At 37.0% G+C, this 72,089-nt stretch overlaps 1 protein-coding gene and 1 long non-coding RNA gene across 6 annotated transcripts; one reads left to right on the top strand and one right to left on the bottom strand.

Annotated features, from left to right (window-relative positions):
• Window positions 1-21,218: 21,218 nt before the first annotated feature.
• On the bottom strand, window positions 21,219-23,486 carry LOC114288460 (uncharacterized). 4 transcript variants are annotated; one of them, XM_082874652.1, is made up of 4 exons: window positions 22,497-23,434; window positions 22,241-22,382; window positions 21,705-21,838; window positions 21,219-21,615 (listed from the first exon to the last, which is right to left on the bottom strand). In XM_082874652.1, exons 1-4 carry the CDS (start codon window positions 23,351-23,353, stop codon window positions 21,561-21,563), a joined length of 1,188 nt encoding a protein of 395 aa, XP_082730778.1. In that variant the 5' UTR covers window positions 23,354-23,434; the 3' UTR covers window positions 21,219-21,560. The 4 variants fall into 4 exon arrangements, with proteins under 4 accessions (XP_082730778.1, XP_028087772.2, XP_028087773.2 ...); XM_028231971.2 differs by having other exon boundaries at window positions 21,705-22,382; window positions 22,497-23,486; XM_028231972.2 differs by having other exon boundaries at window positions 21,219-21,838; window positions 22,497-23,431.
• Window positions 23,487-23,909: 423 nt separating this feature from the next.
• Window positions 23,910-25,934, top strand: LOC114288470 (uncharacterized). 2 transcript variants are annotated; one of them, XR_003638278.2, is made up of 3 exons: window positions 23,910-24,153; window positions 24,863-24,946; window positions 25,638-25,934. It is a non-coding gene; the product is annotated as an uncharacterized LOC114288470 (long non-coding RNA). The 2 variants fall into 2 exon arrangements; XR_014332985.1 differs by having other exon boundaries at window positions 23,932-24,236.
• The last annotated feature ends 46,155 nt before the right edge of the window (window positions 25,935-72,089 follow it).

The following is a 72,089-nucleotide window of genomic DNA, read 5'->3' on the forward strand; positions in this document are numbered from 1 at the left end:
CCTTGTTGTTTGTGAACCAATCCTGTGCAACTTTTCCATAAAATTCATTTCAAAAGTCTGTGGACGGCAGAATGTGTTGCAATAATTTATGTATAAAATTATTATTATTATTATTTTTAATGAATAGTGTTAACTTTTTAACTTTTTTTAGTAACTTTTTGACTTTTTGAATTATTTGCAACATGCCAAACCAGGCCTTATTCTCGCCTAAACACTTTGTGCTCTCTCCCTCTCCCTCTCCCTCTCCCACCTATCCACGTCTCCTCCCCATTCTCGCCTAAGCACTCTGTGCTCTCTCCCTTTTTGTTACACGTCTCCTCCCTTTATCTCTCTCTCTCTCTCTCTCTCTCTCTCCCTCTCTGTTCTTATTTTTTACCCTTCCTCTTAAACTCGGCTTCGATTTCCCTCTCTTCCCCTCTCCCTCTCTTCCCCCTGCTCTCTTAGTGCTCATTGCTCCCAAGGTAGGGCTTCTGATTGAGAACTGGCTCACCGAATTGACTCCTCTATTCCATGACCAACTTCACCACCACCACAGATTCTCTCTCTGTTTGATCTCTTTCTCCCTCTCTATTCTTCTTCTTTTCTACCTTCCCTCTCGAAACCGGCCTCGATTTCTACCTCTTTCCCTCTCCCCGATTGAGAACTGGGTCACTAAGTTGGCTGCTCTGTTTTACGACCAACTTCACTACCATCACAGATTCTCTCTTTGTTCGACGCCGTCGTCTTTTCTTTCTCTCTCTACTTCAAACCGCCTCTGGTACCTCTCTCGGTAAGCCAATTGTTGTTTGTTGGTGGAATTGAGGTCTATAATGGTTTAAATTGATGTTTTTGTTTTCTGTTTATCATCATCAAAGCATCATTTGAACCTTTATTGAAAACAGTAGGTGACGCTTTGGTTTAGATAATTTTCTTTTCACTGCCAATGTAGTGGTTTAGATGATCCTTTAGTTCAGATAATTGTCAATCTGTTTGATTGAATTTGGGGTTTTATTTCTTGTATTTATGTGTATGGTTTTCATGGCTCTCATTTCCTAGATTTCTTTGTTCTAGCCGTAAACACATTATCGTTGTACAATTGTTTGTTTATTGATGGAATTAAGGTCTATAATGGTTTAAATTGATGTTTTTGTTCATCAACTTTTTTTGTTTATCATCATTTCTGTTTATCATCATCAAAGCATCATCTGAACCTCCGTTGAAAACAGTAGGTGATGCTGTGGTTCAGATAATTGTCTTTTCATTACCAATGTAGTGGTTCGGATGATCCTTTGGTTCAGATAATTGTCAATCTGTTTGATTGAATTTGGGGTTTTATTTCCTGTTTTTATGTGTATGATTTTCATGGCTCTCATTTCCCAGATTTTCTTGGTTTGTATGTGTATGATTTTCATGGCTTTCCTTTCCTAGATTTCTTTGTTCCAGCCACAACCACATCATCGCTGTACCGTTGTTCAAAGGTAATTTGATTTCTCTATCTCTTCCATTCTCCCTTTGAGTAATTGAGTAATTCAAGTTCGCTGATTTTCTTTGTTCAACCTCATGATTTTGCTATTTGAAGTGTTGGTATAGGGTTCGCTGACTTCGTAATTGAATTTTTCTATAAATTTCAATGCTTTATTTCTATAATTTTTCTGAATTTTCTATGAATTGGTGTATTCACTCCTTACTCTTTGAAAAGAAAAACAAAACAAAAAAAAAAAATTCTTGGACCATAATGCATGTTTGTTCCATGTCTAAAGCATTCTGTTATCCATGTAGACATTACCCATGTCTTTTCATTGCCAATGCACCACTACATCTTTGTCCACTAACCTCTATTAAAAACATTAGGTATGATTAGCAGTTGGATTCCCATCTAAATCTGTATATTAAATTTCTGAATTTGGAGTTTATTTGGGTTACTAATAAATTGGTGTATTGCGTTTCAAGTTCGCTGATTTAGGAAACCGTCGAGTTTGGTATCAAGATCACTGACATTTGTACCGTTGATTTTCTCTGTTCAATTGCTTGATTTTGCTGTGAAATTTGGCTCTCCTTTCCCAGATTTCTTTGTTCCAGCCACAATCAGATCATCGTTGTACCGCTATTCAAAGGTAACTTGATTTCTCTCTCCCTTTCTCCCTTTGAGTAATTAAGTAATCAAATAAATTGTGAAATTGGGCATCGCAATTTCTTCTTCTCTATTTTTTTGTTGTTGTTGTTGTGTCTGTTCTTTGTGGTTGTGTCTATTCACACCCCAAAACAGAGGTACTTTAGTTGTAAATATATATATGCTTCAAGTTTTAGTTGGATAAATTGTTGTTTGTTGGTGAAATTGAGGTCTATAATGGTCATCATTTCTGTTTCTGGTATATATATATGTGTTAAGCTTTATTTTGTGCTTCATGGTTTATTGTTTGATGGTTGCCTAATTAGAACTATAGAAAAAATTGCAAAGCAATTTTTAAATTGGGCATCGCAGTTTCTTCCTCTCTTTGTTTTGTTTTTTTTTTGCTATGTCTATTCTTTGTGGCTGTGTCTGTTCAAACCCCAAAACAGAGGCACTTCAATTCTTCAATTTTTTGCTTCCATATTTGGTTATATCTGTTAGATTTTTTTGGGTTTTATTTTTACGCCTTGAATATTTGGTCAATTGGTGATTATCGGGTTGAATTAGGGTGGGTTAATAGGGTTGGCTTGGATCTGTTGCGATTTGTAATGGAAAATTGTGATTTTGATTTTAAGTGGTTGTGATGAATTGTTTATTTTGCTTTTAGTTTGTATGTTGAATATATGTATTGATCAACTGGTGATTATTGGGTTGAATTAGGGTGGATTGAAATTTAAAATCTAGATGTTTGATAGATTGGGGTAAATAGTAGGTTAGTTTTGTTTTTGATTAAATAGAATGATTATTTTTTTGTTCTGTCACAGGTTTCTAATTTGACAAATCCTTCTTGAAGAGTAGAATAAAATTTGTATGCCCGTGCCTAAAGGCTGATTCAAGGTTTTTTTATTTTATTTTATTTATTTTTTATTTTTTAAATGTGGGGGGCTTTGATTTACTTTTACTGAACAATTGAAGGTATTTTTTTAATGTGTCTATACATATGTGTGTGAATTCATTTGGGTTTGATTGATTTATGTTATGATGATTGAATTTATAAAAATTGTGGTGCTTCTGCTTCAATATGTTTTCTGGGTATATACTGAAATGAGCTAAATCTGTTACTGATTATTTGTTTTTCAAAGTTTTTTGCATACTATTTTATTAATTGATGATGAACTTTCTTAATTTTGCTAGGGAGGGAAAAGCTTCCCATTGTACCCCAAATGTTTGGTAGCTTTCTTTGTAGCATCTTGATTCAATGGTTGTTGTGAATTTTCAATGGTATTCTCCATTGTTTGTTCAATTCTTTGTTTGTCCAATTGTAATTCTTAGAAAATTGGTTTGTCTATAATATACTGACAGAATGCTTGCAATATCTAGATTAGACATTTTTCAACTTCTTTTTTTTTTTAATTTTTTATTACCAAGATGAGTTGAATGCCTACACATTTTAACCATACCAACAATATAAGAATAGTTGCATCAGGCCTCATTTTCATGAATGCTCAAATAGAATGAGTTTTCAAAGAGTGAACCACCATCTTTTTAAGTAAGGTTGTGTTTGGCGTTCAGTTCTCAAATTTATTAAAGTCATGCCATCATAACTGCATTTTTCTAACTCACAGAATATTTTCTCACACAAGTTTAAGCTTCGAGTAACTCACTTAGAGACCAGTTAAGTTGAAAACCCAATGATTAAAGTTCAGGGAAAGCTACTGAAGATTAGAGTTGGTTTTGTAATAATTGTTTATGTTCGTTGTTGTTGTTGTTTTTTTTTTTTTTTTCCCCCTCTTTCCTATTAGTTCGTGCGCTTTTTTTGTTTTTATTTTTTTGAAATACATTAGTTGGTATCATTTGGTTTTTTCCAGTATCATTATTTATACCATGCCTAACATTATTTAATTTAATTTATACCGTGCCTTTATGCACGGGCATACACTAGTAAATAAATATGCCAAAAATATACATACATTTTCTTAGTTTGGTTTACCTATTTTAAAAATAAAAGAAATAAGTGGGTTAAGTGATCATTAATTAGGTATGAATAGGGTAGTAAATTTGGCCAGGCCCGGCCCATGTTGGGCCTCGCAAGCTCCTGTCAAAATTCGGACTGGGCCAGCCCACGGGCCAGGAAATTAGGCCCAAGCCCAAGGGGTATCGGGCCTTGAACGGGCCAGGCGGGTGGGCCTGGGTCGAGCTTGGGTAGGCCCGAACAATTTTTTTGTTTTTATTTTTTCTACCAAAATTTTATTATTTTTCACTAAAAAAAAAACACTGGCCTTGGGCGGGCCGGGAACAAATGGCCTAGGCCATGCTTCAAAATGATGGTTCAGGCCCAGAGTCTCAGGCTGGGCTCGGGTCAGGGCCCAAACGGGTCGGGCCCATCCTAGGCCGCGGGAGGGCTTCGGGTTGCCCATGGGCTGCGGGTCATTTTTACACTCTTAGGTATGAATGAAAATAATTCTCCAAGAATTTAATTGCTGGCATAAAAATTGATCTTAATCAAACTTCTAAACTACTTTTAATGTTTAATGCAAGTACTATCCCTCAAATTAGTTTCTAACATTCAAAACCTGAGAAATTATAATATGACTTAAACATAAAAATTAAATTGATTATTACCAACTATTTTTATTAATTGATCGATCAAAATTTAAATCAGGTACAAAGTATTTTAGAACAATGCCTTTATTTTAGGTTGAACTTGGATAGTTTTGTCACACATAAATACACTTCACTATTCATGTAATAATTTTAAATATAAATATAAAATTCTATCAAAATTTTAATTTTTTGAATGACTATACATAAATATGTACATATTTCGTATTTTATTATAAAAAATATTAACATATATTTATTTACCAATTTAATAAATAAATGAGTTAAGTGATTCATATTTAGGTATAGACTAAGACAATTCTCTAATGATTAGGTCATGGCCAAATTGAGATAAATGTTGAGTCAATTATATTATGTCACTTTTAGAATCTAACATAAGCAACTATAAACTCTCAAGCCAACTCTTATATATTTTATTATTAAAAATTCTAATATATATTTATTCACTAATTTAATAAATATATGAGTTAAGTGGTTCATGCTTAAGCACAGACTAAGGCCCCATTTGTTTTTAGAGATAGAATGGAAGTGATTCATAGTGAGGGGATTAATAGTGAGGGGATTGTTGGTGAGAGGATTAATAGTGAAGAATTGTTAAATTATTTTTATATAAAATAATAAAACAAATAAAAAATATAAAAAATTAAACATTATATTTTTAAAAAAATTCCAATATATAAAAAATAAAAAAAATTCTAATTCCCTCACTATTTTTCTAATACCATCTCTACATCCTCCTTACCAATCCCCCTTCTAAGAGGACTACTAATACCAAGGGACTAATAGTCCCCTCCCCATCTCTCAAAACAAACATCCCATTAGTAATACCAAGGGATTAGTAATCTCAACCCCCTCCCTATAACCCCAAACAAACGGAGCCTAAGACAATTCTCTAATGATTAGGTCATGGCCAAGTTGAGATAAATGTTGAGTAAATTAGATTATATTATTTTTAGTGCCTAGCACAACTATAAATCCTCATCACAACTCTTATTATTTTGTATTCGTGAATTATGGCATATGAGAAACTACAATTTTATGCCTAGATAGACATATTTTTAAAATTTTACAAAATAGACAATAGGTAGTTAATAAATTGACAAAATATAATTCATTATATGATTGGGCTATTTGTGATATAAAATAAATTAAATTGCAAAGCTTATAAGACAAAATGCATTTATATTTCACTGTAAATATAAATTTTGTAATTTTATTGCACTTTTTTAAAAATACATTCTACCACAGTTTATTTATTTTTTATAAATAAATTTTATGTTATTATTTAATTTCTAAATAAATTTTTAATTATTTATTTAAACCTGTGCATAGCACGAGTATTATGATTTATAAAATAATTTACAAAATTACACTCGTGCTATGAAGATCCGTTAAGCAAAGGTGAGTGAGAGAGAAGAATAAGAAAATGGCTCAATGTGAGTTGCCAAAACTAGTGATTGTGAAATCTGAAAGTTGTACTTGGTAGGTAAATGTTGATTTTAGAAAAGATAAGAAGATAAGGGTCACTGGTAATTCATTGTTTAGCATTTTCATTTTGTTATTCAATTTTTTGATTTAAAACAAATTTTGCTAGATTGAGTTTCACAAAAAAAATTATTGTTATTATTATTATTATTATTATATGGCATACTAAAAAATGTAATTAGTAAATAATAATAATAATAACAATTATTATTATTATTATTATTATTATTGAGTTTCACATAATTTATGATATCATCTAATATATGGCAAACTAAAATTGTGAAACCCTTAGAAAATAATAATGTATTTATACTTTATCATAGGTGTAATTTTTGTTTCTAAAAATAAAAACTAAAAAGTGCAATTTTATAATTTATCATAATTTATATTTAATTTTTACTAATTAAATTATGATTCGTGTTATTGTTATTTAGAACTTAAAACATAACATTAATGATAGGGGAAAAAAAAACCATAAACGAAATTGTGATAAAAATAGTTAAAATTTAATTAATTTAATTTTTTATTATATAATTTTAATTTTACAATTAATTATTAATTATTTATTTAAAATTGTGCATAGCATGGGTATTACGCTAATCTATATATATTAAACAAAATGGGGTTTTTAATGAGAAAGCATTTAAGGCCTCCAAAATCTCATTCTAAAATTATTAATTTTTTTATTTAAAAAAAATACTTTTGGCTGTCAATTACTTAAAATTAATTGTTATATCATAATCTGTGAAATTTGAAAAGGAAATATAAACTTCTACTTTATACTCTTCCCTACCTAATTTTTTCTTATTCCATATTTTGTTCAATTTCACAACCTTACAACATTACAATTTAAATACATCCATCTTAACCCTAGAACATTATAATTCCTCCATAAGCTATTTACTATTTTCCACTTCATACCTACACAACAAGAACAGAGGGAAAAAACACTATGGAGAGCAAAACTGTGAAAGGTGATTATTATTAAAATTATTATCACCTTCTTCTATTTTAGGGTTTCTCTTGGTATAACTTGATACCTACCCAATGTCACACCACATTATAATTGTGTTTTACTCTTTTTTTTAGCAATGATTATGTGTAAAGTTGTTGAAAAATTAATCTATGAATAATGAATAAAGGTATGTAATTAAGTGTTCAACTTTTAAAAATTTTGTTTATTTGTTTTGACTTTCTATTCAATTTTTTTCTTTCTATTTTTATTTTTGTATAAGGGTTGTATGAATTGCAATATGAGAACAGTAAATGGAGGTATGCAATTAAGCTTTCAATTTTTAAGCTCTTTTGATTTATTTGTTTTGATTTTCTATTTAATTTAATTTTTCATATTTTTATTTTGTTGTAGAGGTTGTATGAATTGCAATATGAGCTGTGGTTTATGCTCAAACTGAATTCTTAGGTTGTTATCCATTAATTTTAGTGTGAAAAATATTTATTTTAGCAATTTTTCTTAAATTTGCTTTGTATATATATAATTTTTTATCTCAGGCTCATATTTTATTTTTTTATTTTTTATTTTTATCAATGGTCATTGTAGAAACTTTGGCATTTGTTGGTATTAGCAAATCAACAAGTGTTAAACATCATCTCGGTTTAACTTCAACTTGTAAATTCACACAGAATTTCAACAAGTGTTAAAGATCATCTCGATTTAACTTCAACTTGTAGACTTTTCTCAAGTTTCAATCATTGTTTAAATAATGATCTCGGTTTAACTTCAACTTGTAAATTGTCCACAAATTTCAACAAGTGTTAAATAATGACCTCGGTTTAACTTCAACTTGTAAATTGCCCACAAATTTCAACAAGTGTTAAACAATGATTTTGGTTTAATTTCAACTTGTAAATTGTCCACAAACTTCAACAAGTATTAAATAATAATTTCGGTTTAACTTCAACTTGTAAATTGTCCACAAATTTCAACAAGTGTTAAACAATGCTCTCGGTTTAACTTCAACTTGTAAATTGCTGCAAATTTCAACAAGTGGTAAACATCATGTCGGTTTAACCAACTTGTAAATTGCTACAAATTTCAACAAGTGGTAAACATCATATCGGTTTAACCAACTTGTAAATTGCTACAAATTGTGTGAGTGATTTTCTGACCACACTGCCCGCTTAGTAACCAACTGGAGAGCACCAGCAAAATAGATGGCAACTGACTGACCTGCAACAGAAAGAGAAGATTCCGGCGGTGATTCGTCCACCCGGGAGCACTCCGACGATCAAGTCAGTATATCTCTCAAAGATAAATCAAGGGCTAAACTCACAAGCTTGAGTATCAAAAGCATACCTTAGACCCATGGGGGTGCCTCTCTTTTATAGTCAACATAAACCTAGTCCCACTAGAAGCCTAACTTTTATGGACTCAGGATTACTGCTAATCTTGGACTCCCAGTAAGATTAGGATAAACTCTCTAAGAGTCCTTATCTTAATACAAACTGAAATCTTCTCTCATTCTAGGACTTTTGCCTTTCATCTGCTTATCTCGGATTCTGATATCTTCGGAGGTAACCTTGGCCTATCTAAGATGACCTCGGCATAACAACCAGGACACGTGTCATCTCGGCTGACACGTCTGCGTTACCTTGGCCATGTGTTGGTACTTAGAAAATATATCCCCACAACTGCCCCCTAGGTTCTATTACCTCGGCATTCTGAGGTGATGGAACATACACTGTTCGTTCATCTGTTGATTTCTGCCATTGTTCTTGGCTTGACACACCTGTGCAATTTTTTTGTCTTGATTTCCTGATAGTTTCATCACCATTCTTGATTACGAATTACATTCTTGTTTCTGTTTTCTGTGTCTTTTTTTAGATTCTTGCTTTCAATCCTTGCCTTCAAACTCTAAGGTGCCAATCGCCGAGAAGAGCTTTGATCAAACTCTTTCGGGAGATCGATGCTGAGCTCGAGGCCGAGAAGGCTGCTGAGAAGTCTTCCCAACTATCTTCTATATCCTGCCATTGATGCCGAGTAGTTTTGTTTCCTTCTTTTACTCCTTGTACCTTGTACCTTGTACTTTGTCCTTCTTTGTATGCTTTTAATCCGGCCGACGTGCCATTTTTGTAGTCTGAATAATTTATTTTTCAATATTCAGGCCGAAATGCCTTTTTTCTTCTTTAAATGCATTTCTCTAATTTCTTCTTTGAATGAATATCTTCTTTTTTCTGCTCTTGTATGATTCTACACTTAGAATAATTTGCATGTCTTCAAAGTACACCTTGACTGTGCAATCTCTTCGGGTAAAATACCTCTGTCACAACTTCTAATCTTGCTCACCTCGGCCTTGTCCTAACACTTAAAAATATTGTAACAAATATTTTCACAAGTGTTGCTTAAGACTTGTCACTATCTCAATGTCTTCTATCAAGATTTCAGTTTTCCATATTTCAAGTTTTGACAACCTGGTAGTCTCGGCAAGTACGCAGATATTGCTTGAGTTTGACTTTAACTTGTAAATTTTTCTCAAAAATTTCAACAAGTGTTTTAACCATCATCCTTTATCATAACCTCGGCTTAACTTCAGCTTGTAAATTTTTCTCAAAATTTCAACAAGTATTAAACCATCTTCCTTTCGATACGACCTCGGTTTAACTATAACTTGTAAATTCACGCAGAATTTCAACAAGTGTTTAAACCAATCTTCTTCCGATACGACCTCGGTTTAACTTCAACTTGTAAATTCACACAGAATTTCAACAAGTGTTAAATATGACCTCGGTTTAACTTCAACTTGTAAATTCACACAGAATTTCAACAAGTGTTAAATATCATCTTGGTTTAACTTCAACTTGTAAACTTTTCTCAAGTTTCAATCATTGTTTAAATAATGATCTCGGTTTAACTTCAACTTGTAAATTGTCCACAAATTTCAACAAGTGTTAAACAATGATTTCGGTTTAACTTCAACTTATAAATTGTCCACAAATTTCAACAAGTGTTAAACAATGATCTCGGTTTAACTTCAACTTGTAAATTGCTGCAAATTTCAAGAAGTGGTAAACATCATGTCGGTTTAACCAACTTGTAAATTGCTGCAAATTTCAACAAGTGGTAAACATCATATCGGTTTAACCAACTTGTAAATTGCTACAAATTTCAACAAGTGGTAAACATCATGTCAGTTTAACTAACTTGTAAATTGCTGCAAATTTCAACAAGTGGTAAACATCATATCGGTTTAACCAACTTGTAAATTGCTACAAATTTCAACAAGTGGTAAATATATTCTTCTTCTCTCTGCCCCCTGCATGGCTTCCACATACTCCTTTGCGAACCTTATAAAAGGTCTTCAACCTGGCTAACTGCAGTCCAACCTTGTGTGTTTTCTTTTTTTATCTTTTGGGATCTGAGATCTGCTCACTGAGCTCTTCTCTTCTCGGTCTTAAGTACCGAGATCTTGTCTGCTAGAATCTTGGATCTGCTCACTCACGTTGAGCTCTTCTCTTCTCGGACCTACTCATCTAGGCCGAGATCATGTCTTCTAGGATCCGGGATCCAGGATCTGGAATCCGGGATCTGCTCACTTAGGATGAGTTCTATACTTGAATGTTATCTCCTTGGGAGCGCTTATGCCCCCTATCTTTGCATCCCTTCTTGAAGGGTTTTCGTTCCTCCGCAGGTATCTATCCTTCCATACTTGGAGGTCATCTTCGTTGTAATATCCGTTTCGATCTGTTGTCTTTGGTGCGTCACCTTTCTGGCCGGCGTCTTTCACTCCGTGACTCTGGTCACGAGTTTCTGTGTTGCGGTCGTCCCCTTTAACGTCGAGGTTGATAGGTCTTCCACTCTCAGCAGGAGCGTTGTCTCCAATCTGATCCTTCTGTCCGTCATTGGCCATCTATTATTCTTTCTTTCCCACAGACGGCGCCAAATTGTGTGAGTGATTTTCTGACCACACTGTCCGCTTAGTAACCAGCTGGAGAGCACCGGCAGAATAGATGACACCTGGCTGACCTGCAACAGAAAGAGAAGATTTCGGCGGTGGTTCGTCTACCCGGGGGCACTCCGACGATCAAGTCAGTATATCTCTCAAAGATAAATCAAGTGCTAAACTCACAAGCTTGAGTATCAAAAGCATACCTTAGACCCATGGGGGTGCCTCTCTTTTATAGCCAACATAAACCTAGTCCCACTAGAAGCCTAACTTTTATGGACTCAGGATTACTGCTAATCTTGGACTCCCAGTAAGATTAGGATAAACTCTCTAAGAGTCCTTATCTTAATACAAACTGAAATCTTCTCTCATTCTAGGACTTTTGCCTTTCATCTGCTTATCTCGGATTCTGATATCTTCGGAGGTAACCTTGGCCTATCTAAGATGATCTCGGCATAACAACCAGGACACGTGGCACCTCGGCTGACACGTCGGCGTCACCTTGGCCACGTGTTGGTACTCAGAAAATATATTCCCACAATATATATATATATATATATATTAAGTAAATGAAGGTTTTTAATGAGAATGCATCTAAGGCTTCCAAAACCTCATCCTAAAATTATTAATTTTTTTTTAATTTTAAAATTGTTTTAAAAAATACTATAGCAATTACTTAAAATTAATTATTATACCATCATTTGTGAAATTTGAAAAGGAAATATAAACTTCTACTTTTTCCTACCTAATTTTTTCTTATTTCATACTTTGTTCAATATCAAAGCCTTACAACATTACAATTTAAATACATCCATCTTAACCCTAAGACATTACAATTCCTCCATAAGCTATTGACTATTATCTCTCACTTCATACCTACACAACAAGAACAGAGGGAAAAAAAAACACTATGGAGAGCAAAACTATAATAGGTAATTATTATTGAAATTATCATCAACTTCTTCTATTTTAGGATTTTTCTTGGTATAACTTGATACCTACTCAATATCTCACCACATTATAATTGTGTTTTACATTTTTTATTAGCAATGATTATGTGTAAAGTTGTTGAAAAATTAATATGTGAATGGTGAATAAAGGTATGCAATTAAGCGTTCAACTTTTAAAATTTTTGTTTATTTGTTTTGATCTTCTATTCAATTTTTTCTTTATATTTTTATTTTGGTATAAGGATTGTATGAATTGCAATATGAGAACAGGAAATGGAGGTATGCAGTTAAACATTCAATTTTTAAACTCCTTTGATTTATTTGTTTTGATTTTCTGTTTAATTTATTTTTCATATTTTTATTTTGTTGTAGAGGTTGTATAAATTGCAATATGAGCTATGGTTTGTGGTCAAACTGGCTTCCTAAGTTGCTACCCAATAACTTTAGCGTAAAAATATTTTTTTTTAGAATTTTTTCTTAAATTTATTTTATATTTTCTTTATCTGGTGTTCATATTTGATTTTTTTTTTGAATGGTCATCGTGGAAACTTTGACATTTGTTGGTGGGTATAGAATCATATGATCTTTATGATCTTTTGATAAATATTCTAATATAAGTCTCAAAAAGATTTATATGTATCTATTTTTTTTCTTTCTCTTTTATGATTATTTTTAATCCTTTTTTTATAACTAAGAGAATATAAAATTTTAATTAATATTTTATTAATAGGCAAACCGTGTCAGGGCTAAACTCTTTATTCTTAGCTTAATCTAAATATTAAATTAGCATAAAATCTCAATCATTGGAAATTCTATAAGCTAAATATTTTTTGAAGATCTTAAAAGAGTATTACTATTAGCATTTCATCAATTATTTTGAACTCCTATTTTTTAGTTGTTTTTATTTTATTACAATAATAACCTCAAATAAAATTACTAAAAAAGACATCAATAATTTGAGGACACCCCATCTCACAATTAAGTTCACACACCCATTACATCATGAGTTAGGATTTATAAAAGCACTCATCTATATCACCACCCATCCATCTTTCCCAAATCCCACCTTCAAAACCTACACACCCTCAAAACCTTGAAAATCTTTTGGCGGCAACGGTGATAACCATTTGATTACATATACTTCTTCGACAATGACAATGAGTGAAAGTTTTTCTAACAACCACAACTGTATGAGACGACATGAGTATAATAATAAAAACTCAAAAGAGGTTCATAACTTTGATGGTGTTCTTAGCTTGGAGGAGATTGGTCTTGTAAAGGTAATTTTGTTAAAAAAATTGACAAAAGTAATAAAATTTGTTCATTATTTTTTTGGGATTGAACTCCCAAACATATGACCGAAATTCTAGAACACAAGTCCAAACATTGTTTATTCGCAAATAGGTAACTGAACATTTCTTATTTTTTCAAGGACAGATAATCGAAGCAATAGCAGAAGCAGGCAACCAAAGGACATTAGACCATCCTTGGGTGATCGATCGGTCGGTTGATCAGGGGGTCAACTGGTGGGTGAAATCCTACTCAGTTTTGCTCACATAGAGAGTATGTAGGTAAAGTGAAGCTATGTATGAATGACAGAAAACCAATCAGAGAAGTATGAAAGTGGATTGTGTTGTGTGCGTGGAAAAAGGTAATAGAAAAAAAAAAAAACAGATTGACAAATCTTGTAATAAAAAAAAGAAAAAACTTCTTAATTATCACGAATTTTTTTCATTGATTTTGGGAAATTTCACCGTCGTGGGTTTGTTAGAGTTTTGGGAGAGAAGCTTTTTGGGGTGCAGTGATGTAGGGGTATGCATTTGAATGAATAAAATATTTTTATAAAGATAATTTTAGTATTATTTAGGGAGAGAAAAATATTTTAAAATTTTATAATTTATAAATAACGGTCCAAAATAATTAATAGAATATTAATAATAGCACTCATCTTAAAAATAAAATTGGACTGGACTGGTTAAATGGGCCATCAATCCCATATTCATACTAATACTAATCAAAACAGTAGCAATTTGTGGGTGCGACGGGCCACCGGTGATTACCTAAAGTTATTGATTGGCCATGCGTTGCACTTCTTTCGTATTAGGTGATTCTGTTGAGATCGGACGAGCCGGTTCAACCACTCTATCTCTAGATTGGCCACAAATCTTTTGTTTTGACTTTGAGGTTATCTATTTTCACTTAATTTCTTTCTTATGTTATGTTCTATTTGTTTTGCAAAAATATATTTATGTTGTGTTTGGTTGGGGAATTTGGAAGGGAAAAAAGAAAAGATATGTAAAACTAGGTGAAATATAGGTATGTTTTATTCATATTTCATCTTTCTTTTTCATTTTCCTTGTCAAATCTCTCTCCAAATCTTCCAACTAAACACAATATTAAGAAAACGTGTATTGCATGTTTTTGGGGGTGATGTCAGATAGATAATGAAAGTTAATATAAAGAAAATAAATTTATTGAAAGAAAATGTATATTTGCCTTTTAAAAAGTAAAAAAAAATTTAAACTAAAATTTTATCGTTGCTTTCACCATTCTACAACCATCACCCTTCACCATACTATTATAATACTATCCTCACCATCATCACTAAAACAATTATTAATACATTAATTTAACAATCGCAATCAAATATAGAAAAAAAAATGTCTAGGGAAAAATATTTTTGATAAAAAAACATGGTTTTCGGTGAAACAAATAATATGGCAATAAAAAAAAGTTTGGTAGATTTTTTTTTTTTTTTTTATATATAAATAAAAAAAAAGCCCTGATGTTATCTTTGAATTTAAGATTTGTTAAGAGAGATGAAAAAAAAATCCTTGTAATTATTATTTATTGATAACTAAAAAAAGGAAACAGTTTTTTGAAACATGCGTTCATTTTCTTCAATCACATTTGGTAACATTGCCGGTTTCTAAACAAAAAACAAGAAATATAGTAAATAAAAAATTTGTTTCATACAAAAATATTTTTAAAACATGTAAGTGAAGATAATTTTTTTATTCTTAAAGTTTTGAAAGTTTTAGAAAATGTTGCTACTTTTTTTTTTATAAAAAAATTACGAAATATTTTTGTTTCCAATTTTCAAAATATTTGAAAACAAAAACAAAAACAAAAACAAAAAACATGGATTGAAAGCAATATTGAACAAGCTCAACAATTTAGTTTCTCTCCATATTTTCTTTCATTCTCTCTCTCTCTCTCTCTCTCTCTCTCTCAAATTTAGTTTCTCTCCTAACAATGCCTTGCTGTCTTAAAAACAAGACATTCCACACCTAATTTTTTTTCTTTAAAAAAAAAATTACATTGACCATTTAACATTTTAAAAATAAAAATGAGCCACATGCCATTACTAGAAAAAAAAAAAGCATTAATGGTTTAATTACTTTACTCTTATTTGATTGACACAGGGTAAATTTTACAAATTATAGAAGAAAAAATTTGATTGACACTGGATAAATTTTACAAATTATGGAGAAAAATCATTAAATTTTTATGCTACTTAACTCTAAAATAAACCATAACTTTTATGTTCCCATGATGTTGAGAAATTATTATAGTCCTCTCATATCATAAAAGGGCTAGAGCTCAGATAGCTATTAAAATTGGCTTAGAAGTTGGCCAAGGCCCACCTCTAGGGCCCTAAGCCTTCATACATTGACCCAAGCCTAAGACTTGAAAACTTACGTTCGTCTATGCCCAATTTATGTGTCATCATGGTTGATAACCCAATTCAATATTTAAATATGAATATACTCATATATTTAAAAATTTCAGCATATTTACACTAAAATTTTAAATGACATGTTTCTTACTATAATCCTCATCACTAAAAATAATTCATGCAGCACTATAACATATGATTGTTTTAAAGACCAAATATTTTGGTCTCTAAAAGTGAAAATTTTGTTACAAAAAACATTTAAGGACCAATTTCCATCATTATGAGGATACTCGCTAAAAAGTCATTTCGAAAAGTAAAAAATAAAGTTTTTAGCGACGAAATTTTGAAAATGTCACTAATAAATAGACTTTTAGGAACAAAATAATTTGGTCTAAAAATGGTTTTTTTTTAGACAAAAAATTTTGTCCCAAAAAGATAATAATTCATCACTAATGTCGAATTTTTGTTGCTAAAAATATAATAACGACACTTTTCACAACAAAATTAATTGGTCCTTAAAAAATAATTTTATCCTTAAATTTTGATCTCTAAAATTTTTATTTGTTGTAGTGCTGGTTTCACTTTCAATTATTGTTAAAGAAAAAATGTTTATACTCTAAGCTTAAGTTTGTTTTGAAGGATTAGGGGGTGGGATTGGACTATTAGTCCCACCGGATGAATAGTCCATTATTTGTTTCATTTTTTTTGCTCCGGACTAATAGTCCCCTCGGACTATTAGTCCCACAAACATGGGACTATCCTATCCCATGGGGGAGGGTGGGATAGAAACCATGGGATTGGTATCCCATGGAATTATTTTATGAAATGTCTATTTTACCCTCCATGTTATTACTTAGCAAACAATTAGAAAAGGATAAAATATTCTTTTGAACATTTATAAATTATTTTTTTAGTGTTGTTAATTTAAAACTGTATATTAAATAAAAAAATTTAATTATAAATTATAAATTATAAATTTCATTTAATTAAAAATAATAAATTATAAATTATGGCCTTATAAATTAAATTTTTTTTAGTGTTGTTAAAAAATTAAATTTACATATTAAATTAAATTATTTTTTTAGTGTTGTTAATTTAAAATTATATATTAAATAAAAAATATAAATTATAAATTAAATTTATTTAAAAATAATAAATTATAAATAATGGCCTTATAAATTAAATTTTTTTAGTGTTGTTGAAAATTTAATTTATATATTAAATAAAATTATTTTTTATTGTCGTTAATTTAAAATTATATATTAAATAAAAAATATAAATTATAAATTTAATTTAATTGAAAATAATAAATTAAAATATTAAAATATTGTGCAAAAAATAAAATAAAACAAATTTTTATTTAATTTAGTTAAAAATAATTAAAATATTAAAACTATGTTTAATATTGCTATTACTTAGTACATAATTGAAAAGGATAAAATAATCATTTGAGCATTTATCCTACTCCATAATATCTCAAACAAATATTGGATAACTAAAAATAGTCCAATCTAGACATCTAATCCCATGACTAAACAAACATAGGATACAAATTTAATCCAACCCAATAGTTCTGGGACAATGTATTCCAGGACTAATAGTTCGATGGATTACAATCCCCCTTATCCAGTCCGTCTAAACAAACGCACCCTAAAAGGCTTAATGAAGAATGTTTGACATTTAAATTATGTTTCAACCCTGCAACTGATACACCATTTTACCAAAATAAACCATGTGAGGGTGTTGTAATTTTTTTTATTATTTTTTTAACATATGTAAGTTGCTATTCAAAACACTAATCAACCTTGTCCCATTTCATTTTCTAAAGCATATACATTGGTTGATGGGCTCTAGAACATCAATTTGGGCTTAGAAAAATGTCTGGACTTGTTCCAGCTAGGGTTATTCTGGCCCATATCCATTTATTTATTTATCCAGCTCATTCTATTTTGAAACTGAAGAAGATCAGAAAGTATCGCATAGGTCTGGTACACCATCTGGCCGTGTACACCTTCCCTCGTAAGGGTATTAATGGTATTTTTGCACTTGTGATGTGTTGTAGTAATTTTCTATATATGTATAATTGAGAGGAGGTGGGTATCTTTTGTAATTTTTTTTTAAAGAAAATGAGTTGGACCCATTTAAGGAGGCACCTCCTTTGACCCCCTCTGTCTCTGATTGGTCAGTTTTTCTTTTTTTTTCTTTTTCTTTTTTTCCTTCTCTTCCAATTATCACCCGCCACATGTGTGTGAGGGTGGTGGGAGTGGTGATTGAAGGGGGTTTCAACCACTTCCCTTTTTGTTATAAGCAGGAAAGCTCCTATTGCCTTAGAAAAGGAGCCAAAAAATTTATTTTTTTTTCTATTTCAAATTTAAACTATCAATTTCGTTTATTTGGTTCACACAGTTTCTAATTTCAGCCAAATTGCTCCAATTGGAAATAGTTTTCAAATCAATAGACATTAAAGTCTAATTTGATGGACTCAAAAAAAAAAAAAAATCATTTAAAAATTTTAACAACTTTAACTATACAACCAAACACTGTACTACTTTGAAATTAGGAGCGAAGTAGACTACAAGTGTTTTGTTTTAAGGTGTAAGTTGTCTAATATAGTATGAGTAAAATAATTAGTATCTAATTGCATAATTTAAATTGTGTAAACTATAAAATTATTTTTTTGCTAGTTAGGCTAGGATTTGACCATTACTGCTTTGGATGGTCCGTCTCCAATTAGATCATATGACATGAAATAAAAAAACCTCTAGGACTAAATAGATCAAATATATCTTCAATTGGACCGTGCCATATATATGAACTGAAATTAGAAACTTTAAAGATTAAATAGGTGGAATTAACTATTTAGAAATGAAAATAAAAAAAGGACAATATTATAAGAGATAAAATTAAAAATAACCTCTCTTCTTTTTCTTTTTCTTTTTTTTTTTTTCAGTTTCATTAAATGCAAAAATGGGCTTTATTTTTTTTTCAAATTTGGTAAGCAGTTGCTCTCTAAGAATATCTTAATACCACTATTATCTCCCTTCTCTTGAAAAAAAACACAATATGCCATATTGCAAGTTATAATTTGTAAACATTAATTGGTGTCAAATTTGGGTGAGTGACAAGAAAACCAACTTGCTTTCATCGTATTATCTACATGAAAGAGTAATTGTTTATATTCATAATGACAAGAATACCCTCTTTCCAACCTCTCTCTTTAGTTTTTTTTCCTCTCTTTCTCTTTCTAAAAACCTCCTTCCCGGGCCTCTCTTTGGGCCGGCCGGCCGCCACCTTTGGCTATGGCGGTCGGCTGGGCTAGCTTCTTTCGTGTTTGTTTGTTGTCTTCCCGTTAATAAACTTGAGTCCCTCATTATTTTCCCACCTAGGAGTGTTTGGTGTGCTGCGGTGTTTTTGTTGGTGTTTCCAGGCCGTTCTAGCATATCTCTTCGGGGTATTGGTGTGTTGTTTTCAGTTGGGGACGTCCAGAACTTCACTCGAGCGCTCTTTTGTGAGGTGGAGCTTGAGCGGTGAACTCTTGTTCAGATTTTTGGAGAAGGTTTGATGCTTGGTTTGGGCGGAACTTGGGTGTCGGAGGTGTTCCAGATCTGTCTGGTTTTCACTCGAGCACTTCGCTTCGTGTGAGAGTTTGAGGGGTGTTAGGAGAAGACCTGGAGAAGGAAGATTATTTGTTGGTTGGTCGGTGCTTGGATTCCCAGTGGGTTCGGTGTGCTGCGGTTCGGGTGTTCCAGCAACTGTGGCGTGGGGTGGCTTGTTTGGCAGTGAGCAAGAACTGTTGGGTGATGTTCAGTGGGTGAGTTGATTGTTGGGTATTGTGTGGGCGGTGTTCTGCAATGACTGGAGCTGCAATGTGGGTGATGATCTGCATTGGTGGAGCTGTAATGTTGGGGCTGAAATCTCAGGGTCTAGCAGGGGAGTTTGCCGGTGGTGAATGTGGATTAGCGACTTAGGAGTGGTTGGCCGGATTAGCAGCAGGTCTGGCGGAGTGGACTTCGGGAGATGGGAGTTGGCAGCAGTAGGCGTGGGCTAGGGTGGCAGCAGGCGTGGGTAGCAGGCATGGGCAGATTGAGGTGTGGTCTTGGAGAGTGGGTGGTGATTTGACTTTAGTTTGGGTGGTTCGACAGCTTGGGAGTTGGGTTTGTTTAGTTTAGTTTAGTTTGTTTTGGGTGTTTTAGTGGGTAGATTATGTGGGGATTCATGTCTTTATTTTCTTGTTAAGTCTTTCTTAACTTTTTTATGTATTTATTTAAAAAAAATTGAGAGGCTAAGGGGTTGGTTGTATGGATGCGAGTAGCAGTAGTAGGGGTATTTCGTACTTTTCGAATCTCTCTCGATGCATGTCATTTTCCTGTACTCTTAATTTCATGCTGTTAAATGAAATTTTTCTTTGCTAATCAAAAAAATGATGCATATATCTGATTGCAGAAGAAATGAGAGGGGGGGGGGGGGAAAAAGGAAAAAATCACACTATGCAATGTAAGGGAAAAGGAAAAGCTAATTACAACCATAGAAGAGGGAATTTTGGCAAAATTTTACTCACAATCACATTTGTTTTTTTTAATGGGAGAATGATGGTTCTAAAACTGTGATTGAGTTATGGATTTAGGTAGAGATTTAAAAAGAAAAATGTTAAAAAGTAAAGAAAATTTAAATGAAAATAAGTTAATTTTTTTTTCTCTATTTATGATTATGACCCCAAATTCTTATTTAAATCTATGATTTAAACACAACGTAATAGAACAAACTTTGAAAGAATTCCATGCTTCTCTAATTGCAAGTCATTCTTTGTACAAATAAAACTTGAAATATGAATGAAATATATGCTTGATTTTTTTCTTCTAAATCTCTATTCAAATCCATAGTCTAAATACAACGTAAAGATTGTTAATAAGAAGAGCTAATGCTAAAATATTTATAATCTCAATACATAATTCACATATTCCAAAATAATCTAACATATTTTAATATATATATATATATATATATTTTCAATACTAACAATAGCATATAATAATTCAATTCATTAACAAGAAGGTGCCAAGAAATTAATAGAGTAAATTTTAGCCAAACTCCTATTTGCTGCATGAGGAATCAATTGCAACAATTTCTAAAAAGCATTAAGGGTCATGAGTGATAAAGATTTGCTAATAAGATTTAAAATTTTGAGTTTAAGTTATTGCAAGAGGTACTGCAAGTTTGCCATATCATTTACTTCAGGATACTGAGATTAATTGAGATGTGCATAAACTGAGTTAAACACCTAGTTATCACAACAACAAAAAAAAACATGAAGTTTGTGTTTGGTTCATGAATTTGAGAAGGGATTTAAAAATGAAAAGATAAAATGTAAGTGAAATGTGAATGAAATATAATTATATCTTACATACATTTTTTCATTCTCCTTGAGAAATTATTCAATGCTCCAAGAGTATTACGCCATTCCATTTAGAGATTAATACTTAACACTTTATCTCTTAAAAGCCTAACACAAAAATGGTAAATCTCATGATTTAGACAAATAATTACACATTTAGAGCATCACCTAAACTTAATTCAGGTCAATCAATAATTCATCCGACTCAAAATCGCTTAAAAGTTTCCACTTGTTTGGGCGATAACAAACACATGTCTTACAAAGCATAATTTCACAATGCTCGCATTTAAAGGCTCCATTACCACCGACAATATGTCTATTACAGACGTTGCATCTAACCCTCATGTATGTGGCTTGAATCAAAGTGAGGGGGTGTGGGTGACAGGTGTACGTATGTGTGGCCCCCAACTTGGCGTTTGGAAATTCCTTCTTTCGAATGCATTTAGCACAAGCCGATTTGTCGCAATAAGTACAGTGGTAGAACCACCACTCTGGGTCTACTTCATTCTCGCAAAATTCACACCAATACTCATCTGGACCATTTTCAATAGGAGCATAAGTTAGGATGAAGGGATGTTCATCATACCTGTGATTAAATATACTCGGTAACAAAGCACATGCACAGTGTAAGTTGAAACTGCAAGAGCTTATGCCACATCCAAATGACAACCTTCCACAGCTTTGATCACATGCAGCACAACCTTCATTGCCACCAATTTCCTGTAGAATGAGGGGGTGCTCATGAGCTTTATGCATGATGGAGTTCGGTAAGGAAGCACACTTAACATCGAGTTGATAACCATTGCGCGGATCACCACCGCCCCAATATTTGGGCGAAAACTGAAATCCGATGCAATCTTTTGTTGCACAACCGTCGCAATTGAAAATTTCATCTCGAACTAATCTGAACTTATCGGCTAGCTTGGAACACCATTCGTGGACAAAGAAATTACACTTATTGCAATTGTAAAATGAAGCATTGATGGGTTGCACACACACGTCACATATTTTGTCAATATTCTGCTTATTCAAAATAGACAATTCGCTTCCCGATAACAAATCATTGTTGTCCAGATTACAAAGAGTTAATGGATGACTATGGCTAAATTGTTCTAGTTTTACCTCTCTATTGTTGTCATCCAAGTTCATCTGCTTCACAAATTGGGCAATTAGGTTGACTGATTCATTAGGCAGTAGTGGTAAGTGAATCAAAGTGGCCATATCAAGACCCTCAATCTTGATTGTAGTATTGCTTTCCCTAAATCTACAAAAAGTAACAATAAAACGTCAATCAAATGAAGAAAAAAGCATTGTCAAAATTTTTAATTTATTTATTTTCTCAAAACAAGTCGAAGTTAAGGTCAAGGTAAGAGCTTACTTTGTCTTTGTCCGGCAATTCACATGAACATAATATCCGCATATTTTGCAAGAGTAAAGCCAAAAGTTTATGTTCAACTTTTTCTTGCAAATATTGCAACAATAACTGAAGGTTTCATCTTCAGAAAACGAAGTGTAGACGAGCTTGAGATCGTGAACATGGCCTCTGTGTTTGATGGTGGTTGGTGAGGAAGCACAATCCTCATGGATCCAAAATGTGCAGGAGCTACACATATACGAGATGCCTTCATGTTTTGTGCCACAAGCGTGACATTCAAAGGAGGCCGAGCTGAGAACGAGACTTAATGGATGTTTGTGACTTTTGTGTTCAACAATTTGTGTTTTCAAAGCACAATTTATGTCGAGGTGGAAACTGCACCAGGAACAACAATAGTTATATGCATCTGAAATTTTGCCGCAGCAATGACATCTGTAGTGTTGTGGATGGAGTAATTTAAGAGGGTGTTTTGGGTGCAATGGATGTGTCATCTCGTTGGGTAGTTCGGCACATAATTTATGCAAATAGATAGAACAATATGTGCATCCATACGCAGAAGAACCAACGATTTTTTGACAACATCCCTTGCAGAAAATTTCCTCATCATCATCATTATCGTTCTCCTCTTTAATGGGTGTCGATCTCAATGTAAATAATGGATGGTGATGGTATTGTGGAAACCTCGTCCATGTGGGTGGTTTTAAACAAACTTTGTGCAAAAAGAAGGAACAATTTCTGCAACAATATGCAGAACCTAAGATCTTTCGACAACATCTATTGCAGACAATTTCCTCACCATCAGCCGCCTTCTTTTTACTGAGGGTCAGTGGATGCGGATGGTTGCAATGTTCAACCTCCATATCTCTCTCTCTCTCTCTAGGTTTGTGCAAGTTCAAAATGGCGGAATTACAAATGGAGCTACAGTCCACTGATTTTAACAATCAATTTTTAATTTTTTGTGAGGTTAAATTTATCAGTCCCGCTGCATACCCCCAGTGGGGGTCGCGCTCCCAGTGACGTGACATATCTCCACTGGCTGAAAACTCAAAAAAAATAAAAAAAACAATTTTTTTTTGGGCTAATCCCGGAGTGACACCTCACTGGGAGTCGACCCGCAGTGGGGTTGGAAGCATTTTTGTAAATTTATTGCCTTGACAGCTGGTTGAAAGGTACAGTGGGGTTAAATTTATTGTCTTGACAGCTGGTTGAAAGGTACAACATGGTTGAAAGAAGATTAATATATGAATTATCAATTCAATAATTCATGTTAGGTGCAAGATTCTTATAATATTCCTGACATTCCTCTAGAGTCAAATACTCTTATGTTAAATTTTATTTAGGATATCAAAATTCAACTTCAAATTTGATAGTAGGTGTAACTAAACATCTTATTTTAATCTAAAAAAATAAAATAAAATAAAATAAAAAAATAAAGTGCAGATTTCTTTTTACTCATTGTCTTCATTCTTCCCTTTCTAACTTCTCTCTACATTCTCTCACGTTTTCCTTTACTTTCTTGGTGGCTAAACACCATACCTTTACTCCACCCTTACACCGCCACCTTAACCCACCATCTCCACCACCACCGGCAACCTTATCTCGCTGGAAAAAGGGTCCAGTCGGCCACTCCTTCACTCCATCGAAAAATAACACAATAGAAGTATCAATTTTAGATTTTTTTTAGTCTTTTGAAGAATCAAAGTTTGGGATTTATTTTCTTGATAGATTAGAGGCTTTTAATTGGTAAAAATCTTTCTCTAAAAAGTTTAGTTTAAGGTTTTACATATTTTAAGTTAAAGTTGTTGATTTTTTTTTTTCTATTTTAGATCTGTTATGATTTTGGGTTTGATTGTTGAGGTTTATACTCTCAATTAGTTTCTATGAATGTTTTACATGTAGAAAAATGATCAATTTGATGGTTGTTTTGGAGATTGAGATTTGGGTTAATCTAGGGTTTGAATGTGATGTAAAAAAATTGGGAATTTTAGTGTTAAGAAATTTATATGTTGAAATTGATTTGATAAATGATGGTTTGAGTATCTTTATGTTCTATGGAGAAATTTTTATAAATGATTGAAGTGGTTTTACTTAAGATGTTGAGTTTATGAAAAATGTTGATTTTTGACTTTTGTAGTTAATTGATGGTGGTATTGTGCATATAAATTGGTTGGATATTTAAAAAGTTAATAACTCAAAAATGTACAAAAGATGGGTGTTGTGGAGATTGGATAAGTTATTTGTTTGGGTAATTTGAAGTTGGAGAAGTTCTTTAGCTTGTCATTCCATAGCATGATTTATTTAGGATCAATTTTGTAGATGTTGTAATTTTCATTGAAATTTTTTTCCTAATTTTAGATCCTTTTTACTAGTTGTTAGGATTGGAGGAAGGCATCTTTACACCTCTTGGGAATTAATTCGTAGAGTTTCAAATCAACGCTTTTGCTATTTTGGAGGTGAGTATACTTACCATGGAAATTATCTTACCTCTATCTTTATTACAAAATTTGAAAATATTTTTGAATTAAAGGAAGTGAATGATGCATTTCATCATGATATGTGTATAAAAAGAAAATCTATAAATCTATTGAGGCCAAGGGTTGAGTTTAAATAAATACATGATTTCATTTGTATAATGAAGCATTAATTTTTATGAGAATTCATTAAAGTTGAGTCTTTCCAATTTTATGATGATGATTATTGAATGACAATGAAACGTTATGCGAGAGTATTTATTTTATTGATCATATAATCGAATATAGCCTTTGGGGCCACAAGGGCCAAAATGCTTTGGCGTCCTGTCACCACCTAAGTCGCGAGGTAATGTGACCCTAAGGCTATGTAGTGGTTCGTATGATGGACATGAAATCTTAATGTAGTGAAAAGTTGTATTTTGTTTACTTTCATTATTCAAATGTATTTTTTTTTCTACCTTATGAGATTCCTTGGAAAAATCTTGATAACGGTTTATGAAAATTTTATTTTTATTTATTTATTTTTATTTTGTATAAATTTCAGTCCAATTAAGCTCTTGTGTTTATTATCTTTATTTTGAACCCAATTAGAAGGAGCAAGTTTTATAACTCCATGATATTGGTATACTCACTGGGCTTTAGCTCATTCTTTTTAAATATTTTTTTTTTTCAGATTTCTAGACTTTTGTGTGGCTCGCCTCAACTTGGAAGATTAGAATTTTTTTGAAGGATCAAATGTGGGCATCGTGTAGTTGAGGTTTTGCTTAGGGTTATTGTAGGATGTAGTTTTATCCTTTATTGTTTTTTATGAAGGAGGTTGATTGTAAATATTTTCTTTATGAAGTTGAATGTATTGATGGATTTGTGAATATAGTATGTTTTATTTTTGGGGAAGTAATGCTTGGGAACTAGCTTGTAGTATGATGATATTTTTTGTCTTTGAATGGATCATCTCATATATGTTGGCCAATCGAAAGGTCTTATGCACTTTTGGTGATGTGGTGATGTGATATAAGAATTACACAGATGATTGTTGTGTATAGGTGCTATAGCATTTGAAGTGCACCCTCTTGGTGGAGTTTTGCCTTGCCAAGATTGGGTTGTTACAATTCTAGAGGAATTTTATCCTACTTTATTATTGTAGCAACCATTTTAAACTTTTCATAGAATATGATATTGTTCCACATTAATAATTATTTATCACCTCTAATAAAGTAGGATAATATATGATCATAAAAAATTACAGATCTCACTATAAAAAAAAAATGACAATTAAAAAAAAAATCCTAGAGTTTGAGGTTTGCAACAAAATAAACTCTGAGTTTTTAATTTTTTCAATTTAAATCATAATCTTTTGATTTGATTTGATTTGATTTCAATCTAAACCATTTGCCTATTTTTGTTAAGTAAAATTGACAGGAAAAGAGTATTTTAGTTATTAAATTCAATGTAATTGGAGAGCGTTGTTCGGCTGTTTAGGGCTTTGATTCGGGCCCATTTCGATAATCCAATGTGTAGAATTCATCGAGTATATCATTTTTGCAAAAAATCACAGCGATCGGATATGTATAGTCACTTGATCAGATCACATTTTTATCACAATTTATTTTGAAAATTATGCATGCATATTGATGGAAATGTGATCTAATGAAATGTCTATTGATATCCGATTAATTTGATTTTTTACAAAGGTTGAATGATTTAGATTATCGAGATGGGATCAGATCAATACCCAAAACAACCGAACAACGCTATCCTCTCATTCCATTGAGATTGACAACCCCTTCAACAACACAATAAGTTAAAACGAAATATTACAAACATCATTACTGGACATATGATACACAACCCCCCAAAAAAATGTGTATCATAAAATTTCTATTTTTTAAACATTGTTTCAAATGTAACAATAGCCTAATATAATCCAATCCAAAAAAAAAAAGTAAACATTGGAGATGCTCGGTAAAAGGCAATTCCAACCATATGATATGAGAGGAAATTTTGGCACTCATAATCGTATTTTTTAACGGAACTTGCTAATCATGAACCTAAAATTGTATTTGAATAATAAATTTATGAATAAACAGAAATACAAAAAGTGAAAATATGACTGTTAAAGGCGATTTGCAAACTACAAACTGACGGGATGATCCGGAATGCTCCAAAGAGGAGATTGATCACCTGATTCGAAGTAAAAAGAAAATTAAAAGCTCAATTGATCGACCAGAAGATGATCTATTGAGGAATTTGCTCCAAATGAAAAAGAGGAAAGGGAAGTGTGAAGCCCTAGATCCTCTACCAAAGAAGCAAATGCGAAACAAGCTACTGACAAAAGGGAAACCATCAGTATCGATCAGATGGAGGGCATAGAGGTAACCAACGAAGTAGCTAAATCTTTCAAGCAAGCCCTGCTAAGATCGAGATTTTCTGAAAATGGCAACGAGAAAAATTTCAACTATAATGTTGAGGAAATTTCTTCGGATGAGGATGAAGCTGCTCTTGAAGGTGAGGAACAGCAAATGGATGACGAGGTAGCTAGGACTAGAATTCTGAAAGTTAGTATTCCACCAAGCCTCTTGAAGAAAATTCGGGAACCATGGGAAAAGTGCTTGATTGCACGACTATTGGGGAAATCCATCGGATACAAACTATTTATGGTCAAAATGACCAAAATATGGGGGCTACTGTAGACACCCCATTTTTGACCGCCCTTAAGACTTGGGCACTACTGATGGTTTGCTCAGTGTTGAGAGATGTGCAGGGTAAAGATTCAGTTTCTTCGGCAAGAAGAGAGGCAAATCTTTCAAAACACTTTTTTAGGGGTTTGGAGTTGAAGAAGAGAGGAAAGGAGAGGAGAAAACTAGTTTGGGAGAAGTTCGGCATGAATCCGGGTAGAAGGGAGTCGAGCAGTCCTCGCTGAATCGGGCTTATTAATCTGCATACTTGGATTTTAGCTATGAGGCCACCACCGTTGGAAAGCTTACTTTCGGGGCTTCATTTTGCACTCAAGAATCTCCTAGAGCCAAGTCCGGGTGGGGGAGATATGATCAGTTGAAGTCGGGCATCATCCCGGTTGGATCGAATCTGCGCGGCTTCACGAAAAAGGGCATAACTTTTTCCACAGGAGGAATTTTAATGCAAGGTTTGCGCCATTGGAAAGCTAACTTCCGGGGCTTCAATTTAGACACCAACCGGCTATTTTTTGACCTTACCGGCCATCCACCGGCACTATATTTATCCGGCCGGCAATTTATTGTGCCGACCGGCACTTTATTGTGCTGACCGGCAATTTTTGATAGCCGACGACCTTCCGGAGCATTCTGCAGATTGAGTGGATTCCAGCTGTGCCAGCTGGAATGCACAGAATCGATCCCCCACGCACATGTGTGGTTGTTTTGCACCTTGTGAGTCTTTGAACCCCCTAACCTTCTAGAAGCTTGAACCCTTTGGCCAAGCTTCTTGGAGAAGCTTGGCCAGCTGTTTTAGCTTCCTCTAGAAGCCTTGCAGCCCCCTTGAACCCCTTTGACCCTTTCCCTTTACTTAGCTTGTAAGTTAAGTGCTTCCCTTGCCTTATATAAGCACCATTCCTCTCCCTTTGTCTAGGTTGGATCTTTGGAACAAAAAAAACCAGAGATATATAGATATATCTGAGATATACATACATATATCCCTTCATCTCTCACCATATCTCTCCCATTCAACCATCAAACACCCTTGTTCTTGGGCCATTTCTTCATCAACTCATAGCACAAGGCCTCCTTACTCCATTGCAGCAACTTGAGGCTGTTCTTCAGAGCTTAGGAGCACCTAAACTTGGTCCAAGAGGTGCTGGTTTGCTGGTCTTCAAGGGTGAGTCCTCCTCTTCCCTTTTCTAGTATTTTCTTGCTTCATATCTAAGCCATAGTTGCTTGCATTTTTGGGCTCCGACCTAAACTGTAAATCATCATAGTTTAAGGTCCTCTTCATGTTTGATTGAGGACCTCTTGCTGTTTGAACCCCCTATCTTACACTTGCTTCAATATCCTCCTTGAATGCCATAATCTTGCATAGAATTTTTGGCTTGCGTGTGATCTGTTTTGGAGCATGATGTAAACTGAAAATAGGCTTATTTTGAGCCCTTCTTCAACATTGAAGAAGGGCTCAACATTGTTTGGATACTCCATGTGCTACTTGCTTTGAAATCCATGTGTTAGCCCCATTTTTGCATGCTTATTTAGCCCTATGTTTACCTACTGTTTGGCCATGCTTTGAACTATAAAAATGCTTGTTTTGGGGGTGCCATAATTCTTTCTTCATGCTTCATGCCCATATTGTGCATGCTTTGTATAGCTGTAAGCCATTTCATGTGCCTAATCCTGCATTTCGGGATTTATTCCATGCATTGAGTGTCGTTTCGTTATGTTTCGGGGCTGTTTTGCATCACCTATCGCCTCTAAAATTTGCATGCAAATTGTCCATGTTTGTGCCTTTCAAATGCGTTGAAAAGTTGCTTCATTATGCTTAAGTCTTGGACCATGTATCTATGCATGTTTGCATGTCATTTGCCTCCATGCACTTAGCATTTTGGCCACTGTTTTGGGCCTAACTAGAGCTGCCTAATTCATGTGTAAGACCATCCTTTGCTTATTTGCATGCTCACCTTGCATGTTTGCTTGTATCGGCATGTTGCATCCTTAGCTCGTATGCCTAAGTTGCATTGCATCTTGCATGCATCACCTTGCCTCTTGAGATGAGTATGATAGAGGTTAGGCCTCCTTGTGTGTTTATTTGGTTTGCATGCATTTTGAAATTGAAGTTGCACACTTGATTCTTTGGGCCATCATGCATGGAAATGCGTGATTGGTGGTCTGAGAATCGGGGCACATCCTCCTTTGAGTCATTAACATGATAAGGAATGTGATTGGTGCATAAATTGCCTGAATTGCATTGCCATGCAAGATTTTGCCCTCTGCTGCTGTGAGTTGCAGGTTCTGCAGGAATTTATTGCCGGCCGGCAGTATTTAGTGCCGACCGGCAGTCAATCGATGGCCGGTGGATCTATTTTGTGCCGATGACTAAATGCTACTGCCGGTGAAAATTCTTCTCAGCCGATGATATCCCCCAGTGTCCTGAGAGGCATCCCTGAGACTTTGGCAGTTTTCAAAGGAGCTGAGCAGGGAAAACAGAGGCAAACTATGCATGGCAGTGCGATTCCGAGCCAGTCCCGAGCGTGTGTTGCATCTGGCCCTCGCCCCGAGGCGGTTTACTATTTTTCTTTAGTTTAGTTAATTTTGTTAATTAATTAATTAAGCAATTTGTAATATTTAATTAGCTTGCGTAGTTAATTAATTTGTATTATTATTTTGGTCCCTCCAAGTGAGGGCATATTTGTAATAAGTGTGCGTGCGTGTGATGTATGTCTTCCAACCCCACGTCTTTCTCCCTTTTATTTACCTGCTTATGATGGTAGATTAGGGCATATTTATTTTAGCATACCTTATGTTATGCATGCGTGCATTCATACATTTGTCTTGCATGCACCGGGCTCGGCACATCATGCTAACTGCACTTGTATTTCAATTCCAAGTTGAGAACTTGTTAGTTGCAGCATTTCACATGCCATTTTTAGGATAGCCGAGCCTGTTTAGATTGCATCTTTGCATGTGTTGCATTAGCCATTTTTAACATGAACTAGGATCATGCATATGATTACTGACTAGTTTCTGTTTTGGCTCGGAGTACTAGGTAAGCTTTTATGCTTTAGCTTATCGCATGCGTGTGAGTGTTGCCATGACAGTATGATTACCATGAGGCTAGCTGCTTATGTGATATAACTGCTTGAATGCCTGTGGATGGAGGTTGAATTACCTAAATTGGAATAATGCATTAAAACTGTGAGTTTTAAGCCCACTAGATAGTGGCAAAATCATCTTCTCTAAAAGCCCACTGGAGGGTGGCAAAATCTGCATTTTATCCTACTTGCGAGTAGCAAACCATTTTCAAAACAAACATGAAATGTTTTGTTCCAATTTGGGCGATTTGGTCTATACTTGTTTGCTGCGCGCATAACATAGTAATTCTAGGCTAACAATTGGTTTAAGAACACATAAAGTTTTCAAAAACGGATATCACGGTTAGTAGAGGCCGGTCTTCGGACCGGGCGAAAGGGGGTGCTCATAGCTGACCTTCCCCGATCGTACCCAAGCTCCCGAGCCGAGACAACTCCGGTGATGACGGACATGTGGCATTCGGCACCGAGTCAGGGTTTCCTAAATTCTCCCATAAAAAAATATTTAGGTGGCGACTCTGTATCTGGCAAAGCAGTCCATGGTTGGCACTACTTTTTCAAAAATCTGTTTCTCAAAACGATTTGCCAGATTTGGACTCTTTGGTTCAGATTAAGAACCGTGACACAAATCGAGTCCGAACTGTAGTAGCATGAGGCCCACGGGCGCGTCTACAACTACAAGTTGACTTTGAAGCATTGGATATTGGTAATGGCTTCTTTATTGTCAAATTTGATATGGCTGATGATTATAACAAGGTGTACACTGGGGGACTGTGGGTTGTCGTGGATCACTATGTTACAGTGAGAAAATGGCAACAAGATTTTAAGTCAGATAAAGCAGAGGAGGATACCACTACGATTTGGGTGCAATTCCCTAACCTTCCGATTGAGTATTACAATGAGAAGGTCCTCTACCATATTGCTAAAATGCTGGGAGTCCCCTTAAAGATCGATATCAACACTGCTATGGCTGTGAGAGTAAAATATGCAAGAGTTTGCATAGAAATGAATCTTAGACAACCATTAATTCCTTATTTTTCTATAGGTAACCACACTTATAGAGTTGAATATGAACATTTGCACTCATTGTGTTTTTTATGTGGCAGGTTTGGGCATCAGAGGGAAGTATGCAGTGACAGAGCCATCCCGGTACCGGGGAGGATAGAACAACCATTGAATAGAGATGGACACCAGATGACTAAAGCTCATGAAGCCAACGGGCCAAGCCCTAGGGAAGAGGAAATGACAGACCTAAACTCAGGGAACTTTGGCCCTTGGATGATGGTTCAGAATCAGAGAAGGAAAAATACAGGCCCAATGAGAGCTAATCCAGTGGCCCAAAAGAGTAATAGGTTTGCAGTGTTAAGTGAGAAAGGAGGAAAAGCTGGAACTAAAGCCCATTCGGGCAAGGAGAAAGGTAGAGGAAAAGTCCATGGACATGTGGGCTTAACAAGCAATTGGACTAAAGCAATAGAAAAGAGTAAAGTGAGTACTAGCATTGAAATGGCTAAAGAGCAACTAGGTGAGGCAGGTAGCCTGGAGAAAAAAGGCGTATCTGACAGGAGGATACGAGATCAAAAAACAGAAATGGGAAAATGTGAGATATCTAATCTACAGAGAGCCACAAACCAACCAGCTGTTATTTCTCACCAGGCCATTATTCAACTAGCCAATCCAAGTAAGGACTTGGCAAGTACAAGGAACAGGGTGGAAACCTCAAAACCCAAGTCCAGAATCCCTCCGGACAAAAATAGAGGAGACATGAGAGAACCACCCGACCGAGGTGCACGATCTGGAGCAGAACAGAGTAATGGTGAACATGTCCCCAGGGAACGAAGTGTTTCACCTCATCACCTCCGTATGGTGGAAAGAGGAAGTAAAGCTGAGGGTAGTGCCTTGGAGGCAAATATCAGGGAAACAAGACATGCACTATATCTCAATGATACCTCTCAAGACACTGGAAGAGAATCACAAAGCCATACGGGGCTGTCTGGGAATTGACAACCAGGAAACCTTACCTGATCAAGAAATTCCATCAATGGATTTGCTCATTTGGAATTGTAGAGGAGCAGGCAACCACAGATTCAAACGGAATTTGAGGGAGTTAGTTCAAATTCACAGACCAGAACTGATGGTACTTACGGAAACTAAAGCGGAATTCAAAGAAATGGGAATGTTCTTCAATTGTATGGGTTTCATAGCCTCAAGCCATGTGGATCCTACCGGTCGAAGTGGAGGAATTTGGATGCTCTGGAACCCCAATGTTGTTAATGCTCGGGTGGTAGAAGCTAGCTCGTAACAGATTACAGCGACCATCTCAAGGCAAGATTACCTCGATTGGCTGTTATTAACTGTCTATGCTAGCCCAAGTAGTGTCAAGAGAGATGAACTTTGGGAACAACTGGAGGCCATTGCTCAACACGCGACTGACCCCTGGTTAGTTGCTGGAGCTTTTAATGATTTTACCTCCCCTAATGACGAGAGAAGTTTCCATGGAAGGAGTCACCAGACCTTAAGCTAAGACTAGAGGAGGAGTAGAAAGTTCAATGATAGAATTGACAACTACAAGCTGATGGAACTGGGATGTGCAGGACCAAGACTGACCTGGTCCAATAATAGGAAAGGTTGGGTGTAGACGTCCCCGAACGCCCCAGGAGGAACGAGTCCCCCGTTCTATCCATTTAGGGTTCACTACAGTTCGGACTCTCAAATTGTCACGGTTCTAAATCTGAACCAAAGAGTCTAAATCCGGCAAATCGTTTTGAGAAAACAGATTTTTGAAAGAAGTGCCAAACATGGACTGCTTTGCCAGATACAGAGTCGCCACCTAAATGTTTTATTTTGGGGAAATTTAGGAAACCCTGACTCGTTTGCTTAAGGCCACGTGTTCGTCATCACCAAAGTTGCCTCGGCTCGGGAACTTGGGTACGATTGGGGAAGGTCACTTCGTGAGCACCCCCGCTCGCCCGATCAAAGATCGGCCTCTACTAACCATGATATCTATTTTTGAAAACATTATGCGTTCTTATTCCGGTTATTAGCCTAGATTTACTATGTGATGCTGTCACGACCCAAGCCCGACCCTATGAGTTTAGCACCGTAACCGGCCAGTAATCCGAGATTACCGAAGGCCTGCTTAACAGTAGTACAGTAAAACAGAGTTCAGGGCCCGGCGGAAGCCAATACAGTAAATAAATAATGTCCATTGAGCTGTGACAGTCTGTATGCCAAAAAGATTTTTCATGCATTCATACAGACAAACAGTACAGTCTATACAAAGTTTACAGTCACACAGTACAGGGACCTAATCCCTTGATAACAGTACAGTTAGTAGCTGACAGTCTATACAGTAATCCAAACAGTATGGAGACAGACGAGGGAAAAACAAAACACCCCAAAGCCATAGCATGGCAACTCGGAACCTCGCAGTGAGACACAAAGGCTAGCTTGACAAAACTGGAGTCTAACCCACGCTCCTAGCTCCGATCTGGTGGCTGAGCACCTACATATATATGTATATAAACAGTGAGCTAAAGCCCAGTGAATAACATAAAGCGTAAAGGGGTTTAGAATGAATGTCCTTACAGTAATGAAAACAGTTCATTTCAATCAGTCTTTCAGTTGCTCAGTACAGTAAACAGTCATATGTGGTATATCCATTAGCATATCAGTAACAGTAGGTCTTAGAAGACCGAACAGTAATGATGGCCATCAGTCAGTAAACAGTAGTGGCTCCACGAGGGATCCGACAGAGATCTCTGTAACAGTAACGGTAAACAGTAGGTGCTAGGGATGCCACAGTACAGTTCAGAAATAAAGGACATACATTCGTTCAGTAAATAATACCAGTTCCGTAAACAGTTCAGTTCAGTATTCAAAAGATAATCAGTTGAACATATCTTTACACAATTGTTACTCACAGAGTTTGGGCTACAGTATGCTAGAGCGTGTCTCCCCAGTCACTAACCCTACACAGTTCACAGGTTGAACACACACTAAGCTACACAGTTGGGAAATATCATAACTTAATCCCTAATTGCCTCGGTGTGTTCTACATATATATCCTCAATAAGATGTCTTAAACTAGGCCTAGGAATGCCTAGAATGGAATGAGGATGCAAAGATGTGATCAGGAAACAGTTTCAGAATTTCAGAAAACAGAGTCCCGCTCGAGCGCAAGTTTCCCCGCTCGAGCGGACATGCAACAAAGGTACACGCTCGAGCGTCAACTTTCCCGCTCGAGCGTACTGTAAAAGTACTGGATGGGTGAAATCTCCGCTCGACGCCCGCTCGAGCTTGAGACACAAGACTCCGTTCGAGCTCCCAATCCTCCACTCGAGCGGACTCTTCTACAGTGCAAGATGCTGGAAGCTCGATTTTCCCACTCGAGCGGCACTTCCCCCGCTCGAGCGGACGACTGAAATCTGGAAATCCCAGATTCGAGCTCCAGGTTCAAAACCAAGCTTAGATGCATAAAATTTGATCCTCTTGGGTCAATTTTCTGGAAAACTCTTTTAAACACATAGAATAACATGTTTCAAAACTCAATTTAGGAAATCAAAGCCCAAGGGTGTTTAATTCAAACCCAATTTCCAACCATTCTTCAAGAACAACATTCAAACATGTCATGCATGCGTTTTAAACCAAATTAAAGCTCCAAAGCTTGTTCAAATGAGCTCATTTCTTTTCAAAACCAGATGAAAACATGGTCTATAACAACAATATGAGCATGCATGTACTAATGTCCATGTAATCAACCTCAAAATGCAACAATACTAACATGCATGCATGAATTATGCTCTATTTCAACATGCTAAAACTAATTCATGGCTCAACTTTCAATTTTGACATAAACCATGCAAGAATCAAGCTCAAATACATCAATAAAGGTTGAATTCTCTTACCTAAGTCTTGTATTTAGGATAGGGAAGCTCAATTGTACAAAACTCCTTCAATTCCTCAAGATCTCAAGCTAAATCAACAAGACCAATTCTCTCTCTCTCTAACTCTCTTCTTTGGTCGGTTGAGGTAACACAAAGGCTGATGAAATGTTGTTTTAATCAATTGCATTAAGTGTAATAAGGCTCAAAAGGTTTGAGGTAGTGGGCCACTACAAGGCTAGTTTGGTAAATAAGTCCAACTTGGCCAATTAGCTTATTTTAATCTAATTTAATCATACCTAATCAGTTTTCAGATAAATATACCATAAAATCACATTAATTATGAGGACCATAACACATCAATCAATTCCCGGATTCGGCCGCCGATAAGGCCTTCAATTAGCAGTTTAAACACTAAAACACGAACAGATCAAATAAACAATCAAACAGATAGAATACAAATTAACAGATAGACTCAGTCAATTCAGTTCCAGTTTTCAGTCAGTCAGTTCAGTACTTTAATCAGTTCAATTATCAGTCATAATCGGTTTAGTGTAACGGTAATCAGTGTTTATCGGTAAGCAGTGGTGAGGGTTATTACAGATGCGCACAGCATACAAGTATAGACTGGATCATCTGAATTGGAACAAAACATTTCATGTTTATTTTTTTAAGTGGTTTGAGGGTGCTACCCGCAAGTAGGATAAGACGTGGATTTGCCACCCTCAGGTGGGCTTAGAAAACATGATTTTGCCACTATCTAGTGGGCTTAAAACACACATTTGATGAATTGTTCCAATTCAAATAACCCAACCTTCACCCACAGGCATTCAGGCAGTTATATCACATAAGCATATAGCCTCATGGTAAGCATGCTATTCATGGCAGTCACTCACACGCATGCAAGGATGCTAAAGCATAAAACTTACCGAGTACTCCAAGCCAAAACAGAAGCTCATTAGAAATCCATGCATGATCCTAACTATACAGAAATGCCTAATGCAACACATGCAAAAATGCAACTATAGCAGGCTCGGCTATTCTAAACATGGCATATGAAATTCTACAGCTAACATGTATTCAACTTGGAATTGAAAATACAATGCAGTTAGTATGATGCGCCGAGCCTGGTGCATGCAAAACAGACGAATGAATGCAAACATGCTATCATACTGTATGCTAATTGAAACATGCCCTAATCTAACCATCATAAGCAGGTAAATAAAAGGGAAAAAGACGTGGGGTTGGAAGACATACATCACACACACGCACACTTATTACAGTTGTGCCCTCACGCAAAGGGTCCGAATAAATAATATACAGTCCCAAATGAATAATACAGTCTGAATAAGTACAAAACCCTAATTAATTTACAAATTTAACTAGGAAAGTAATAAATTGGCATGCAAGCCAGGGACTGCCTCAACTCTGATCTGGATGATGAATGATGCATGTTCGGGTTGCCTTGCGCGGAAATCCATTGCGATGCCCCAATTAGCCTCTGTTTGCAATTGTTCTTGGTATGCGTGCCAAGCTCCGGAAGGCTGTTGACTCTTGATTTGCTGTAACAGAGAGTAAGAAAGGGGCATGGCAAAGTATTTTCACATATGTATGCATGACTACCCTTCGGGGAGTGTAGTCCTTGGTCCTCGTGCCACCAATCACGCATATCGATGCATGATGGCCGAGGAGTCGAATTGCACAACTCAATATGAAATGAATGCACATATAAACACAACAAAACCTAAACTCCATCATGGATAATCCGGAGTGTCGGTAACTGGGAATTGAGACACGTTCCGTCACTCGAAGTACGAAACGTCCCTCGTTTCCCGTGCTCGGGCTAACTCCTGTCCCAAGTATAATGTAATATGCATGACATGCATGAATGTAACTAATATACAACCAGCATGTACAATGCTATGAAATGGCATACATGATGCACGAGGTAACATGGCATACACAATGCGCTAACATGCAACCTAGCATACACAATGCTATGAAATGAAATGGCATACGCAATGCACAATGGGCTTACACCAACATGAGTGGACCTCAGCCACACTCACATCAGTAGCCATGAGATAAAAAAATGAGACACTCGAAATGCGTGCACACATGCATGCAAACCGAGGACCGAACCCAAGGCATAGCATGCAACACTAACAAGGCATGGCAAGGGATGAAACATGGCATACAAACATGCAAGTTTCAGCACTAAAATGTGATTCAAAATGATCCCGAAACATGGAAACATGGCACCCGATGCATGGAATGGCCCCGAAACACAAAACTAGGCATACGCATTGGCCTATAGCTATACAAAACATGCATTATTTGATCATGAAGCATGAAGAAAGATGCAAGAAAGTCTCAAAACATGCATATTTTCAGTTTATAACAAGTCCCAAAAACGAATGCAAATAGGTCTAATCTATCATGCAAGAAAAGGCCTAAAATAGAGATTAAACACAAAGGGACAGAAGATGGCCCCAAACAATGAATAGCCCTTCAACAAAGTTGAAGAGAGGCTCAAAATAATGTGCTTTACAGTTTATGACCAAGTCCAAAATAGTGCACAAGTAAGCTTAAAACACTATGCAAAAATAGGCCTAAAAGAAGGTTTAAACACAAAGAGCAAAAAGGGAGCCTCAAACAGCAAAGGACCCTTGATCAAACATGAAGAGGGGATCAAAATATGACTCTTTACAGTTTGGGTCAGAGCCCAAAAATACAAGCACAAGGAGCTAAAAAAAAATGCAAACAAAGGGGCCAAAAGAGAGATAAAGACGCAAGTGATATACGGAAGTTCCAAACAGTGAAGAGCCCTTCAACAAAGTTGAATAGGGGCTCAAAATAAGGCAACTCACAGTTTATAGGAAAGCTCAAAACAGTTTACAAATAGGCCTAAAATACTATGCAAGAAAGAGGCCTAAAAGAGGCTTTTAACACAAAGTGTAAAAAAGAAGCCTCAAACAGGGAGAAACCCTTAATCAAACATGAAATAGAGCTTAAAATAAGACTATTTTCAGTTAGGGTCGGAGCCCAAATATGCGAGCACAAGGGGATAGAATATAGATCAAAATAAAGCAAGAAAAGAGGAAAAGAGGACTTACCCTTGAAGAACCAATCTTTGATAGCCTTTGGACCAAGTTTGGGGACTCTTAAGCTCTGGAAATGGCCTTCAAGCTATTGGAATGGAGTGAGGAGGAGGGGTGCTATGGGTTGTAGAGTAAAGGGTGTAGGAATGGTCCAAGAACAAAAGGGTTTTGATGTTTGGAATAGAAGGGAAGAGGGATTGAATGCAAGAGGATTAGAACCAATTTTTTTTAACCCAAAATGCAGATGGAGCTGCTGGTTTTATAGAGGGAGGAATGGAGGAAAAGGGGGAAAATGGGGGGGGGGGAAATCAATTCAAATTTCTCCTCAAAAATAGGCCTAAAAGAGAGATAAAGAGGCAAGTGGTAGCTGCTGGCCTCAAACTGAAGAGAGCCCTTCAACAAAGTTGAAGAGAGGCTCAAAACAAGATACTTTACAGTTTACATCAAGCCACGAAACAGCTCACAAATAAGCCTAAAATACCATGCAAAAATAGGCCTAAAAGAGAGTTAAAGAGGCAAGTGATAGTAGGAGACCTCAAACAGAAAAAGGTCCTTAATCAAACATGAAAAGGAGCTCAAAATATGACTATTTACAGTTTGGGTTGGAGCCCAAAAATGCTTGCAAGCAAGGCTTAGATATAGAGCAAGATAGGAACAAAAAAGAGGAAAAGAAGCTTACCCTTGAAGACCAATGGACCAGCAGCTCTTGGTCTGAGAAATGGTGCTCCTAAGCTCTGAAAAATAGCTCCAAGTTGTTGGAATGGATGGTGGTGGGGTGTATACAAAAAACCGGAGCAAACGGAGGTGGTTAAGTGGTCCCGAACCGAGGCACACGGCCGTCGGCTCCGAAAAACGGGAAACCGGGCTCCAAACGGGAAAAATGGCCTACGACCATGAAACATAGCCTACGGCCACTGAGAGATGATCTACAAGACCTCTCCCTCCCTTCGGAAAGAGAAAACAGAGAAAAGGGAGCCTAGTTCGCAAACCGAGGCAAGACACGAAAGAGCCCGGAAGTCCGGGGGCAAGGCTCGCAGCCGAGACTCTGAAACTTCTGAACGAGCACAATATGCACCATCACCGAGCGCTCAATCGGTGACGTCTGAGTCTTAAGGTCGGTCAAAAATGGGGTGTCTACATTGGGCCAAAACTATGGTAAGATTGGATATGGCTATGTACAACACCAAATGGAGAACTACCTTTCCAGATGGAGCTGTGAGAAGCCTCCCTCACATATACTCAGACCATTCACCCATGATGGTGTTCACTCAAGGTAAGTCCCCATTCATTTCTATTTGTAAACCTTTTAAATTTTTGGTTGCTTGGATCACTCATAAGGATTTTAAGAAGGTGATGGATGTTTGCTGGAGTAAAACTCATACCTCTCTGTGCTCTAAGTTACAAACACTTAGCCATGAGGCTAGTGTTTGGAACAAGGAGGTGTTTGGGAACATTTTTCGAAGGAAGAGGTGGTTATTGGGACGTATTGAAGGCATACAAGCATCTCAAGCCATCAATTACTCCCATAACCTCCATAACCTTGAGCTGGATTTGGTTGACCAGTACAATACTGTCTTATATCAAGAGGAGCTCTTGTGGTTCCAAAAAGCTCGAGCTAATTGGATTACTCAGGGAGAGAGGAATACTAAGTATTTCCACCTTACTACCCTGAATAAAAGGAGGAGAAGGAAGATTGAGATGCTTAAAGATGATAATGGTTATTGGGTTGACCAGGTTGACCAACTCAAAAACCTCATCAATTCTTACTTTGTTGATCTATTTAGTGATTCTCAAACTGTCTCTCTTGCTCAGTGATCTAACTTGGTGAAATGTAAAATCAACCATGAGGACAACTTGGATCTCACTAGGCCTTTATCTGATGGTGAGATTTGGAAGACTGTGAAACACGTCAATGCCTTTAAAGCCCCTGGGAGGGATGGGTTTCAAGCCTTGTTTTATCACACCTATTGGGACATTATTGGTCCTGATGTTTGTGAATTTGTTAAAAATTATTTCGCTGAAAAACAAATTCCTTCTGAGGTTAATAAAACTGTGATTGCTCTTATTCCAAAAACTAAAAACCCTGAGACCATTAAGCATTTTAGGCCTATAAGCCTCTGCAATGCGTCATATAAAATTGTCTCAAAGATTATCGTGAGTAGAATTAGACCTTTTTTAAGCAAAATTGTGAGACCTAACCAAAGCAGTTTCATCCCTGGCCGTAATACTTGCGATAACATTATTATTTCTCAAGAGATCATTCATTCCTTGAGTCATAAGAGAGGTAAGAAATGGGGCATGATTTTTAAAATCGATTTGGAAAAAGCATATGATAATATTTCTTGGGATTTTTTAAAACAAACCTTGTTAGAATTTAACTTTGACAAAAACCTGGTTGATCATATTATAAGCTGTGTCACTAGTGTCAGTACTGCTATTATCTGGAATGGTAAGCCTCTGGAGGAATTTAAACCTCAGAGGGGCTTGAGACAGGGAGATCCTCTATCTCCCTACCTGTTTGTTTTATGCATGGAGCGACTCTCTAATATGATCAGCCTCAAAGCTAATAACAAACAGTGGAAATGTATTGAGGCTAGCAGAGAAGGTCCTGATATTACACACTTGTTCTTTGCTGATGACCTCATGCTATTTGGCCAAGCTACCATGGCTACTTGTAGTACTGTCATGAGAGTGATGGGGGAATTATGTGATATTTCTGGGCTGAGAATTAATCTCAATAAGTCCAAACTTTATGTTTCTCTTAACCTTGACTGGAGGAAAGCTAGAGATTTGAGCTCTATGTGTGGTATCTCATTAACCAATGATTTGGGGGAAATATTTAGGTGTTCCCCTAATTCATGGTAGAGTTAGTAGAAGACACTTTAATGATATTATTGAGAGAGTGCAGAAGAGATTAGCTGGTTGGAAAACTAGTGTGTTATCCATGGCTGGTAGAGTAACACTGATTAAATCAGTTACTGCAGCCATCCCTTTTTATACCATGCAAACTATGCTCATCCCAAAGAAAGTTAGCAATGTTATTGATAAGCTTAATAGGGACTTTCTCTGGGGTGACACCTTGGATAAGAGAAATGCCATGACCCGAACCCGCTCCCGTGGGCTAAAGACATGATCGGCCAGTAATCGTGAGATTACCTACGGCCTCAAACCAAACCAAACGTATTTTAACAGAGTTAATGGGGGCCAAACGGAAGCAATTTAAAAACTTTGTCCTTAGAGCTGTGCTTACATGGCACGTCAAACAAGTCATACATATAAACATTAATAACTCACAACAGAATTAAAGCATCAAAAAGTTCTGTACAGCCAGGATCATCCAAAACTAAGTCAACCCATGAACTATATATAGACATATACAAAGGCTTTGCCAACATGACAACATATAACAAAATAACAAAGGCGAAGGCGAGTCTCATGCGTGAGACACATAGGCTGACTTTCCAAAACTCGGTTGTCCCATACAGACTTCACTAGGGCTGGGTCTGGACCTCTCTTGGCTTACCTACAAACACATGAATGAGCGTGAGCGGAAGCCTAGTGAATAATATCAAATAAAGAAAATACATTAGAACATTATACAACAGACGGCCTTTGGCCCAATTCATTCATGTCAAACTGGCGTTTGGCCCTTTTCGAACGTTTATATCAGACTGGCCTTTTTGGCCTTATCAAACTTTCGTATCAGACTGGCCTTTCGGCCCTTCCAAACTTGTCATATCAAACTGGCATTTAAGCCTTTCAAACTTGTCATATCAAACTGGCATTTAAGCCTCTCAAACTTGTCATATCAAACTGACATTTAAGCCTTTCAAACTTGTCATATCAAATTAGCATTTAAGCCTTTCAAACTTGTTGTGTCAAACTGGCATTTAAGCCTCTCAAACTTGTCCACCATTCAAAATTAATGAACTTTACAAAACTTACATAGAAGTAAGCAATTGGACAACAATATGTATTTCAGATATTATCCACAGTGATCGGTTTGCGGATTTGCCCTGGAACTCGACCCTACACATTCCATGAACACAAAAGGGTCACTAACAATCCAATTCATTCTAAATTCACATTTTCCTCTTTAGGCTTTATTCTTATCTCTTTAACTCATTTACAATATTTAACACATGCCTAAGAGTGCTTGCAAGTGAAAGAGAACGAAAAACGAAACACAGAATGCGAAAACAAAATCTCAGAAGACAGGGTCACCACTCGAGTGTGGACTACCCCGCTCGAGCGGACCTTTAAGGCCTGCAAAAGTACTGGTTGCATGAAAAATAAGCTCGAGCGTGAAATAGGGCGCTCGAGCAGACGGCCTGTCTACAAAGCTCCATGCTCGAGCGTGAAATATCCAGCCCGAGCGGAAACTAAGTCTGCAAAAAGTACTGGGAGCACGTATTTCCCGCTCGAGCAGCAGTTAACCTGCTCGAGCGGACATCAAAATTCTGGAAATCCCAGATTGTGTTCTTGAGTTTCATTTCGACTTTCAACTAACAATTCATGCATTTTATAGCTCCAATTCCACACATACTTGCACTAACATGGTATAAACACCAGAACACATCATCATGGAGCTCAATTTCAAAGATTTAACACATGCATGGCTCAAATTGACACAAAACTCAATTCTAACATACACATTTATGCATTCAAAGCTCTTATCTTCATAGATTGTATATGTATGTGATGTCTAGCTCCCTTTCTCAACTTAGATGATACCAATGGTGATTATGTATGAGCTTCAACTACAAATTTACATGGATTTCAACCAAATTGCAACATGAATCATGTAATTCAAGCTCAATTATGCAAATTCCAAACAATTACATACATGCATGCATATATGGTCTTCCAATTCAACAAAACAAATTCAAAACATGCTCTTGACCATTAATTAACTTTGAACACACAAGATTACACCTCAAACTCATGAATTCAAGAATCAATGCTTACCTAGAAGCCCAATCTATGGTTAATTCTTAAACTAGACTTCAAATTCCCAAGCTTGAGTAAAAAATTACACAATTCTCTCCCTCTCTCTCTCCAACAGCCGGCCCCTCTCTCTTTCTTAGAGTTTTTCATCAGCCAAATGAAGCTAAAGGAGAGAAATGAGGGTATAGTCCTCAAATACAACAAATCCCACTAACCAAAATTACAAATATTAACAATTTGAGCACAAAGCCATTAAATAAATCAATTTAATCTGACCCGAATCAATTTTTAATTAAATTTTACCGTAGGCTCTAAAAATTACGCCAATCACAATGGCACAATCAATTTCAGGTTCTGTGGCCGATAAGGCCTTCAATTTAATTTCCAAAGCAGATAATCAAACAGATATTCCTACGGTGAACAGACAGAAATTCAAAACCACATATATTCATATAATGGCACACAAAATCATATTAATCACATAATCATACTCAAATTAATGACAAATTAGCATACCACGGAACAGGGGTATCACAAGAAAAGTCCATCTTGTTAATTGGGATGTTGTGTGTAAAGTGAAAAAACAAAGGGGACTGGGAATTAAAAAGGCCAGGGACCAAAACTTAGCCTTGCTTACAAAGTTGGGTTGGAATCTGGTTAGCAATAAGGCAGGTCTTTGGTGTGAGGTACTTAGAAATAAGCACTTAAAAAACACACCCCTTCAAGGGTGGAACAAGAGCAGGAAAGCATCTCATCTCCGGAGAGGGATAATGAGTACCAAAACCACTTTTCGGAAAGGAGTGAAATGGAAAATAGGTGATAGTGCGACTGTGGATGCATGGAAGGATTAGTGGTGTGGAGACAAACCGTTTGAGGATCTTGTCCCACACCAGAATCTGAATATGCATAATAATGAGCTAAGTGGTTTACATGTGAAAGACTTGATAAGGGCGGATGGTAATTGGGATGAGAGTGGGATTAAAACTCTCTTCCCAGCTCCCATCTCTTAGCTTATACTGGGTCAGTCATCTCCCAATGTTTCTGATATGGACGCTCCTTGTGGAAAGACACTCTTGATGGTGCTTTCTCTGTTTCATTTGTATAATAGTATCTCCAAGGCACAGATGAAATAGAGGAAGACTGGAATTGGATATGGAGACTCAGACTTCCTTAGAAATTGAAGACCTTCCTATGGACTGTGTCCCATGGGAAGTTGCTTACTAACTATATGAGGGTGAAAAGGGGCCTAACTAATGATTCCACCTGTCCTCACTGCAGTGGAATTGAGGACCTTAACCACTTTTTCAAAGAGTGTTATAAGGCTAAGGATGTGTGGCTTAAACTCTTTGATAAAACCTGGTATTTCAGTCTCATGAAAAAACCTTGGGAAGATTGGCTTAAGAGTAATTCTAGAAATACTAACCATTTTTTTGAAGACATCTCTTGGTATACTATCTTCATAGTGGCCCTTTGGAAAATCTGGAAAAATAGAAACTGTGTTGTGTTTGATAACAAAAATACTAGTACCCAAGAGAGCCTCAAATTCATTTTAGATTACTCTAGAGAGATCAACCAAGCTTTTCTTAATTTAATTATTTTGCCTAGGAAAGCCTATAGATTGATTAAGTCGGAATTACCAATTGCAGGGCAAATCAAGATGAATATTGATGGCTGTAGACGAGTTGAAGGAGAAGGAGGATTTGGTGGACTGCTTAAAGATGAACGAGGAGCTTGGGTGTGTGGATTCTATGGAAAAATGCAAATGGGAACCAGTCTAGAAGCTGAGCTTTGGGCCTTGTATAAAGGACTGACTATTCTTCTTCAAAAAGGCATCAACAATGTGCTAATCGAAACGGATGTGGCCCAGGTGGTGAAGCTGATGGAGGAACCAATTGCAAGCAATTGTTGTTTCAAAAATTTGGTGGAGGATGCCAAAATACTCTTCAACGGCTGCGAGTGCACCATTCAACATATCTGGAAACAAGGGAACTTGTGTGCGGATGCCTTAGCCAAGCTGGGTGCAGACCAACCAGAGGAAATACTGGTGGTGAATGAACCACCAGCTGAGTTGAGAAGCTATCTGTTGGCAGACCTAATAGGAATTTTAAGGGAAAGGACCTAGCCTTTCCTTTGTTTCTTTCTTTCCGATGTAACCAAAAAAAAGAAAAAAAAAATTATATAGGAATTTGAAAAGAAAATTAAAAATTAAAAATAAAATATAAGTTAAATTTTTTCTTTATTTCTATTTATGATTTTAAATTTATATTCAAATTCGTAATTCAAACACAACATAAGAGAACAAATTGTGAAAGAATTTCATGCTTCTCTAATTGCAAGTTATTCTTTGTACAGATAAAACTTTAAATATGAATGAAATATATATATATATATATATATGCTAATTTTTTTCATTTCTATTTTTCTATTTCAAATTTTTATCTAAATCTATAATCCAAAATACAACATAAAAATTGTTAATAAGAAGCACTAATGCTAAAATATTTCTAACACCATGTTTGGTTCCATAAAATTGAATCCACATTTCAAATAATTGAGTTTTTTGTTTTTTGTAATTTTTTTTTTGTTTTTAATGAATTTTTAAAAAATATTTCACCCATTTTTTTTTTTTAGATACAACTAATCTAAACACGTTTAAAAAGTGTAATATTTGTAATTTTTTTTAAAAAAAATTTACCAAATACAAAAAAAATACAAAAATTTAATACATTTTCATTTTTTTGTTGTATTTGATGATTTTTTTAAAAAGATTTTTGTATAATTTTTTTAATTTTTAAGTATATTAAGATTAAGTGGATCTAAAAATTTAAAAAAATATGATTAAAATATTTTTTTTGGATGAATAATTAAAATGTTTTTAAAAATGTAAAAATATGAATTGAAAATTCAAAACCGAATAGGGTGATTCACCTATTCTAGCATTTTAACATATTTTAATGTATTTTTACAGATCATGCATACATATCCTGTTTTGGGTTGTGTATTAAATGCAAATGTTATAACTAAATCACTTTCAAAACATAACTAAAAAGAATGGGTCATAACCAAACACTAAGGTATAATAAAAAAAAATCTCTTTTGTCATAACCAAAATAATAAGCACAATAAGTCAATTAGTTATAACTTTAGTAACAACTGAGGGTTATAACCAAAAACCACTTAAGACATAGATAAAGACCTCCCCATTTGTTGGCTCCATAAATCTGTAATTTTTTTTTATTTATTATTTATATAATTGTAGGACATGTGGTATCCTCTTACTCATTTAGAGGTTATGAAAAGTTATGAAATGTGGAAAGATGATGGAGAACATGAAATATGAAGTGGAGGTTGAAGGAAGTTATGGAAGATCATGGAGTATGAAATGGAGGAGGTGGAAGAGTGGGTAGTTTCAGGTAATTTTTTTCTACAAATGTTTGCCTATAAATAATCATTCATGGTTACATTGTAAAATATCCAAAACTAAAATCAAAGATAATTAATTTCTATTTTTCTTGTTATTTATATTTCATACACTTAATTTTCTGCACTTTATTTTATGTACTTCATTTTCGAAGCATAGGAGAAGAGGTAAGTTCTCTACACTTTATTTTATGCACTTCCTTTTCGAAGCATAGGAGTAGAGATAAATTAATGATTAGTTTGATTGTCCACTCAATCATCTTTTTCCGTCTCCCTCATTCTTCTTTTCTCTACACTTTGACAATTTTGAAGTCCTCTTCATTGAGGCAAAATAACTGCCAACACAATCGCTTGATAATTGACTTAAATTTAATCTGTAAGGATTTTTCAATCCTTGATGGAACGCTCGCCAATGGAAATTCGTCCTATGGAAACCCTGCAAGTCCTCACAGCTCCTGCTTTTTTTACAACTTTCCCCCCTTCCTTTCCCTATTGAGGAACCTCTTCAAAGGTAGGGCACTAAACACTACAAGAATTAACACTTTTGCCGACCAAAAAATTGGTCGCTAAAAGCCCATTTTTAGTCGGCAAAAGTTATCCGCGACTAATTTTTTTGGTCGCTACTTTGGTCTCCAATTGAGGGTCGGCAAAAGTAATTCGCGACCAAAATTTTGGTTGGTCGGGAAAAGTTGGATTTGCCGACTAAATTTTTGGTCGCTAAATATATCATTACTGCAACTAATCCATTTTGTCGCTAAAACATTTTGGTCGCGAAAAGTCACTTTTTGCCGACCAAATATCTTAGTCACCAATTGTCACATTCCACGACCAAACAGATTAGTCGCCAAAAGTCGAGGAATCGTCGACTAACAATTTAGTCACCAAAATGTAAGGAATTGCCGACCAATGATTTTATTTGCCGACCAATTTTTTAGTCGCCAAATCTTCTTCTTCTTTTTCTTCTTCTTCTTCTTCTTCTTTTTTTTTTTTTTCACTTTTCAGAACAATCAATTTTTGTTTATAAATATTCAATCCAATATCAAACAAAATTCATTCAACCCAACCACAATTAAGGAACAATAATATTTAAAAAAGAAAAAACTTTGGAACAATAATTAACAAATTTCATTAGTAATGAGAACAAAATCCATGCACATAGGATAAGATAGGTCTATCTTTGATCAATAAGTTCCACAAGAAATGAAAAACAAAGCCGATGTTGAAAACCATAAGGCATCCTATTCTAAGACAAGATATGATCTCAAAGAGTAGTGAATTACAAAAGATTACAGAATGTGGAGTCTGGTAGGTTCCATTCTTGCTGAATCCACTTGTTAGTTTGTGAGTGTGTTTGATTCCTTTTGCTAGGCAAAGGCGAGATGTAATGGTTGTCACTATTTCTTCTATGATTGTCTTAGCATCCTGGAATGTGTTCTTGTAGAGCTTCTTGTTCCTTTCCTTCCATGCCTACATAGACAATATCTGCTAGCAAACACTAGCACACAATTTTCTCTACATAGACAATACCTGCTAGCAAACACTAGCACACAATTTTCTATCTTCCTTGACATAACTATTATCATATATGTAATTGATCTTCTATTATATATTTTACATTTTGGATTTTAAAAAGTAAAAAAATTGTTTAAAATTTTAGGATTTTCTCCATGGATTGATTCCTCCTTTGTTTCTTTTTCGAACTAATTTCGTGAAGTTCTTGGATAGGAAGGCAAGGTCCATATTCCACACAATTTTGCTATTGTCATATCTAGAACATACATTTGCTACTGATGTAATAGACAGCTAAAACACATATTTGCTCCATTAGAGCTTGTGTGTGAGTTGTGTTCATGCACAAGTTAAATATATAAAATATTTAAACAAATACAATAAATGAGAAATTTGGGTCTCCATGGGTTAAGCTGTATCTTGATGAAGATATGAATCATACACGAATGTCTAAAGTATTTATTAGAAACAAACTCAATAGTTTAATTTATCTCATTCGTTTTCAACCATGTTCAGTGGTTCTTCTACCTATTCTTTTCCATTGTAGATGTTTGTCTTGTCTGTGCTTATTAGAGTAAAGGAATCATAATGAAGATTATCCAATGAACATATACACAAAATACTTAAAATCACAAAACTTAAAGAGTCAGTCCATCTGACTATCAACAAATAAAATGTGATCACAAATATGAAGCAAACAATAGGAACCAAAGGGTGTAGAATCCTGTTCGCATCCTGTTCTTCCACCTTGTTTTTATGCAGCAATTCTCATCTTAGTAAAAGAAGAGAAATAGAAAACCAAAAAAATTGATAGAACCCATTAATGGGTTAGGCTTGTGGCTTAGAATTTTGAGAAGCCTAACAGACATTTTATCAAACAGTTTGAAGGCAAGAAAAAAAAACAAAAAACAAAAAACACAAATCCTTTGTTATTAAAGTTTTGCTTTTAAAAAAATGTACATACACAATCAATTTAAGTTAGGGCTTTTAAAAAAATGTACATATTCAGTAAAAAAATGGTTTGAAATCACCTTATGATCGTCCAAGAAGACCGACATGCTAATCTTTTAAGCGTGTTCGCCACATCAAGATTGTCTGGGATGTGAGTGAAGAAGATCAGGACGGGGGAGTGGATTCCCATATCTCTATCCTCATCTGATTGTTTGAGATGGAGTGAGGGTGAGAGTGAAAGATCAATCGATTGAGAATGAGAACAAGAACATGACAACAAAAGCATGAGAATGCAACTGAGAGAGAGGGAGAGTTGACTGTTGGTGACAAAGTTCAGAGATCGTGAGAGTTGAGAAGAAGAGGCACTGTGAATATGTTAGAGATTGCCGATTGATAAAGGACAAGTGGAGAAGAGATGGACTGTTGCACTCAAAAAATTTTCAGACAGAGAGAGAATAAGAGATGGACTGTATTTGAGAAACATGTTTTGAGATAAAAAGTACGAAAACTTGTTTGGTTTGGTTTTTTTTCAAAAGATGTTTTGAAAAAATTATTTTGAGAGAGAGTTTTAGAAAAAGTGATTGATTTGATGTGTAAGAGAGAGATTTGTTTGGAAAACTTGTAAACCAAATAAGTTTTGAAATTTTTTTTGGGGAAAATTTGTTTAGTTTGACTACTTTTGAAAACTTATTTGTAGAGAATTTTTCTCAAAATTTTTTGAGAAACACAAACCAAACAAGGCCTTTATATGGATGGTACAAAATTTTCAGACAGAGAGAGAGAGTAAGAGCGGGCCTTTTTTTTTAATTTTTTTTTTCTGTTTTTCAGGTGCAAAATGACGTCGTTTTTTGATTGGCGACCAAATTTTTTTTATCGCCAAAAAATTTCATTTTCCCCCTCCATGTTTCAAATTTCCCTCCCAAACTTTTGGCTACCAAAGCACCATATTAGTCGCAGAAAAGGTACCTTCGCCAACAAACTTTTTTAGTCGCCAAATCTCAATCAACGGCGACTAAAATATTAGTCGCTAAAAGTACTAATTTGGCGACTAATTTGTTTTGGTCGCCAAAATGTAACATTCCGCGACCAAATTTTTAGTTGGTCGCCAAAAGCATATCAATTTCTGCGACTAACTCATTTTTGGTCGCCAAAATGTGACCTTCTACGACTAACTCATATTTGGTTGCCAAAAACATTGATCATTCGCGACTAATTAATATTTGGTCGCCAAATGTCATTTTTTTGCGACAAAAATTTTTTTGATCGGCAAAAGTGATCGGTAAATGTGTAAATTCTTGTAGTGAAAGGATTGCCCAGAATGTTCAAATTTACAATTAGCTTGACAACTGCACTACCCATGCAAGTAAGAAACCCCCTCAACTCCATTACACTGTTAAAAGTGTCCTGGTGGCCAACGGGCCAGTGCACATCGGTTTCCTAGTTTTGAGACATTAGTATTAAATTGATAGATACAAAGTACAATACTTACCCAAACAAAAAAACATGGACTATGTAGCGAGTACATCAAAACAATAACAAAACAATGACAAAAAAAAGTCAAGTATTTTCCATGTCCAATATGGACCATGGGATAAAAATCATCAGGTTGAATCGGCTAAGGATCCTCTGTCTCTCTGTCTTAATTCACTCTTAGTTATACAATTATATGAAAATCTCGAGACATAATCCGATGGTTAGAAATGCATGGGGACAGGGGACAGAGGATCCAATTCCGGCTGCCTCTATCAACCAAATCATTGAAAATTGTGCCTCAACAATAAACAAACTTAGTGGGTGTTTAGGAAGTTGACTATTTTAGTAGGCTATTTTAATTTTGGCTATTTTAGTAGGCTAAAATTTTTGTATTTAAGAAGATGATTGGATTTTTTTATAGTTAGATGTGATGTTTGTGAGAGAAAAAATAAAATGATTATATATTTGATGTGATATTTCATCTCATTGGCTATTTTAGCCTATTCCGTCTTTTTGTAAATTTTAACCAAAAAATAGTCCAAACCCAACTTGCCAAACATACCTTTACGACCGGGTTTATTACGAAGTAGGAATTTTAAAAATTTACAGTTTATGATCCTCTCCATTACATCCTCTAAGGATAAGTGTAATGATTTTGTTTTAATTTAAAATATTTAAAAAACTCCATTATTATTTCATACTATTAAATTTATAATGGAAATCATGAATCAAAGTGCAAAATTTACATCTGGATAAAGAGAAATCACTCCTTCATATCAATTAATTATACAAGTTTAGACCCCAGTACTTACTTAAGAAGCAAATTTGCAACAACAACCAATACACACATGCATACATACATCTATACAGAATCGAATGGAATGACTGAAAATTACTAAAACAACCCGGACCTCATAAGCAAATGAAGAAGAACACATGATTGAAAATAACAGTACAAAACGATAAATAATTGAAAATGACTAGAAAAAATCAGGACCATCATAAGCAAGAAATTGTACAGAATAGAATGTGAGAGGGAAATTTATATGAAAAGTGGGCCGAGCTGGGTAATGGGCCGTTATGGGCCACAATATGGAGGGCAAAGTAAAAAGGCCTTGAAGATTAGTCCGGTCCCAGAGCCTTGAAGTTAGTCCGGTTCCAAACGGCCCTAAAGTTAATCCGGACCCAGAGAACCTATTGTTATCTCGGTCCGGGAGAGTACTGTGGGTAGCCCGGTCGCCAGGATGCCGCACACAGAGTTAGTCCGGTCACAGTATAGCGTTGCTAGCTCTATCGGACCTAGCTAATGGTTAGCACGGTCTAAGCAATACTATGGTCAATGCTGGGAAAATCGTGGTAAGAGCAGTGAATGGAAGAACCGAGGTAGAGTTATCTCGGTCTAGTCTGCGGCTTAGCATAGCCATGATTACCTCGGTCATGTTGGAGTCTGGCCATGATAAAACCATCTCACTTGATTTAAGCACTGAGGGGGGTGCTGAAGGATAAGCATTATCTTTCAGGAGTATGAATCCTGGGAGGACTCTACATGGAGGAGTAAGAGTCCTATTAGGATTGTGCCACGCGGAACCTATAAAAGCTCATAACATCACCTATGGAGAGGTAACACACAACTTTGATTCTCAAATACACAGGGCTTTTTGTCTTTGTCTAATTTGTTGACTTAGGCATCGAAGAGGTATCCGGCACACACCCGCCGGCTAGCTCACGTTTGTGTTTTCAGGGAATAAAGCAACGTCGTACGGAGGAACGCAGACTTGATCAACAGGATTATACGGGAAGAATATTTCATGCCCGTACAATTGGCGCCGTCTGTGGAAAAATCAGACTAGAACAAAACCTCTTGATCAAGATTTTCCTCTTTAGAAACAATGGCACACAACGAAGATTTGCCGCAATCCGCCATCGACGGACAAACACCAGAGGGGGGTGCAAGGCGCGAAGGCCTACCTTCTATCCCTCCCATGGCGGACTTGGAGCCTCAGCGACAAAATCCCAGAAGGGATGCAAAGGGGAGGAGGCGGACTAACAGCTCCCGTCATTCTCGTTCACAAAGTCCTGACAGACAAAGGTAGAGGATTGATCCTCAAGTTCTGGAGGACCGCGTGAAGGTGCAAGATGAATTAGTAAGGAAGATGGTGGCGGACATGGAGGCCATGAAGCGCCAGATCAAGGAAAAAGGGGTGGCGACAGGAGAGGGGCGCAAAGGCAATGCGCCTCCTCGTTACTCAGAAGATCGTAGTAGGCATACCACGACATCGCAAGCAGAAAGTAGAAGCCTCAGGACGAGCGACACTCAATCAAGGATTTTCAGAACTCATTACTCCAGGTCTGAGAGAATGAGATCATTAAGGTCTTACATAGAGGGAAGTACCTATCGGCCCTCACACACGCACCATACATCATCCAGGCAAACGGAGTTGCCTAGATCGTCCGACTTACGGACTGTGCTTGAAGAAAGGGCGCGATAGAAGGAGGATGCTAGGGCACGCGACCCGCACAGAGTTTCAGCCCTTCGGCGGTTGGTTCCTCGGACGCATGGAAGCGTCGAGGTTGGAATGCCAGTACCACACCTTGCCTACGAACCAACAGACAAAGCATTAGCATGACTACATAGTTCGCCGTTCGTTCCCGCGATTGAGAATGCATCATTACCCTCAAGCTTCATCCAGCCTAAATTTACCACGTACGAAGGGAAGACAGACCCTTACTTGCACCTAAGCCACTTCCGCCAGGTTATGGCGGTATATCGACGAAACGAGACTTTGATGTGCATCCTCTTCCCATCAAGCCTTGGAGACCTAGGCTTGACTTGGTTCGTAAAACTTCCAGAAGGCAGCATAGCCTCCTGGGTGCAATTGGTGGAGGCGTTCGTAACAAGGTTCAGAACAAACACCAAAACCTTAGTGGAAATTGATCAACTACTCTCCATTGATATGGGCGAAAAAGAATCATTAAAATCCTACAATAGCCGCTACTGGGAGACCTTCAACCAGATTGGGGACTGCCCCACCAATCTCGCCATCGCACAGTACAAAAGAGGCCTTCCAGTCGGGAACAGACTAAGGGACTCAATTACTATGACACCGCCTCTCACGATGGAGGCCTTAATGGAGAGAGTGCACCAACACATTCGGGTAGAAGAAGATGGCGCTCGTGCTAAGGCAAAGTCTAGCACGACCGCAGTACCAGATAAAAAGACCGCGACAAAGGTCAACGCGATGGAACGTCCGAACAAGAACGGACGCGGCAGGTGAGACAACGAAGAGAACCGGGATAAAAGATGGTTGAGAATCCGCACTGCCATAACCACGGTATTCAAGAAACCGATCTATCGGATTCTAAACGAAATACGCGATGAGCCTTTCGTCAGATGGCCAACTAAGCTAGGAGAAGCACAGAAAGACTACGACGAAAGATCGTGATGCACCTTCCACAAAGAAAAGGGGCACCGCACTAAAAATTGTATGCCATTAAGACAGCATCTGGAGGAGTTGGTGGCAGTCGGTCACCTGGATAAATACATTGAAGGAGGGACGCAACCAGCCCCCCAGGACCGCAATAACCCCGATGGAATGCCAATTGACACCCCACCTCAAGGTGTGATCAATGTGATACATGGAGTATTCGAACCTGAGCATGTATGCGAGCTCAGAGGATCGATCAAGAAGGCTGAGCACTTAAGAGAAGTACTAAGCGCTCAACCTACCATCAAAAAGGGGAGAACAGACCCTACGAATGTCATCTCCTTTTCAGACAGAGACTTGGAAAGAATATATTGCCCCCATAACGATGCACTGGTCGTCACCCTCCGCATCAAGGATTACGACGTTAAGCGAATTTTGATAGACCAAGGTAGCTCGTGTGAGATAATGTACTACGACACCTTCAAACAATTGAAATTGAAGGACAAAGACTTGGCACTAGCTGTGTCCCACCTGATCGGATTCAACTCAATGCCAGAGTGGCCAGTTGGCAAGATCATTCTTCCAGTCAGGGCAGGAAGCGTGACAAAACAAGTGGAGTTTTGGGTATTGAAGGTCCCTTCCACTTACAACATAATCTTGGGAAGAACATAGCTGTATGCCATACGAGTGGTAACTTCATCTTACCATCAAGTAATGCGATTCCCCAACGAAGCCGGGAAAATTGAAGAGGTCTTTGGAGACCAAATTATGTCCAAGCAATGCTTCGTCACGGTTAATGGCAGCCGCGCCGCCAAGGGATAAGTTCATTCGGTGGAAGAACCTGAGAGCAATGAACTGTTCGCAGATGTCGGCAAAGCAGCTGATCAGAAAGCGGTGGAAGACTTAGTAGAGGTAAGAATAGATGAAAAGAACCCGGATAATTTCTTTTTGCTCGGATCGTCGTTGTCCAGCACTAAGAGATTAGAGGTCTTGAAATTCTTGACCTCTAACATCGAAGTGTTCGCCTGGACACCTTACGACATGCCAGGCATTGATCCAAACTTCATCTGTCACCAACTCAATGTCCACCCATCCGCCAGACTAATCATTCAGCGCACTCGTAGATCGGCACTCCACCATGCCGAAATAGTAGCAGAAGAAGTAGAAAATCTGCTAGAGGTAAGAGCTATCAGAGAGGTGCACTACCCCAGATGGATTTCCAACACAGTCGTGGTGCCAAAAAGAATGGCAAATGACGTGTCTGCGTCGACTATAAGACAGTCAACAAAGCATGCCCAAAGGACAGCTTTCCCCTACCATGGATAGATCAATTGGTAGACCTAACGGCGGGGCACAACCGACTTAGCTTTCTGGATGCGTACAGAGGCTACCATCAGATCGCCATGTACGAATCAGACGAAGAGGTCACGTCCTTTACAACTCCAAGAGGACTGTATTGCTACAAGGTCATGCCCTTTGGTCTAAAGAATGCAGGGGCAACATTCCAACGGATGGTCACCAAGATGTTTGAACCATTGTTAGGAAAAACAACGGAAGCTTACATCAACGACATGGTGGTCAAGAGAAAGGACAAGAATGACCATCTAAGGGACCTAGGTGAGATGTTCCAGATCCTGAAGAAACACAAGTTGCGCCTTAATGCATCTAAGTGCGTGTTCGGTGTAGGATCTAGCAAATTCCTGGGCTTCTTAGTGACCAACCGGGGTATAGAGGCAAACCCCTCCCAGATCAAAGCTATTCAGGATCTGAAGAGGCCTAACTCAGTAAAAGAAGTACAGCAACTCACCGGCATGGTTGCTGCACTCAACCGATTCATTGGCCGGTCGTCAGACAGACTATGACCATTTTTTCAAGCATTAAAAGCCAAGTTCGCGTGGGACGAAGAATGCGACCGCGCTCTGGAAAGCTTGAAAGAATACATGTCTTCTCCACCACTACTGGTGACCCCAATACCTGGAGAAGAACTCTTCCTGTACCTAGCAGTCTCTCAGTACGCAATTAGCGCAGTGTTGGTCCGTGCGGAAGGAATCCAACATCTGCCCATCTATTATGTCAGCAAGACATTGTTAGGTGCCGAAACAAGGTACTTGCCACTGGAAAAACTAGCCTTGGCCTTGATGATGGCCTCAAGAAGGTTATCACACTACTTTCACGCCCACACCATAGTCATCCTCACAGCTTTCCCATTAAAAGCTTTGTTTGAAAGGGCAAACTTTTCTGGGCGAATCTTGAAGTGTGTAGTAGAGTTGGGACAATTCGACATCAAGTTCCAACGCAGAACCGCGATAAAGGCCCAAGCTTTGGCAGACTTTGTCGCAGAATTCACCCCAGGAAGTCATCATATCTGCCCAGCTGACCTGACTGATACAACCGAACCAGTGATAGAAGTTGACGCCGGAATAGCGCAACCCCTGGTGCAGGATATTCAGTCAGACCCTAAGGCAGACCAGAGTAAAGAAAGCAAGGCAGAAGCGAACCATACTACACCAAGCCAAGACTCACCAACAAATAAAGACTTGGTTCAATCAGATAGCGAGGGGCAGACATCAAGTATGAACCTTAAAGAAAACACCAGCGACATTCTTGACCCCACGACATTGTCTGATCCCTCCACTTGCTGGAAATTGTTCGTCGGAGAGATGTGGAAGCTCTTTGTGGATGAAGCGTCCAACCGGCATGGTGCAGGACTTGGCATAGTCCTCATCTTACTAGACGGCTTGGTTGTGGAGCAAGCAGTCAACCTTGGATTCCAAGCATCAAACAACGAAGGGGAGTATGAAGCGCTTCTTGCAGGTCTCAAATTAGCATCCTACATGAAGGCCACCGAGCTAATGGTGTACAGCGACTCACAGCTGGTGGTAAACCAAATTTCAGGCGACTACGAGGCAAAGGATGACTAAGTATCAAGACTTAGTCAGAAAGGAGATCAAGAAATTTAAAGTAGTTAGGATAGAACAGATTGGCAGGGAGGAAAACAGCAAAGCAGACGAACTAGCAGGCTTTGCTTTAATGGCTGATACATCCATCCCTCATCCTTTGCTAATTGACTACTTACCAAGACCAAGCATTGAAGACCCAGAAGCAGAAGAGGTATGTTGCGTCGAACTAGGCCCCTCATGGATGGATCCCATTATACTGTTCTTAAAAGACGGCGTCTTACCAGAAGAAAAGAAAGAAGCCAACAAAATTAGAGCAAAGTTGTAGCGATTTTGGCTCTCCCCATCTATGGCATTGTACAAAAAGTCATTCTCAGGACCTTATCTAAAGTGTGTCCACCCCAGCAAAGTAGAGGCATTCTTGTTCGAAATACATGAAGGCGTTGCGGAAGCCACCAAGGAGGAAGATCGTTAGCTTACAGAGCCATTTCACAAGGATACTAGTGGCCATACATGCAAGCAGACTCAGAGAAGTATGTGAAGAAGTGCGAGAAATGTCAGAAGTTCGCACACCAAATACATCAGCCAGCTAGAGAGCTCCTACCGCTAACCAGCCCATGGCCCTTCGCAATGTGGGGCTTGGACATAGTAGGACCACTTCCAACAACACCCGAAAACAGGAAATTCTTTCTCGAAGCAACAGACTACTTCACAAAGTGGGTAGAAGCAGAAGCATTAGTATCAATCAAGGAAAAAGATGTGAAGAAGTTCGTCTGGCAGAATATCATCACTCGGTTCGGCATACCTAAAGCCCTAATATCAGACAATGGCACTCAGTTCGACGGCAGAATCTTTAGAGGCTTTTGTGAAGAATACAAGATAGAGTTCTACAATTCTACACCGGCATATCCCCAAGCAAATGGCCAAGCAGAAGCATCAAACAAGGTCATCTTGGATGAATTGAAAAAAAGGCTAGAGAAAGCCAAAGGCAAATGGGCTGAAGAGCTTCCTCATGTTTTATGGGCTTACCGCACCATACCTCGACGTTCAATAGGAGAAACACCATTCTCCTTAGCCTATGGCATGGAAGCAGTAATCCCACTGGAAGTTGGCCTCCCCACAATTAGAAGCGAAAATTTTGATCCAGACTTGAATGGAGAAGCCATAGCATTGGAGCTCGACCTCGCTGAAGAAAGAAGAGAAAAAGCACTGGTTCACATCACCTCATACCAACAAGAGTTATCCAGGAAATACAACAAGACAGTACATCTAAGACAATTCAAAATTGGAGATTGGGTACTGCGCAAAGTGATGGGAAATACCATGGTTCCGAGAGATGGCATGTTAGGGCCCAATTGGGAAGGACCTTACAAAGTGGTTGGATTAGCAGGCAAGGGGGCATACCACTTAGTAGATGAGGACGACAAAGCAATTCTCAGGCCATGGAACACTGCCAATCTCAAACTATTTTATTTTTAGCTTTTCTTCAAAATACTTGTAATTTTTTTCCCCAATAAAACAAGTAGTTTTTTCAACGTAAGTGTTTTATTCTGTAAAAACTGTTTTAGTAAGTTAGGGGCATTGAAAACATGGTTGGCTGGAAAAACCAACTTAGTGGTTGGCTGGAAAAACCAACACCCCTCCTAAGCCCAGGATAAGGATCCAGGCTGCAGGACGTTTGGTCGGAATAACCAAACACTTTACTCTAGGTTGGCTGGAATAACCAATTTAGAGGTTGGCTGGAAAAACCAACACCCCTCCTAAGCCCAGGATAAGGATCCAGGATGCAGGACGTTTGGTCGGAATAACCAAACACTTTACTCTAGGTTAGCTAGAATAACCAATTTAGAGGTTGGCTGGAAAAACCAACACCCCTCCTAAGCCCAGAGTAAGGATCCAGGCTGCAGGATGTTTGGTCAGAATATCCAAACACTTTACTCTAGGATGGTTTTTCCAACTTAGAGGTTGGCTGGAACAACCAACACCCTTCTTAAGCCCAGGATAAGGATCCAGGCTGCAGGACGTTTGGTCGGAATAACCAAACATTTTTCTAAATTGGCAAGAATAATACTCTTCAGCCGAGGTAAGGATCTCGGCTAACGAGTGGTTGGTTGGATTAAACCAACTCTTTGTACTCTTCAGTCGAAGTAAGGATATCGACTAAAGAGTGGTTGGCTGGATTAAACCAACTCTTAGTACTCTTCAGCCGAAGTAAGGATATCGGCTATAGAATGGTTGGCTGGACTAAGCCAACTGTTAGTACTCTTCAGCCGAGGTAGGTATCTCGGCTGAAGAGTGGTTGGCAGCTATAATTAGATTACAAGATCAAGACCAAAACAAGTATCTCGGCAAGTGAATGTTGTTCCTCATCCAAGACTTCGGTTAGAAAGTAAAATACAACCATGAAGATCAACCGAAATAAGAGTTGAACAAAAAAGCAGACTTCATTGAAAATTTAAAACAAGTACAAAGGGTGGGGCCTCAGCTCGGTTACAATTTATTTCTAAAAAGAAGAAAAATACAAAGTCAGTTAAACAGATCATCAAGGTTGGCGTCGATATCAACTCGGAGCCCGGTTTCATTCGGCAGAACGGTCTTGGTTGGAAGAACGGTTTCAGTAGGCAGCTCGGTCAGGTCTTCCACCATTGGCTTCAACCGAACTGACTGATCGACAGGATCACTGACAGCCGGGGTATCTTTGGGCACAGTGTCTTCTTCATCATCTGAGTCTTCAAGAAATTGTTGCTGTAGGGCAGCAGCATATTCTGTCATAGAGCTCGAAATGAAGTATGCTGGAGCATTGAAGACCTCGGTCTCTGGACTGTGACCGAGCTGCTCTACAGCCGCCCTCCAACCGCACTTGAAGAAGAGATCCTTGGCAGCTTCACATTGTTTAATGTAAGTTGCCTCCCCCTCATTGAAACCCCGGAGCTCGGCGTCATTAGCATCCTTTTTTAGCTGCTCTATCTCGGCGTTTTCCTTGCCCTCAAGTTTAGCAAGTTCGCGCAGATATTTATCTTTGATAACGGCTGCAGCCTTTTGTTTTTCTGCCTCAGCTGAGCTGACAAGTCCGGTCAGACGACCGTTCTCAGATTTTAGCTCGGCTATTTGTTGCCTGGCTTGTTCCAGCTCAGCAGTTTTTCTGTTACTTCGGCTAGCGCTAGCCTTGTAGTCTTACGGAGTTCAAGCACTCGCTTATGAGCGATGTGACTCTTCTGCATAGCCTGCAGAAAAAAGGGGACTTGAAATCAAATCGAGATAAAAGTAGTGCAAATCAAAAAGATCAACAGAAAAAGCTACTTACAAGCACCATGGATTTCGTGGCCGAACGAATGACTTTTAGTTCGATAAGATTTTTGTGATGCTCCATGTCTGCTGGAAGGCAAACACTCCTGGCAAGGTTGAATGCCATCATGTGATCCTTCTCGGCGACCACCGAGTCAGTGTCCTGAATAGCTCGGTTCTGAAAAGTGATTTTGGGCGCCCACTTGGAGGAGCCAGCTCGGTCGGAATGCTCCGGTTGTGGGCTCGGTGGAGGGCTTGGTGGAAGAAAGGTTTTGTCTTCATCAACTAGGCGTTGCTCGGTTTGGGTAGTCCGAGCACGCTTGTTTGGGCGAGATGAGGATGGTTGTTGAGATAGAAGGGCCACCACGATCTCTTGCGCCTGGTTGGATGGTGGTACTTCGGCTCGGTTGGTTTTGGTTAGGAGGGCCCTCACTCTGTTCCTCTTCGCCATTTCTTCTTCAGCAGTAGTACGGACTAGGCTGATTTGTGGCAAGTTCGGGTCTGGTTCAGGAGAGGCCTCTAGCAAAAAATCTGCTACTCTGGCTTTTCGTCGACTGCTATATCTGTATGTCGGTTCAAAATTGAGCAGCTTGGCCCAACTTCTTTCAGGATATCGTAGTGCGGCGCGAAGTGTGTTTAGGTTAGGGTAACTGTACAGTGACTTGAGGTGGACTGAGTCTGCATAAAGAAGACAACTATCAGTTCGGTTCACGAACAAGAAACCGAAATAAAAAGAGGCATGTAATAGAGCCGAGGTAATTATACCGGTGGTCCCTTTATTCCAGTTTATTCGGTCACCAGGAATGTGGGCTTCTTGGTCTTCGAAGTTCCCAGAAACCCAGAAGAGATCATCATCGTTCAAGTCTTTATCCGGTGTGTCCATTATTATTTTCTCTCGACGACGGCGTATTCTTAGATAATAGACCCAGCCATCTTCTTTTGATCCTATTGAATATTGATGGAAGAGTTCGGCTAAGCCGAGGTTAATGCCAGCTCGGCGGTTTAGCTCGGCTATACCATTTATTATGTGGTATGAGTTTGTGGAAAGCTGAGTTGGGCATATCCTAGTTTGCCTAAGGAATTCATAAAGTAAGGGCTGTACAGGGAATCTTAGGCCGGTTTCTACAATGGAAAGGAGGGTGAAGGGAACAAAACCTGGGTTTCCCCAAGGTATGATATCTTGTTCGGCTAAGGTGAGATGGACGTCGTCAGGAATATTATACTCCCTTCGGAATTCGGCCAAGCCACCAGGTGTTTCTACTAAAAACCTATATTTACCCATTTTGTCTTATGTTATGAATAAATTATACTTGTGATTAAGCTCGGTCGCAGAAGTGGGCTGAGTAGCTCGGTTGAGCGCTCAAAGGAGTGCCTGGGCAACCTAAAGTCTGCGAAGTGAAAAAACAAAGGTGTTAAGCACAGACCGTTGGACCGTGCTAAAGAGAAATAAAGGCAAGATATATTAAATCTTAGCTCGGCTATGTGAAACGCTACGTGTCTTAGCCCGGTTTTGAGCAAGGGTTTGGTTATCTCGATTTGCACTAGGGATTTGGTATCTCGGTTTATACAAGGGGTTCGTTATCTCAGTTTGTGCAAGGGTTTTGTTAGCCCGGTTGAGCCTCTAGGGGCAACACTTGTAGTTCGGTTTTAACTACGAAGGCTGGGTTAGCCCCAAGTTATAGCTCGGCCGTGGTTGAGACTAACATACGTACTATTACGCAGTCTTAGTGCGGCTGGCTAGCTCGGTTGAGTTAAAACAAAAGGTGGTTTGACTTGTTGAAACTATTGTTATAACATGAAGTGTTAGTTCGATTGAATGGTCTGGCTAGAGTGACATCGACTACAAACGAATTTTTAGTTCGGTTATACTGTGATTTTGGATCAAAATCAGTGTTTCAGTTTATTCGTGAAAAGCCAGAGGTTCTATTACTCGAAAGAAAGGTATGTGTTTTGAAAAAACACACAAAATAACATGTATTGTAAAAGCAAATGCGAAAACAACAAAAACAAGGCAGGTTTGAGTAAACTTACCAGGTCAAGAGGAAGAAATCAGAAATGGAAGCAACGGCAATAAAGAACACGAACTCAGCAGGTTCAGGGTTGAAGAAGCTCAGGAACAAGAGAAAGAGAAGAGGAAATGAATAGTGTGGTGAGTGATTCAAAAAAGAAAAAACAAAGAGTTTTGTTTTGATGCAAGGAACAGAGGCGGGAACTGTTCAAAATTCACGGAGTACGAAGACAGCGTGACAGCTGCATTGGGCCAATCAGAGGGGGCCACGTGTCATAGGAATGAGAAGCGATTCAGTTGCTGTGATTAAAGAGACGTTTTGTCCGGACGGCTACTGGCCGGAATGAATTTAGCTCGGCTGGAAAGGCTAAAAGAGTTTTTAGCTCGGCTGGAAAAGCTTAAAAGCTTAGCTCAGTAGTAAGATTAAAGTTTTTAGCTCGGCTGGTAGAACAAGGTAATCCCTATTATGCTGCACATATGGAATTAAGGGGCAATTGAGAGAGAAATTTATATAAAAAGTGGGTCGAGCTGGGTAATGGGCCGTTATGGGCCACAATACGGAGGGCAGAGTAAAAAGGCCTTGAAGATTAGTCCGGTCCCGGAGCCTTGAAGTTAGTCCGGTTCCAGACAGTCCTAAAGTTAATCCGGACCTAGAGAACCTATTGTTATCTCGGTTCGAGAGAGTACTGCGGGTAGCCCGGTCGCCAGGATGCCGCACACAGAGTTAGTCCGGTCACGGTATAGCGCTGCTAGCTCTATCGGACCTAGCTAATGGTTAGCACGGTCTAAGCAATACTATGGCCAACGCTGGGAAAACCGTGGTAAGAGCAGTGAATGGAAGAACCGAGGTAGAGTTATCTCGGTCTAGTTTGCGGCTTAGCATAGCCATGATTACCTCGGTCATGTTGGAGTCTGGCCATGATAAAACCATCTCACTTGGTTTAAGCAGTTAGAGGGTGCTGAAGGATAAACATTATTTTTCAGGAGTATGAATCCTAGGAGGACTCTATATGGAGGAGTAAGAGTCCTATTAGGATTGTGCCGTGCGGAACCTATAAAAGCTCATAACATCACCTATGGAGAGGTAACACACAACTTTGATTCTCAAATACACAGAGCTTTTTGTCTTTGTCTAATTTGCTGACTTAGGCATCGGAGAGGTATCCGGCACACATCTGCCGGTTAGCTTACGTTTGTGTTTTCAGGGAATAAAGCGACGTTGTACAGAGGAGCACAGACTTGATCAACAGAATTATACGGGAAGAATATTTCGTGCCCGTACAGAATGGATAGAATACAGGATGGTACTGAAAAGAAACTCAAAAGATTGAAAACGACTATTAAAAAAAAGAAAAAGAAAAACAGACCTCATAGACGTAGGATTCGAATACAGGTTTGGAGAGATCGGGACGAAGAGCGTTGGTGATTTCTTTCTCGTGATCATTCGTTAATTTCAAGAGAGACTTCAATTGAGAGACTCTCCATTCGTAGCTCTTCGTCTTCTCAGACGTGAACGTGCCTCTTAGCTCCTTCACCAGCGAAGTAGCAGCTTCGGAACCAAACACCTCCTTCTCAAACTCCGACGCCATTTCCAACACACTTTCAGACTATATGCGTGTATTGTCTGTGTATATATAGAGAAGCAATGAGAGAGAGAGAGAGAGAGAGGGTGTGAAACGTGCAAGGAATGTAATTGGATTGGTGGAAGAGTTGAATTATTTGATTTGGATATCTGATGAGTTAGGAAGGCAAATCGGAAATTTCTTTTTTTGTACCGTAGTCGTCGTCATGACTTTTGATTCGCGGTGTTCCATACTCAAAACTGGAATGATATGCGCCATCACCCAGATTGTTTTCAACGAAACTGTATCAACCACGTCGCCAACGGCTTGCTTGGTTTAGTTTTCAACTAAAAAAATAAATCATCTCAAATTACAAATTTATAAATCTATTTTTAAAATATATAACTAAACAAATATTTTTTCTATCACACACATCTATTCAATTAAAAAAAACTAATCATCTCAAATTACAAAATTGCAAAACTATTTTTAAAATATGCAATCAAATAAATATTTAAATTTTGAAAACTCTTGTAAAAAATTTACCTTTCAAAACCAAGCTAAATGAATCTCATATTTTTCACATCCTATTTTAGGTCTCTTCTAGCAACACAAAAAATAAGTAATTTATTAACTTATTAACTTATTAGTTTTGATCATGTTATTTCATTACTTTTTTACATTTTTTTTATAATAAATTAAAAAATCGAAAAATAAGTTATACCCAAACCAAGCCCTATGGTGTCCCACTCCACTCCTAAACCAAAACAAAAAATATTAATTAACTGACGATTAGTCCAATGTTTTATCTCTCTGTCTCTTAAAATAGTGATAACGTTAAAAGGTTTTGTGTTTAAATTAATGAAACGATTGCGATCATTTTATTAAAATCTAACTTACTAATTTACTAATTGGATAAGTTCCTTCCATATCTTTAGATACTCACACTACAAGAATTTACACATTTGATGATCACTTTTGCCGAATAAAAAAATTTTGGTCACAAAAAATTGACATTTGGCGACAAAATATTAATTAGTCGCGAATGATCATTATTTTTGACGACCAAATATTATTGGTCGCAGAAGGTTATATTTTAGTGACCAAAAAAAGAGTTGGTCGCAGAAAGTGGTATGCTTTTGCCGACCAACTACAAATTTGGTCGCGGAAGGTCACATATTTTTTGGCGACCAAAATTTTTGGTCGCCAAAAACTTATTTTCAGCAACCAAAAAAAATTAATCGCCAAATTTGTATTTTTAGCGACTAATATTTTAGTCGCCGTTGATTGAGATTTGGCGACTAAAAAAGTTTGTCAGCAAAGGTGCTTTTTCTACGACTAATTTGGTTTTTTGGTTGCCAAAAGTTTGGGAGGGAAATTTGAAACATGGAGGGGGGAAATGAAATTTTTTGGCGACAAAAAAAAATTGGTCGCCAATCAAAAAACGATGTCATTTTGTACCTGGGAAACAGAAAAAAAAATTAAAGAAAGGCAAATCCAGTGAGTAGCCTTTGTGTATGTGAGGCCGATTTGAACCCTTCTTCCTTTGTGGAATCTATGGAAGGGTTGACGAGTGATATTATTGCGATGAGTTGAGATTTGAAAGGGGTTGCATCGTTGGGGTTAGCTTCGGTAGAGGTTGCACAGGGGGATCCGTGTCGGCAAGTTACTTAGTCGAAGCCCTTTGAGGAGTTAAGAGAGGAGCTTAATCGTATGAAGGCTTCCATGTCTGGTGTGCATCGGGAGGATCTGATCCCGTGTGATCTTATCCAAGAGGAAACTTCAACCCTAACAACTTCTGCCCTAAATCTTCTCCAATCTCGGTGGTCAGACATCGTAGAATTGGAGGGGAGTGAGGAAGCTGTTGTAGATCACTTTAAGTATATCCTAGACAGCCTCTTTCTTGCTTGGGCGAGAAATCTGGTATCGAAGCTTGATGCCCTTCCGATGGCTGGGAGTGGCCATTCTCATGGAGTTGGTGGTGGTATGGCTGATTCGAAGGTTTACACACCTATTGGAGGTCGATCTGGGTCAGGTGGTTGTGGAGGAAGGGGAGGCAGAGGCCAAAATCCCGTGGCCCTAAATCCTGAGTTGAATGTGGTTTCAGCTGTAGACAATGCGGCTCCTGATAAGTCATGGGCTTTAGTGGTGGCATCGAATCAGAGGTCATCTGTTAAGCTTAGGTATTTACCCCCTTCTTCTTCTTATTCTACCATATAAGTTGACCTCCCTAGGAGGGAAAGTGTAGAAAGGTGGGAGGCTTGTTTAGTGGGGCATTTTTTGGGTAGGAATCTCAATTTTAATTATGTCAAAAATTTTGCTTTCAATCAGTGGAAAAATAAGGGGTTAAGGCAGGTGCTATCTATCTCAAATGGGTTCATCTTTTTCATGTTTGATAACTTGGACAGTAGTAGTGCTGTTTTAGAGGAGGGCCCTAAATGATATTGTTTTTGTAGTTGGTGTAGAAATAATATTGTTTCTCAATTCAGAATTGCAAAAAACACGCACACACAAGATACACAAATATTGCATAGTGTAGACAATTTTCAAGTGACTCATTTATTATTGTCAGCATTCAACTATTAAACTATCTGTGAGCATTCAACTGTCTGACTGTTACTGTACAGCTTCTAAGTGTGGAAGATCCGTGGACATTGATCATTGATGATGCCCTGGCTAATTCTTTTGTCGCATCGGCAACTGACGATGTTAAAGATGACCATCAGTTATCATGTAAGTCCTCCACACATCTCTATGGCTGGTGTTCCGGTGCAATCTTATTTATATGAGACAACTGTTAGAAGCTTTTTGTGGGTTGTAGCCTTGTATGTCCCTTCTGTGGATGAAGCTGTGAATACAAAAATTGCTGATACTTCCCCTACTACTTTGGCACCTAAGTAGGCTAGATTATTATTATTGATTAGGGCTCCATACCTATAAAAATTGTTTGTTGTTGCTACATATGTGGCTCTTTCTGCAAAAATTGCTCTCATGTATTACCAATGCAAAAATTGCTCTCATGTATTGTCATGGGCAGATTTTAAGCAGAGCAAGGATCTTAAGAAAACTGATGGGACAAAGGAGAGAACTTGTGGGTTTTGTGTTTGAGTTTATCATATATATGATAATGGTTTTTAGGATATAGAACTTGATTGAATTTTATAGTTTGTGCATTCAATTTACAGAGATATCTAGATAGATTTTATACTGTTCCATTAGTGACATTGTTTGGTCATTTTTAGGTCTGTGGATAATTTTTTAGTCAGAATTTAATAGGATTTACAGACTACAGGTCTTCATACTTTTTATGTTTTGGGAAATTTAAGAAACTTTAGAAGTAGGTTGTTTGACAGTTTAGAAAGGTGTTGTTGGATTCTTTGGTTGTCATTATTTTGTGTGAACAATGTCTGGTGGAACACCAGTTGGGGGTGCCATATATTTTCATTCATGTATTTGAGTTGAGATTTTTTATTTTAAAGGAGAGAACAATTGGGTTATCAACGAATTAAAAACTTGGAGTTCTATTGGTTTAAGTCATATTTGCTGAATCTGCATTTATAGGTATGAGACCTGATGTTTTGTTGATAAACAGGTAGAGCATCTATATAGCAATTAGCAATTAGTCTATATAGCAATTGTTGATAAGCAGGCATATGCCTCGGAAAGGGTAGCCAGGGTAATAAGGCTCCCATAGCTCTGTTCACCCTGCTTACTCAAATGTAAGTAAAAAAAGCTTTGGATTTCTAAGATCACCCAGTTCCATAAAGAAAAGAACATGAGAAAAAGAGCACTTGACACATCAAATGTCATACAGTTGCTCAATAATTGTTCTAGTTTCATTAATAAATGCATTCTAATGTAGAAGCAACAAGCTGTATGGTCGTGTGGAATGACTCATCACCGTGATAAAATCTAAATTTCTTTGCTTGGTACAAATATTTGATTTCATTAATTGTTTGGCCACGATGCGTTACGCTTGGACGGTACAGGTGCTTCAGTGTCTAGAAGGAAATTTTACTGACATTTATGTTTGGCATTTTGACAGGGGAATGATATGCATAGGACAGAAGCGTTTCCGCAAAGCATTGGAGCTTCTGCACAATGTGGGTCAATGTTTTTTAGTTCAACCATATTATATATATGTTTATATATATATATATATATATATTTGTAAAGTTTGTGACAATTGACTTGTTACATCATCCTTATGGCTTGCTGCTATCAAGTTGTAACTGCACCAATGTTTACTATAAATGCTATTGCTGTTGAAGCGTATAAGAAATACATACTTGTCTCTCTTATTCACCTTGGGCAGGTTGGCTTTATTTTTCTTCTTAATCATTCTATTTGATATTTAGGCCTTGTAGAATAAGTAGAAGGTTTACAAAGAAGTGGCTGAATGAGTTGGGAAGATGTTGTTGTTATAAGTGAATCTTGTCCAGTATAGTGCTTTTGTTTCGAAGAAGAAAAAATTATCCAATTGTTAATTAAGTTGCTAATTCTCTTGGACTTATTAACATGTTACTTCATTGAGTGGTTATCCCACATAATTTTGTTCCACTTTGTCATTATTTCAGAATATTTTATGGCACAGCTAGACCTAGTTATTTCAATAGAAAGATTTAGATCTAGCCACTTTAGGTACTATTACATGTTAAATAGGACTAACTTGAGCATTTCCAACAAAAACAAAAAACCCAAAATTGCTGAATTGACGTATAGCATTTAATATTGTTGACCACCCCAATTGCTGCTCATTAACTTTGGTTTCTTGTTGGTAAGTAAGAAATTTGAAAAGAAAGAATTTAAGGTTAATCTTTATTGAATTACAAGGAGGTCATTTAGGTAGGTAAGAAATTTGAAAAGAAATAATTTTAGGTTAATCTTTATTGAATTACAAGGAGGTTAGTAGAGTAGAGGGGTCCAAATGAGTGGCATTTGTAATTAACTCTGATGTGTCCAGTTTGGTCATTGTGAGAATGAAGTCATCACCAACACTCTTTATGAAACCTTACCGATACCCTTGAAGATGGGGTTTGAAATATGATGTCACTGTTAGTGTCTTTAAAAACACACACTGCTGCAGTGCAAAATTAACACTATCATAGACAATAAATACTGCTGGATTGTCGATTCCGAGGTTCACAAACTTTTCAGGATCATTCCTTTGAAGTAACTACATAAGGAGAAACAAATAAACCATAAACAAAGAAAAAGTTGGTCAAGCTTGATTGTGTTTGCCATGACCATATATGAACCTTGCACTTTTCTCTGTGTAAACATGAGTCTCATTGTCCAATCTGTTAATACCCATTTCAAATTTGTAATTAGCAGCTTATACTCTGAAATTGATAATTTAATTACCTGCAAATGAGTTAGAAATTTTGATTTGAACTTATGATTCTCTGAAATTGATAATTTAATTACCCATTTCAAATATTTTCATTAAAAACAAACCTAACATTATTTCTCATTTTCTTTGGTATAGATGGATGATGGATGATCTCGTGCACGAAGCTAAATTGTACAAGACTACTTGGCAGTATAAGCATTTTTGGGAGGATTAAATATTTTTGGATGGATGTGTATGGATAACAAATATTAGTAGTTTTATTTGTTGATAGTTGCGCATGGATAACAAATAGTTATGTTCCAAATTGTTATGCTAGATGGATGTGACTTGTGAATGAAAACTTAGAATAGTTGTATTGTGTCGAATGTTAATGAATTATGTATTGTGTCGAATGTTAATGATTCAGTTGATTTGAATGATGCTTTAAAATTATAGGTTTATTATGGATTGAATGTTAATGATTCAATTATGTATTGTGTTGAATGTTAATGATTCAGTTGCGACAAATAAATAAATTTTTTTTTCGCAAAAAATGACAATTGCTGACAAGAGTTTTGATCGCAAAAAATACATCTATTGCCGACCAAAACAGGTCTTGGTCGTGGAATCTCACTTTTGCCAACCAAAAGTTTTGGTCGCGAAAAGTAACAAATGGCCGTAGAAACTATTATTTAGCGACGAAGAAGTTTTGTTCATTGAATGTAATTTTTGCCGACCAATTTTGTTGGTCGCTGAAAGTAATTTTTGCTGACCAAATTAGCGACTAACATGTATGGTCAATTTTTGCCGACCAAAGTCTTTTTGCGACTAAATAAGTTAGTCGCGATAATTATATGTTTAGTGACCAACAATTTAGTCGCCAAATAGAACGTTTTGCCAACTAAAAATCTTTTTAGTTGCTAATTACTTTCCGCGACCCTCAATTGGCAATCAAATTGGCGACCAAAAAAATTGGTCGGGAATATGTTTTGCCGACCAAAAATGAACTTTTAGCGACCAATTTTTTGGCCAGCAAATGTGTTTATTCTTGTAGTGTCATTTTGTGGGCCTTATTTGAGACACATGTACATGATTTAAATTGTCTACCTCAACTCTTTTTGTTATTTCAAGTTAGAGTCACAAGAGGGATATGGAAGGATATGCAGAGATTAAAGTATGGAGGATAGCTCATCCCCCATGAAAATGACCCATCTTCCTACAAATATCCTCTTTATTTCATTTTATAGGCTCCACTCTAACTCTACAATGATTATTTAAACTATTTATCTTGTGAAGCTCACGGTAAAAATTGTCTATATAAAAAATAATTATATAGGATATTAATGAATAATTAAATAAATCGCATTTATTTTATAAAATGAATAGTTTAAGTTTTAAAAGGCATAATTGTCATATATTTTGAAAAACAAACTATAATTTTTTTCATATGTCTAATAATGTTCGATGAAATTGATTTTTTACATAATTCATTTCTTTTGCTAGATGTATGAGATGAATAATTTAAATTATCATTACAGGTCTAGAGTGGAGCCAACAAAATAAAATATAAAGGGTATAGATAATAATATGGAAGGAAATCATATTGAGAAATTAAACTATTTGATCAATAAAATAAACTCACTGAGAGCCTATAAATTGGCTCTTTTTTTTTCCTTAATAATTTAGGGTGTCTGGATCAGTTTGTGCACACCTCCATTAATCTCCAAGGAATCAATTCCACAATCCATTAAAAAAGTCCCAATTAAAAGAAAAGTAAAATTCTGTATAGACTGACTCAACACAGAAATTAATAACATTTAAAAGATTTTGAACCTGAAATCTACAGAGTAACAAATCTCAAATCTAGACTACTATTGTCAATACTTTTAGGAAGATAGTTGCAAACTTGCCGTGCATGGATCAATTTCACTAATTCTTTTTTTATTTTTATATAAAAGTTCACATAATAAATACCGTGGGTATAAAATACACATGGGCATTTAACGTTTAACACCCCAATCAATATAATCTCAAATGTAACGTTTCAACATAATACACTTAAATGTAACATATACAAAAATATTAAAAAATTTCTTAGTGTACTTTTCTTAAACATAATACTCACAATTTAAAATAGACATGCTATGTTTGGAAAAAGTACACTAGAAATTTTTTTTCATGTGTTATATTAAAGTATTACACCAAGGAGTTTGTTTAAAGTTTATGTTTGGAAAAAATATATTAAGGATTTTTTTTTTTAGTGTTACATTGGAGTATTACGTTTGAGTGTTACATTGGAGTGTTACAGTTGAAATTATACATTTGTCCAAAATTTACTAAGGAGTTTTTGTACTCCTTTTGAAATGTGTTAAATTTAATGTATAAAGAGAAATAGAGAGAGAATAAATTGTATGTGATGATTGTTATATTTTATGTACATGGTTGGTCTCCTTTATATAGGAGATGTGGGTAGAGAGTAGGTGTAGTGGAGTAGGTGGAGTAGGTGGAGTGGAGTAGTTTTAACAGTCCCCCTCAAACTCAAGGAGGATAGACACAAATCAACTTGAG

This window comes from Camellia sinensis, chromosome 6 (genome assembly GCF_055761805.1).
Source record: "Camellia sinensis isolate YWXY chromosome 6, ASM5576180v1, whole genome shotgun sequence".
NCBI classification, from domain to species: domain Eukaryota; kingdom Viridiplantae; phylum Streptophyta; class Magnoliopsida; order Ericales; family Theaceae; genus Camellia; species Camellia sinensis.

Excerpts from the sequence above, each read along its gene's own strand:
- LOC114288460 (XM_028231969.2), bottom strand. The coding sequence starts at position 23,353 with ATGGAGGTTGAACATTGCAACCATCCGCATCCACTGACCCTCAGTAAA. Across the intron at positions 22,383-22,496 it reads AATTGCCGGACAAAGACAAA|ATTTAGGGAAAGCAATACTA; the intron begins GTAAGCTCTTAC and ends TACTTTTTGTAG.